Source organism: Labrus mixtus, chromosome 8 (assembly GCF_963584025.1).
Source record: "Labrus mixtus chromosome 8, fLabMix1.1, whole genome shotgun sequence".
Classification (NCBI taxonomy): Eukaryota; Metazoa; Chordata; class Actinopteri; order Labriformes; family Labridae; genus Labrus; species Labrus mixtus.
This window is the reverse complement of record NC_083619.1, coordinates 15,725,737-15,788,707: the sequence shown is the minus strand read 5'-3', so window position 1 is coordinate 15,788,707 and position 62,971 is coordinate 15,725,737. Positions and strand designations below refer to the sequence as shown.

The 62,971-nt window shown below is 39.3% G+C and overlaps 2 protein-coding genes across 5 annotated transcripts; one reads left to right on the top strand and one right to left on the bottom strand.

Moving 5' to 3' along the window:
• The first annotated feature begins 5,728 nt into the window (after positions 1–5,728).
• On the top strand, positions 5,729–13,002 carry LOC132979129 (uncharacterized protein KIAA0040). The gene is made up of 2 exons (XM_061044658.1): positions 5,729–5,910; positions 9,757–13,002. Exon 2 carries the CDS (start codon positions 10,406–10,408, stop codon positions 10,739–10,741), a length of 336 nt encoding a protein of 111 aa, XP_060900641.1. The 5' UTR covers positions 5,729–5,910; positions 9,757–10,405; the 3' UTR covers positions 10,742–13,002.
• A 7,404-nt stretch (positions 13,003–20,406) lies between these two features.
• On the bottom strand, positions 20,407–58,190 carry tnn (tenascin N). 4 transcript variants are annotated; one of them, XM_061044652.1, is made up of 19 exons: positions 58,034–58,190; positions 50,148–50,345; positions 49,562–49,762; positions 49,065–49,439; positions 42,540–42,673; positions 41,968–42,097; positions 38,862–39,044; positions 38,418–38,507; positions 32,088–32,351; positions 29,834–30,094; positions 29,151–29,414; positions 27,689–27,952; positions 25,505–25,635; positions 24,892–25,030; positions 24,586–24,737; positions 24,004–24,100; positions 23,713–23,877; positions 22,965–23,128; positions 20,407–20,778 (listed from the first exon to the last, which is right to left on the bottom strand). In XM_061044652.1, exons 2-19 carry the CDS (start codon positions 50,341–50,343, stop codon positions 20,629–20,631), a joined length of 3,360 nt encoding a protein of 1,119 aa, XP_060900635.1. In that variant the 5' UTR covers positions 50,344–50,345; positions 58,034–58,190; the 3' UTR covers positions 20,407–20,628. The 4 variants fall into 4 exon arrangements, with proteins under 4 accessions (XP_060900635.1, XP_060900637.1, XP_060900636.1 ...); XM_061044654.1 differs by lacking the exons at positions 27,689–27,952; positions 29,151–29,414; XM_061044653.1 differs by lacking the exons at positions 29,151–29,414; positions 29,834–30,094.
• Between the last annotated feature and the right edge of the window lie 4,781 nt (positions 58,191–62,971).

Genomic DNA, 62,971 nt, shown 5'->3' with positions numbered 1-62,971 from the left:
TCAGGCACAGTTTCAGAGAGCTAGCCAAAGGGGATCCAGGAGTACACATTTAGGAGAAGGGGTTCTACTTCTACCTATGAAGTTGGAGCCAGGCATCATCCAGGTCACCCTCTGTCTGGAATGGCTGAGGAGTTGTGTCTCTGTTAGGCTGGCTAGGGGAGTTACTTAACAACAGATGCATGACAACATAGACACATCACCATCAACACAGACAGAAAATGTTCACAAGTATAGGACATTATTCCTCTTTTGATCATGCAGAAAACAGATCTCAAGTCAAGTTTCCTTTCTTACTGGAGCCACTCCAGTTATAAAATGTTCCCCCATAGTGTTCTTTGTTAACTTTGGCACCAGTGTGTTTTGTTAACAGGTGACATTAATGAACAGTGATTAGCTGGGGAAGAAACTGAGATAATAATGTGATGAGAAAAGGTTACCGCTAGATGATTAATGCAAGCAAAGTATCCAGTTACTGTCATGTTGATATAGATTAAGGTTGAATGGGGTTATAAAAGATAATGTGTTTTATTTTTTCTCACTGTAGCATGAACACGTTTAATTAAAGTTGCTTGCTGTGTCAAAATGTTACCGTAGCGACAAATTAGTATCTCACATTTTGTTTCATGTGCAACTATAGCCTTGTTCACACTAACTCTAAAAAGTTAAGGTTGAGCTGCACGTGTGAACAAAACATATAATCGATAAATAGATATAATCAGGAGAATTCACCTTGAGCAATAGGGGGGTGACATATATTCCCTGCAATCTGTGCACGGCCATAGACTGTTTGCACATGATTGTTGTGGTCTCTGTGCACCTAATGAAACTGCTGCATTTTCTGTATGTTCACCAGTTTACTTGGCGCCACTGTTTTGTTGATAATGTGAACATGTGTAACTACAGGTAGCATTGACATAAGAGCAAATACTCTCATTATAGCACCAAATACACCAAAAACCTGTACAACCAGATCAGGAGGTTTGCAGGGGCAGTTCTCCTGAAAGAGAACATTTGTGAAAACGGATTGTTTCTCTTCTTCTTTTTTTTAAATGGTTGGGATGCTATAAACAAGTTTTGACATTTTAAACTCTCAATAAGAAAGAAACAGGGAAGTGAATTTTTGTACTCGTTGTAATCATGACCATATAAGGTCATTGTCAACGGTTCATAGGAAACACCAGTCATAGTGTGTCTATTATAGCTAATGACTCAGCAACAATGTAGCATTAATCTGCTTTAGCACTCAACTGAACATATCCTCTTGGAACTTGGACAGTCTCATCGATCTAAATTTAGATTTTGGGAAATATGCATGAAGAACAGGCACATTTTGTTTTTCTCTAAAGTAAATATCAAACTGGAGTCAGAATTGAGCTTAGCTTAGCATGAAAGCAAGAATTGGGCTGTCCAGGCTATTTCCTCAGGTAACACAATCCACATAAGCACCTCTAAAGCTCACTACTCAATACATTTAGCCATCTATACAAACACAGAAGTGTAAAAATGACAATCCATGGAATAAAAGAGCTTATCTTGACACCTCTTTGGTTCTCTCTGTTGTTGCCTATTAATTAACACACGGAAAGGTTAATTGTCCTTAAAAAGTTAAAACTGAACAATATTAATTTAATATTAAAGGGATACTTCACCCGTTGAAACATGAATCTGTATTGACGTTGGGTCATATATGTAGTAGAAATGTGAAATACATTTTGAAGTTGGTGCCTTCTTGGCCGAGAAAAGGCAGAAAGTGTCTTTTTGGCTCATGTTGACGAAAGACACCAAATCAGAAATACTTTATTAATCCCAGAGGGAAATTAGATCATTACAGTTTCTCCAAAATATACAATATAGCAGTAGAAATATAATAATGAAAACATTTACAGACATATTTACTTCAACACATAAGGCCGTTTCCTCAACTGATTCAGAGATTTCTTCCAGAATTAATCTTGGAAATTCCTGGCAGAAAACAGACTCTATGTCTGTGTCCATAGGCAAACAGTGAGAGCACCGACACTTGTGTCCCAGCGAGCAGCCGGCAGCGGTCAGCAGCTGCAGCAGCCAAAACACAAGACCGGCCTGTCGGCAGCAGCCGTCTCACCGCTATATTTATATTTTTTCGCCATTATCAGCTTTCTCCATAGAGCCTGTTAGCATAGCTTCCAAGCAATATGGCGGATGTTAAGTTTTGTTTCTGGGAGTGAGTTCCCACCCACTGATCTGTGATTGGTCTGTAGCTTCAGTGGTCGAAAATATGAGGAACTAGTGTTGTAGTTTCAACCGGCTAACCGGAACAGCTTCCAGTGACGCAAAAATCGTCATTTTGCACCACTGGTACAAATGATACAAAGCTTAATGCAAATGGGTGAAGTATCCCTTTAAGCAACAGAAAAACTTGTCACCCTGTCAGCATCAGCACCTGTTGGCAGTTACAGACACTCTGTGAGCTAATTTACACTAATTTAGCTCAAAAAAATCTTTCAACAAAATGTTGCAAAAGTGCAAATCAAGCAGTAAACACAGTCTGAACACTCTTCCTGTCAGGACTACTTGTTTGTTAGTCATAGATTTGAGGTCTTGTAATCTCTTCTGGCACTTTGTTGGGCTGTTACCAGGATGGGTAGGGTTTAATGAATCTCCCCTAATAGGAAATGTTAATGTTATGATTCAATATGAAATTAAAGGTAAAGCCTATTGCTGAATCTATTTTCTATATTTAAGTTAATTTGTTAACTCTAAATGTTCTGAAGCGGAGTTTGTTGCAATTTGAGAGAACAGGGCTAGCTGTGTCCCCTCTTCTTCATGGTCTTTATGCTAGGCTAAAATATTTATCCACTCAACTTTTAATGCATGTTTCTCCTCTGTGACTATCAAGGCTATCAATCAAGTCATCAATTTTTGTTCTTTGTTTTTCTGGTAATCTTAAACTCAAGTATCCATGGCAACCCTAAATGTTTGCTAACTTGAGTGACTTTTTATTCCCACAGTGACTCATGTTTTATGGAAATACTTCACAGAGAAGAAGAGGAACTTAGAAAGTCCCCTTTGATTAAACATAGTACTTTGGAAAATACTTCCCTCATACTGTAAGGTGACAATGTTCCATTTCTTTGTAATTACAACAGAAAAGACCAATATTTCCAAGCCAAGAAAGAAATGTTTCATATAGTGTGTTGTTGCAGAATACAGCCTGCGTCATATGATAACTATGCTGAGATTATGTGATTAAATGTTGAAATAGCTCAAGCTGACTCCATGCCTGGAATGTGCAATTAGTTGCCCTTGTAAAAGCCAAAAGTTTACATGCCAACCAATGTCTTTAATGATTGCTGTTCTCGAGAGCAAGAGCAAATTCCTTATATAGACTTATTCTACCTTTCCTTGTCTTTCTGTCTGCCTGTTTTAGAACTGGGACCAAACATTTTACAGCACTGAATCACAGCTAAGGTTTGCCTCGGGCCCAGGGGGCACTGGTTTTATTAGCCGTCTATTTCTGGACACTTGTCAGATTCCACTACAGCAACCCTTTAGTCACTTTTCATTAGCGCTCACTTTTCAAGAGCTCACAGAGTGCACAATGTTTGGTTCACACTTTCTCATATATCAGTGTGTGTTGGCAGAGCCCGCAGCTCGTGGTGATTTGTATTACCCTTTTTGAGACCAGCAATTCCATGAGGCTTTTTGCAATGCTACTGGTTATGTCACAGTTCTTTTTTGCTGTCATGACTTCGTGATCAGTGATCCACAGTGAGCTCAGTGCTCTTTCCTGTAATTTGTTCTACTACAGACTTGAGTTGGATAAAGGGATGTATTGTTTGAGCTTTCCCTCATAGGTGAGCTCTACTGAGAATAAGGTTTCTATACAGCAGATTGGAGCTATGTCCATTATAGTGCAGGGCCAACAGGGTATAAATGGAGAGTACAGTTTCCATAGAGGAAATGAGACATATATGAGGGTCAATGCAATGTAAGTTCAAGGCGAGGTATGCTCAGAGGTAATGGAAGATACAATGCTGTTATGCCAGTAAATATCAGTTGAGGACACTGCAAAATGTGAAACAAGTTTCCCTCTTCATTCATTTATCTACAAACTACTACTCTTTTTTCAAGGTCACCACTTGTGTTTTTTAATAGCAGTAGACCTTGTGGCATAAAATCCAACAGCTTTTTCAGCTCAGTCTTGATGTCTTTAATAGTTGAAAATTGATTAAATATAGGGTGTTTTTTTTTTTCAAAATTACCCTGCAGGCATAAAACTGTGTATTTGTGCATTAAGTAGTGAAACTGTGACTTCACCTTCCATAAACATCTGCAGAAGCAATCAAAAGCAGCCGATGAAACATGCAGTGAAATGGCTTTCATATAAACTGCAGTAAAGAAGGACTTCTATCAAGAAAAGTGTTGCTGCACTCCAGTCATTAATCAACACTTACTGCACTCCAGGTGACTGGACACCATAGAGCCTCAGTAGCAGCTGTGATAGAGCTTCACTGTAGCACCACACACTCCTCCTGTCAGGCAGCACCCTCTGTGTCAGTCCTGCATGTGTATGTGTGCGTGGGCGGTGGTTGTTATTTGTCTGAAATGGCTCAGACACACCTACAGACATGGTGAGGCTCGTCTCATCAATTTTCATGTCACGATGCCCCACAGCTATGAAAAAACACACTGCATGTTCAGCCAGTCACATTGCTGTAAAGTGTGTTTGTTGAGATTGTCGGACAAATTCCACTCCCTGTAGCTGCAGAAGATCATTATAAAGTATCAGTTTTGATCTCACTTCAGTTCAGATGGAGTTTTTTTTAACTTGGCCGAACATGAATCATTATTTTAAATATTTTCTCCTCGACAAAGAGAGCATCTACAAAGAAATTATTCATTCTTTATTGTTTTAAAGTGCTGAATAGCTGCATTGAAAGAATTGCTCTGTAAAAATAGAAGACAAATATAAACTTAAAGAAACTTGATAATGGTTTAATATAGTGATTATACAAGCCCTGTATTAACCACCCTTTAAATAGCACCAAGGCCTTTTGTACTATCTGTTTACAAGTATGCATCATACAGTTTGTAAGTACATGAACAGTATTCGAGTCAGTGCACTCACCCTTTTAGTGCAGAGTAAATAGACTGAGACTCAGTGTCAGAAGAACACTTTTTTCCTCTTTTTGTCCTTCTTGAATAAAAATCCTCTTTTGCATGACTGAACTGAAAGGGTATTGACCACAACGCCACAGGCATGGTAAGTGTGTTTGTGTGTGTGAATATGTGTACACTACGCATAACCTCATATCCCAACTCTCACCTGATGGTACAGTACCTACTACACATGCTCACAGCTTTCATTTCCTCTTTTTGTTGATATTTTAGGACACTGAGATGGGCGGAGTTCTGTTTGTTTCAGATGTTATTCTGCAAAATGAAACTGTTGTAAGAATGTGTGGTGGAGAGCCTTTCCTTTTATATCTTAAGGTTCTTACGAATTCAATAAATGTTCAGTTTACCTAACTTTCCCAGCCTGTCTGACATCATTCAGCGCATGTGTGAGTGAAGCAAAGAAACCTCAAGATTCCACCTCTCTGCGAAGGAAACACACAAGCACAGACAGAGGTCCCATTCTTACACAAAATGGGCAGGGTTCAGTGACGTGACCAAAACACACACACACACACACACACACATGTTCAGAAGACAGAGAGAGAGAGAGAGAGAGAGAGAGAGAGTAGACGTAACAAGGGCAGAGAGGGAAACAGGAACAGAAAGTGAAGACTTGTCAAGATGTCTGGGTAAGGGGGACCAGAACAGAGGAGAAGCCATATGCCAAAACAGAAGGAGCAGAAGTTTGAGCAGCTGACTGGATCAGACAGGAGGGGAGATCTGACCTGACACTTCACATGTGCCTACAGGGTAAGGTGTTGCTTTTCAAAGAGATCTAAAGAGCCGGCAACTTCAAATACTTTGAAACTGTTTAAGAAGTGGTTTATACTAGCTGTTGGAGCTTTGTTGTGTTTTTGATTGGGGAAAAAACAACGGCAAAACTACTGCTGCCTCTTTGGCCCAAAAGAAATCTTAATGACGTTCAGGCATTGGTTAGATTTGACAGGATGTTTGACAATTTGCAACAATATACTGACAAGTTTCTTCCTGCCCGTTTGAGCGCAGCCAAGCGTCACTGTTACATTTCCCTTCAGATATTTTGTTGACTTTTCCAACAGCAAAAGTATCAAAAAATCTTAGTCTTTTGAAAGTGAAAATGTACTTTATTTGTGCACATGATGAATCTGCAACATTGAATAGCCCCTGTTGCTATTTTCGTTGGCTCTTTAAAGAACAGTTATGGATGCTGGTTTTAGTTTCACAAAAATATTTCCCTCCTCCTGCTCATACAGTAAATATGGCGTCCATTTTGCATATTTATTTGAGGTGGAATTAAGTTGACCAAAGTCTGAACTGTCTTGGCTTGTGCTTGTTCCTGCTCAATGTGAAAAACTCAATGACTCCAGACTATCAGTAGGGCCAAAGTATCTCAGTTTATCTTTAAGATGGATCATATTTTCACTGAAAAATAACAAACAACTTTGGCTAAAATTGTTTGTCGGTGGCTGACTCAAGTCAAACTGTCCATGTACTGAGTATCAATACCAATAGATGAGGGATCTGTTCTGACCGTGTGCTCGGGGCAACTCATTAAAGATTCCTGCCTTGCCTTCTGTCACAACTTTGTCTTTTAGGTCGCACATGTTCCTTAAAAAGCAGCAGGGGCTAACTGAGTGCAATCATAACATTTTTTCTCAGCCCCTTCCTGGCTTTGTATGCCCCAGAAACGACCTTTTCCTGTATGTGAATGGCTGCAGGAGCACAATGCCTTGAGAAAGGGAAGGACCTGGCCAGAGACTCAGAAAGGCATCTCAGTGAGATGATATGAACCAGTGAAATATTTGATATGTATTAAGAGTCCATATTTTGTATAAACAGGGCTGAATTCTCTTGACCTCTTTTTTACCAAATCACAAAATATTGGATTAACATTGATTTAAAGTAATGCGAATGGTCTGCAGAGAGGGAGACATGCAAGTGTATCACTTACTAGGGTGGAAAATAATCAGTTCTAATAAAAAAACTATTTCTATCTTGACTATGAACTTTAATATTTTCCCTGCTGGTAAGTGTGAACGCTGACGACAGTGTCAAGAAACTTCATACGATGATCTCATTCTTCCTGGGACTGTAATATTAATAACACTAAGTGACTTCTCTATTCCATTTAATGACTTCGCTGCTGATACATTAGTAGTCATCTCCTCACACCTCTGTGCTGCTCTCGGGCCTTTGTCTCTCTCCAGCAGACTTATTGCTCTGTGACTCTGGTTTGTTGTGTCAATGCTGTTTTCATAATGTTAGGAAGCTCAGAGTGTACACAAAGGTGTTGCTCGGCCAAGCTCATCACAACAACATGTACCGACAGCATAATCCAGAATAATGTGTCATAGACATTGTGATTCCTAACAATGTACAAAGGCTACAGTGCAGCATGTTGTTTTCATACAAAAATGTTTTGAAGCTTGACACAAAAAAACACATCAGTAAATTCAGCCTTTGTGATATTAAATCACATGTTTATAGACATCATGATTTATTTTCCAAGTTTGTCTTGATGATTTATTTTTATATTTTCATTTTTTGATTCACAAAAAAGTTGTAATTTCTGCAAAAAAAAAACATTTTGGCAATACATAAACTATTTTAGTGTTCTGTTGACTGTTCTTGACAATGCAATTAAAAAAGGAAAACAAAAAGTAAAGACACAAAAGCTCCACAAACACAGAAACACAAAAATCATGAGATTCTTGAAAACTATTTTTACACTTTTTTGTTGCTTATTTTGCAGAGACGTTCTAAAGCTGTAGTTTGATTGTTGTTTAATTGTATGTAATGATACATCCCAATACAAATATGGACAATTTAAATCGATTTGACACAAATAATAAACGTAATTTAGTAAGATAATATGTGCGTCACTTTTTATTAGGAAAAATATGCAATTTTATATTACTAACAATTCCACTTGAAAATTAAAAACACATTTCTAAAGATGAATAAGGAGAAGGGATACTTTTTTATTGTCACAGAATTTAAATAAAATAATCATATTTATTCTAAAGTGACTTCAAGAAATTCCAAACACATGCAGATTGAGTCTATGCTAAGAACATTATGTCTATATGCTAAGAACATTCAGTCTATGCTTGGCACATGGGGTGTGTTCGAATTGTCATTTTTGCTTAGGAAGGTTCCTAACTGAGTGAAATGACCCGGAAGCATTTAAGTGGCGGCCATGATAAGAGCTGTTTGAATTCTCTAAAAGCTAAGGAAAGGCGGGTCAGTGCTTCCTTTATAACCTCCTTTAGCATAGGATACACTGGACCATCCTTTACCAAAGGAGATGAGATATGCCGCCCCACAATTCCTTTCGGCCGCAACATTTAAAACAAGTCGCGCATCGTAAATTGACACAGCTCATGTAAGGGATAAAAAGATAAGAGACATTTTTAGCCAGATGATGTTTTATTCAACGTATTTCATTAACTTAAGGATGTTATGTGCAGTTGTACATTTGTATGCTTAAAACATTATGTGTATCTTACCCAAAGAAGTTACTTTTACGGTTCTGTTAAGCCAGGCAAAGAATAACAAATAGCAACATCAAGTGTGATGATTTATTTAGATTGTTGAGACTCTTAATACTCATCTCACACTTTCACGTTTCTGCTGCCAGTTCACAGAGCTCAGCTTCCTGTCGAGCAAACGAACAGGAGGGAAGTTAGCAAGCCTGTGTGGTAAGCCGTTTTAACACATGTAATGGAAAGCACAGAGACAGCCATGCCAAGTCTACCTGCAGGTGCACCCCTCCATTCCCTCTCTCTCTGACAAAGACACAACACAAGTGAGATCTTTCTCTCTTTTGCATCTAGCATACAGAGGAACTAAGTAGCTTTGGGTTACACATATTGTTTGGTATGTCAAATAGTGCTAGAAGCCATGAACAAAACATTGTTATTTCACACCAGTTAGATAAAGTTTTTGCCTCAAGGCCTCCAACTAAATTAATTAAGAAAATACAAATTTTTTCTGGCTTTTATTTTTGAAGACTAACCTCTCTTTATCAGACCATTTATAAAAATTGAAGCACCTCACACCATGTTTTCTTCTCCAGGAGAGCTATAAGAGGAGATTTCATCTCAGGCCAGAGTTAAGTGTTACAATCAGACATTTATGAAAAGTTGAGCCGGGTCCCATCCGTCTCCTCCAATGGGATCCATTAGACGAATATATTCAGATGAATCTCTAGCAGCAGGTCTACCTCTCACCTCTTATCCCTGTCGCTCTGTCACACTCTCTGTCTCTGCGGGACTCTTAGAAAGATTGGTGCCCTCTATCTCTGTCTGGCCTTTCCTCAGACACTATCTCCCTCAATTCCCTCTCGCTCTCCCTTTTCGCCCCTGTCTTCCTCAGCGGGACTCGAAGCGAGAGCTGCCCTGAATCCTGAATGACTCCTCTGCAGTAATGAGGAGAAGGCTGAAAATCTGAAACTGACATTGACAAGAGGAGGAGGAGGGCAGGAGTAGAGATGTTAAAGACAGAGACAGAAAGATGGATTGGAGGCAGGGAAGGAAAAGCGGGCGGATGTAGACGAGCTGTCTGCAAGAAACCAAATTTCTGTCTTTGTTCACTTCCTCTCTTTTTTTCTTTTAGTTCCGCAGAATCGTCTGAATCGGACCACCTCTCTGCATCTAAGACGAAAGCCAAAGGGCAGGCGGATAAAAGGATTCTGGAGAAGAAGACAAAGAGCAAGAAAACACTTTGGTGAGGGCCAAGCAGCATAAACAAACTTTACTTTTTTGTCCTGTTGCCACATTAGAAACATCACAACTTGGAGATTTCACAATAAACCGAGCCGTAAACACAGTGAGCTTTTGGTCTTTTGGATTTGTTTAAAGAACCCTTTGGCTTTGAAAACAACCTTGTGGGACACTTAAAGGAAAGAGGCTTCCTCCATGTTTACAGTGTTACTTTAAAACATACTCAACACAGGATAACATGGGCCTATTAGGTACGTAGAGACACAGGCATCAAAACTGGCTTGTGAAAGTTCAAGTCACCAGAAATATCTCATCTGACAGCCGTTGGATTTGTTGATGAAGTTCAAAGCTGGATTCTGATTACATACAAGGACTTTTATCTTAATTGAACACCGTATCTTAATCATCTTGGTGTCTCCAGCAGCCTCATATGCACATTTACTGACTTTCAAACTTCAAAAACTCTCTAAAGGATTTATTAAAACTTTACAACCACCAGACAGACTCAATTAAAAGGAGCCACCACTCTGTATCTGAACGCCATGGACGGAAAAACTGACAGCATCCAGGATTTTTTCAACCAACTGTGGAGCTTCGCCACAGAAAAACACAACCAGGGCGTCTACAACACGGTGTGCCTGATCGTCCTCCTCGCTCTCCCCCTGCTCGTCCTCCTAACTACTCTGGTGGTGTGCTGTCACTGCTGCTGCTGTCGCTATGCCAACAGATGCTGTTGCTGCTGCTGCAGGGACACCATGGCAACGGCAAGGTCAGAAACGAAGAAGAAGAAGAACTCGACAAATAATACTGACGACCTGTGGATCTCTGTTAAGACGGAGCCTATGACACCTGACAGGGTAGCTCTGGCCATGGTGTAGAAAGGATGCCTTTGCTGTTTGTTTGGGATTGCTGATCCTGGGTCAGTTGGGCAGAGGATATGATGGAGAGTTTCAAAGATCTAAAACTATTTTGGAATCTAAGGAGGCTAAAGAACTTATTTTAGCTGATGGACTGCATACTGGGACTTGTGAATAACAGGTCAACAACATGTAAACAATGTACAGAATCTTGTCACTTTTGTATTCATATGATGTCTTTATGGACAATGTTTACAACCTTTTGTATACGTTTTTAATGTGTGGTACATAAAGGGCGCATTATGCTAAAAGAGGCATAGACATACCTGTAAATGTGTGTGTGCAAGCACGAGTGTGTGTGTGTCGCGTGAGGGGCATTAGGAAGGTGTGTGTGTGTGTTAGAGAGCGAGAGAAAGTACAGTGTTATTGAGAGCACTTTGTTCTTACAGCTCCCATGTGAAATCCACATGGTCTGTATTTGGGAAAAAGAGCCAATTTAAGTCGAGCCCAGCGTTCAAACGTCTCTGTAATGGTGTCTACTCTTCACACTCTAGGCTGCTGATTGACTCTCACAAAGTTAAAGCCTCTGACTTCTGAAAAGTTTCACTTACAGGACACAGAGAGAAACCTTTCTGCGCTTACTCTACTTTTTTAGTATTAAGAAGTGTTAGCCACAGGAGAGGCACTTCTCTTAGTTTTGAATATATGAGAGTGTTTTACCATTCAGGGGTATAATGACCTTTAAAGGCAGAGTTCTAATTCCATAAAGGGGAAATAGAATTTGACATTACTTCTTGATTAAATGACAGATCTTAATAAAATTATAGAACAATCATATTAAAGTTTGTTCCTTTATCTAGGTCAGTTTTTATGAAATCTTTTGATGAGTAAATTTTGTGCACTTTCTTCAAATGCTCCTATGAAGTCTGACAGCTTTAAGAGGTGACCATTTATTTCTGCAACACAACAGACAAGGATGTTTTTGAGGCGTTATTTAGAATATATTTGGTGAGATGGTTGTAGCCTATTGTGTTGTATCTGTGTTTGCATTTATCAGGGATGCAAACAGCACAAATGAAGCTGGCACTGATTATGTTTGCAGTCACTTCTGTTTTCTTCATTATGTGCATGTCAACAACTAACATCAGCAGAGTTAGTTTTTGATTCCATTTTAAGCAATTGTACTGAAATAAGATTATTGTGGTTAATTGTTAGTACCACATGTATGGAACGTAAGATCTAGATGATTAGAAAATAAAACATTTAATTCATACTTTTTTTTGTCAAAAAAGCACTGAGAATTGTAAAGATTTATTTAAACAAATACTGAGCAATGCTGACATCAAGTTCTTTTATTTTTTATCTCATGAGTTGTTATTTTTGTTGTTGCTGTTTTAACCGCCATAAGTCTCTGAGGTGATGTTCCTGTAAGTGTAATTCTCAGTACCAGTAATGCTGGTCTGGAATTGTGAAGAAGCCTTTCAATGACATTTGAAATACATTCATGAATTAATGTAGTCACATAAATAAGGTTTAAAGAAAGCAGATTTGAAATCATTTAAATTAAAAAAAAAAATGTTTTATCACGTTCAAAAAGGAATGTGTTGTGCTTCAAGTGGATTGAGTCTGATTGCTGTTTTTTTTTTATTTCTAAGTATATGACATCCCAAAGGCCAATTAAGCAAAAGTGTCTCAGTAGTGTATTCATCTTTATGCATTAGCTTACATTGGCACTAAGTTGAGCAAGCTCAAGTGCTGCTGGGAAAACAGGCCCTGCTCATTTCATTACAGTACAGACAGATGCATTCCCATGTGGACATTTGTGCTTGTCTCCTCTGGTTCATGTTCAAAGAAAGAGAAACTCAACTTGTTGGGCTTAATTTGAAAGCTTACCCTGCAAAATAAGAATCTCTGCTGCTACGCATGATGACTAATAAGTGCTATTGCCTAAACTGAGAGGGTGCCAAGAAATAACAACTCACGAGTCCCAGGGCTGGCTGAACATGTCCTGTGGTTTGTATTTGTATTTGTAGGGGAGTTTTTTAGTAAATTTGTATTCTGGAAGGAAAACCCACACTTGTTCTGAGGATAAGTCTAAAAATAAAAATTGAAATCTGAATGGAAAGTGAAGACAGACATAAACGCCAATTAGCTTAGCTTAGCACAAAAAATGGAGGCGGGGCAACTGCACAGACATTGTCAATGTCGAAATAAAACACATGTGCTTTTCATTTAAAAGTAAAATAATAAGAAGAAGGCTTAATAAATAAATTGACCTTTTATAGCGATTGTTGTCAGGTTATTTATTGACTATGGCCAGGAAGAAGACTCCAGGACGTAATCTTACACATAACCTCTCCTGCAAACTTACATGTTAATGACTGATGAACGCATTACAATTTAAGCATTATGGGTGTTAACTATCAATTGAATATTGACAAACCAGGCAAGCTTTTTTCCCTTGCTTGCAGTATTTATGCTAGGCTAAGCTAGCTTGTGGCAGGTTTATTGTCAACCTGGTGTCAGAGAAATATGTGACATGCCTACAGCTTCTTCACACCACATTACATAGCTTAGGGAAGGAGGTACATGTGTGAAGTATGAGCTTGTGATTTATTAACACAGCCAATGAAAAGTCAATTATCATCCACTGTTGTGCTGTACACACCAATATTCTAGAAAGTCAGGTGATAAAGTATGAAGAGGGATACTGAGAGGTTGAAAAAAAGAATTGTAACACAAGGGATTTCAAATGACCCGTGTTTGACCAAAAGTTAACGTTGGTTTATTTATTTCTGTCACATAACTTACTTATGTTAAGTACCTTACATAAGTAGCTTTACTGATGTTGGTTCTTACTTTAACTCAAACGACAATCTTTTTATCATCTGCCTAACTAGTTTTTCTGCTTCCACCTAACCAAACTGTGATCTTTTCACACCTTTGGCAGGAACGCTTTTTTGCACTCGCAAGTCCTTTTAATGCACATTATTACCCACGACAACCATACCGCAGGGTTAAGCGGTCGTGGTCATTTCCTGTATTTCTGGGAGACTGTGTTGTAGCTGTATACTATGAGTACAGTTTTTTTTAATCTAACTCGAGTAAAAATTAGTTTCTGAAAGTATTTAGAAAATGAACTTCCCAACCTGATCTGTTGAATGGCTTGTTCTCATGTTGTCGCTAATATACAAATGATAGGATTATATACTAATGATAAATAAAGTCTATCAGGTGGTTAAAATAGTTATTTGGAGTATTTGCAAAAGTAGAAATCTACTTGTGGGTTAAGCAGTTAAAAAGACATGCATAAAGACAGGCAGGAAATCAGCATCATACTTTGGTTTTTTTTACAGCCAAGCTCTAGAAATACATAACGATACTGAAGTGTCAACCTCAACAATGAGATCACTTGGTTTCTGGTAACACATTCCCCTGTCCGCACTATTCTTATTAACACTTAAGCTGTGTTTGTGATCTTCTCTCTGTGTTCCTACTTCTCTCCCTTTGAACAGATGATGATTTATTTTCCAGCGAGTTTGTCAATCAGCACGTGTCAAAAGGTGGGGTATATGATCTTCTCCTTTATTGTGATCAGAGGAAACAGAGCTCTAAGGATTTGTCGTATGTTTAACTACAAATCTCCCTTCTTAGATACTTTTCTTGACGATAGCAGCATGTTTTTGATCCCATCCAATTATGCATGACATTGTTTGTTTAGGTTTTTTTGTTGTTGTTTCACAGTTGAAAAATGCAGAGGTGTTTTTTTATCATTATGAGCCTGGCTGGCTTTGTTGGTAGCTCTGTATGCATAATTTATTCTGACATCTATGGAAACATGATAAAGGACAGCACAATGTGGAGGTTGACAGGAAGAAATATGAAGTATTTTTACAAGCATTGCGGAATCTCATTTTCTTTATTTTTCAATATAAAGTGAGTTAACAGACCCTTTACATCTTGACATAAAGTCATCATCTCTATGTCTTACCATGTCAAATATTAAATGAGCCTCTTCTTACAACGTGGCTGCTCAAACATAGAAATATGCTCACAAATTCAATATTTACACCCTTCTATAGGAAATACTTTCTTTTCATTCTGGAAGCCTGATAAAATGTTTGAGACCACATGACTTGAAATAATTGACTTTAAAATTAAGAAAGAAAAAAACCCCAAAGAGCTATATCTGTTTGAAGTGCATTTCAATAAAGCATGGCATCTGTTTTGCATGGTTTCAAACTGCAACTGACATCAACATGATCTGCAATAAATTATGGAAATATGTTTATAAAAGGGGTTGGAAGGAAATTACTTTTGCCATACACTTCGTACATATTTAACAAACCTGAAAGCTGCTAAGTTAGAGCATTTGATAAACCCTGCTGCCTCTGGTGATCTTCATGAACATGTAATTTTCATCATTGGTTTGATGGCCGTAGCCGAGCAGTCTTTGATGCAAGTAATCAGTTTGGCTTCAGGAACGGTTCATCTTTTACAAAAAATGAGGCTCAGACATGCACTCTGGGAAATTTGTTCCGTCTCACAAAAGTTGTTTCTTAACCTGCGGTGGATGTTCACTGTTGTCAAAGTATTAGCATAACTTACTTATCAGAATGAAAACAACACGTTTGTTTATGTCTCTCTTTTAGGCTGGAGGTGACTTTGAGACAGATCTTTCATAACTTTCTCTTCTTTTGAGTATATGTGGAGTGGAAAAAAAGTGTATCCAACACCCTGAAAAAAAGATTTTCATCACTGGAGTGCAGAGCCAAGATGTGACGAAACGTAAACAACACTGAATGTGTTGACAGGATTTTTATAGTTTACTTCCTCTCGCTGAATGAAAGTGGTGTCACTGTACTCTGTGACACCTCCTGTACACAAGAGTCACATTCAAGTCACCTTTTAGCTCTTTATACCCCCAACGTTTAAGCTCTTTTTCATCACCATAGTTTTAATTTATCTATAGATAATTTAAAAAAAATAGGTGTCCTGAAGCACCTAAAAAGCAACGTCTTCTAGTTTCACTTCAGCAAAGGGGACCTTTGTCACATGTCATGCTCCTCTTCATCTCCTGTCATTTCCAATAAAGTCAAAGACAACACAACAAATGTACTGCAACATAATTATATTTCAAAAGCTTTCCAAAGACGTGCTAGGACAGACCACTAGGAGTCCCCCGTTTTAGATAGCTTTACTGAATGCTCAAGATTTTGCAGCATTAACTTGCCATGAGTCAGAGACAAGTTTGAGCTCTCGTATCAGAGAGACAGTTTTTATTTGTAAAAAAAAAAAGTCAAATCAGACTTCTCTTCTCTTCTCCTTCTCTCTGTCTGGTCAGAACGTCTCTCTTTCCATGAACTGCTCACACTCCACCCCCTCAAACAACCACTCCCTTGTTACAACATTACCAGCTTCCCTTGTGGAAAAAATACATCACACAGGTCCCAAGGCATTAATGCGTCAACCTGAGTGACAAGGGGCAGCCCGATGTGTATGTCTGCAAGTCTGTACTGTATATAACTGTATAAAACAAAACAAGGGGGAGAGTATATGGGAGAGAAACGGCAGACTGTTCTCTGCTCTCTGTTTATCCTGGCACAAAGCAAACCACTCACCTCTCAGAAATTGCAGGAACCAATCTCCTTAAAGTAATTTGCAATCACTGTGGCTGAAAAAGTCTTTCGCATCAATGAGCTTTCATGAGACATTTCATTTCAATGTTGAGAAAAAAATATACTTTACTTGACAGATTTGCTGCCAAATTCTATGCAGTATGGAGCCTTCTGACACCCTTATTTGATTTTGATAAATAAACAACCAAACTATGTTTTCTTTTCACTGCCTCATTTAACCTTTAATAAATGAATCCAAATCCTGAAGTGTCGCAATTTTATCCCCATAGATTGCATCGTATATTTAGAGTTTGAACGATGGGAACAGTTTCTGCCCAGACAGCAAGTGAGCTGTTGCAGTCTGCAGATTATGAGATACAGAATTGGGAAGCTGTTATTATGAAACCAGACATCCGTCCCTGTGAGTATAGTTGCTCAATTCAGTGTGATGAAAGTGTTGTAGTGTTGAAACTCTGAAGCTCTACGCAGACACAATCAACTGAGTGTTAGCACTGATGGCGCCGTTTTATTGTAAAGTGTCACCCAAGTTTCATAACTGATTCATACTGAAAACTGAAAATACAATCTAAGCTCACTCTATCTGCTGAGGGACACAGGGATGTTGTTGGAAAAGCTGATAAGTTGATTACTTTGTCAAATAATTGCAGTCATTTCACATTATGGGGAGACTTTGAGAAGGAAATCATTCACCTACTGATTGTTGTTGACATCTTGTGTTTGTTAATGGTCTGAGTGATGGCAGAGTCCGTTTATTACACTGATAGTGTATAAAGGTGGAGGGTGAGTCTTTACTCCCTCTCATCGTCATTGTGAAGCCAAATGTCAAGATATCCGGCTAGTGACGTCAGTGAACTCTGCAGGAGCCCCATTGGTCTGCAGAGCTGTCAATCATGACTTCCCCCCTTTTTTAAAGGTTGATTGTAGCCAATGTGCTTTGATGAACATGGTTAACAATTCTGAGCCAAGAGTTATTTTAAAAAGAGTCAACATATTGAAGCACATAAGTTCTCATTATCTGGTTTTACTAAAAACTGTATTTTCTCCTCCTGATAACAAAGAGATTCAAGACGTAAGAATGGTTGACTCAATCATTTTGACCAAACTGCACTCTGTAGTTAAAGGGGCTATATGTAACTTTCAAAAATACAGTGTTTGTAGTGACACCAGAGACTGTTAGGCGAACTGCACCGGTAGCCTGTTGCTCGCTCTCGCTGGCGTGCTCGTTCATCATCGTCCGCAAAACACTGGATATTTACCGGCATAATGTTTACAGAGGAGGTAAGTGTCCAAGTCCGTGAAGGAGGCTGTGTTGTGCTAGAGGCCGGTCGTTTATTTTTTACTAACTGATTCTATATTAGAATCACTCTCCATCCTACAAACGACAGTCTCGGCAGGCACTACTGTTGAGCTCTCTAAGCGGAGCGGAGTGAGGAGGACATCCAGAACGCGTATATAACGTCACTTCCTGGAGCTTTCGCGGAAAAAGTTACATATAGGACCTTTAAGCTGTTGTTCAGCAGTGCCATTAGCACTTCATGAAAAACAAATTATGCAAAATTATTCTTTAAAACAGCTATCGTCATAGGCAAACTTCTTTGTTATGATCATGTTAGCATACTGGTGTTAGCATCTAGCCAAAAGCTAATTACACCTTGCTGCCTCACAGAAGAAGTAACATGGTTGTGGGCATTGGCTGTGTTATTTCTATATTGATCCATACAGTGAATTATAAAGCACTAAAGCTGAATTTTAGTCATTTATTTCTACTAGTCTTCATTTTTTATCATGTCAATGTATGACATATAAAGGAACAAGAAGCTTTAATGTTAGTTTGAGGTTACTTTTAATTAACAAAGGAATATTCGTGATTTAAATTTCTTTATTCTGATCTTGAAAATCCTGATAGAGGTCTGGTAGAACAAAACTTCCTGGCCATGAAGGCTTGAATAAAATTTTAATGCATGAACATTTTACGAGTAGCAGTGACTACATCAATTTTGGCAGATTAGCAGAAGGGGTGATTGATGTGCTCTGTCCTTGTCACATAGACGGACAGAGTCTGTAATAGTTACAACAAAAAGTAATGATGTTATAAAGTGAAGGTCAGAGCTGTATTAATGACCTCTGACTGCTTGTCAGTTTCCGGATTGGACATTAGAGTTTGGTCATTAAGGTTCTGATGATGGGACAAACAAACTTCCCTCTTATTGACATTTGAACTGGACACATAACATTGATTGATGGGAGCTGTCCCAAGAGTTAATGTAAAGCAGGACAGACGTCCATTTTCATTCTAAGGCTCGTCTGACACAAAATGATGTGATGTGACAGCGTGAAAGCAGCGTGAAAGCATAATAACGACACATACTTTTACAATTATTACTGACATTGTAGCTATAATATATCTTCCAAAAAAATAATTTCCAAACTTTTATTGACAGAGATAAAAGGTATTTTATGGGGCTGTCATGAAACGTGGATTGTTTTGTCAAAACGGTTGTAATATTTTTTGTCTTTTTGTTGCTGCTCTGCTCGTCTCTGTCCTTCTTCCTGCCTCTCCCTCTATCCCATAATTAAAGCCCAGCACAGTTCAACAGACAGCTGTTCATCATGAGTCTGGTTCTGCTCGAGCTTTCTGCCTCTTAAAAGGAAGTTATTCCTTGTCACTGTAACTTTGCTAAATGTTGTTTTAGTGCACATGATGGATTAATGTTTGGCCTTAATAAATAATAGCACAAACAGTAAGGTCTTTTACCTGATCTTTATAAAAGGTCTCTACATCACATTTGTCATGTATTGGCGCTATACAAATAAAGATTGATTGATAAGACAATACACACAACATGAAAGATTTAATACTGCACTGAGTCAGTTGATATTAATATAAATAAGACTATTATTGAATCATAAAACGAATCAGATTACTGTTATCTGATAACACAAACTGTTTGTAAGTAATCTCATTACTTTTGGAGAAAACTATACTGAAGATATCAGATGGTGTTGAATCAGATTACATTAGTCTGAATGAGACTGTAGAGGAATGCCAAAGTAATCTGGCTGTGAGTAATATTTGAACAACATATATTGGACTTGATTTAATCTTGTTTGGTTTATAAGGTACATTTTTTACGTTAATTCAATGTAATAAACTGGATGACAGTTGTTTTAATAAGCTGACAATCTGTTGAAGTTAGTATTTAAACTGAAGAGATATTAGCTTATGTTTGTGTGTCTGTGTGTGTGTGTGTGTGTGTGTGTGTGCGCCTGTCTCCTGTCTCCCATCTCTCTGGAGGGTGTGGCTTGTGCAATCAAGCACCTGGCTGGATCTCACACCTACTCATTAACTCATCTGCTTCAGTATAAGAACGTCAAGTCCATCTATGGAACATCATCAGTGTCAAAATTACTCAGACTTCATCTCTCAGAACAAACCACTCAGCACTCTGCCCCGAAATAAATCTCCTTCAAACCTTTCAATTACATCTGTGTCTGTGTCTTCTGGGTTCCTCCCTAACAACAAGCTTTCACAGTTTAAAAAAAAATCTCAGTAAAAAATGTCATAGATCACAGATACATTTATTTTATATTCATTAAACTAAATGTTTAAATCAAGCAACAGTATTAAGATAGCGTGACAGGCAGCCAGCCTCAGGAGCAGTGAACTCATGAGTGAGTGCTAACTCATTAAACGTCTCACACAAGCAATTTTTTACACTTTTTCAACACATTTATTTTGTTATGACAATCGTACTATACACAGAAAAAGTTGCTACTCAAGAGTCTTCATAGGACATACAATGAACACCTATAATACAAATAACCTCAGCTGCTGCTCGGAGGCTTTTAAAGAAGTAAAAATTAATGCAGGAGCCCATTAGATATATTTCTCGGTTCCCAAATGAGCTTAAATCTACTGCTTCCTGATTTAAAATTAAGATTACTACCATAATCAATGAAACAGGAGTTCTTTAAAGGACACCTGCATTGAAACTGATAGACTTAACTCGTAAATGTTCAACTTTGGTACACTTCAAAACAACTTCAGGTTTTCATTTGCTGCTTTCCCACAGTCCCACTTTACCTTCTGATCAACCTGTTATAGATGAACAGATAATAAGTTACTACTCCATATGAGCATTTATCGTTTGACATATGAGTGTGTGTCCAGGAGGTGAGACACAAACAGGCGTAAATATCAAAAGGAATTACCCAAATCTAGCATGCTGGACTGATAATGACTGTGAGGTTTTAGTGGGAGATGCTCTTTTACATCTTAGGGAGGTTTTTGGTTTTGCTCTTCTCCTTGCTCATCAGCGAGCGTCTTTTCCTGCTGGACAAAGCTCCCACAGGTCGGATCTTCATCTCGGTGAAGTCAAGGGACGTGAGGTGGCCCTTCCATGGCTCCCAGTTCACTCCCTGAGAACGAGAAAGAGCGTGAAATCAGAAGAGAGCAGGAGAAATCACAGAAAGCAAAAAGAGAAAGAAGAAAAACACAATACACAGCGAGGAAGAGGCAGGCAGCATGACAAACACTAATAAATACCAGCCTCTGGCTTCATTTCATGTTAGTACAAACTTGTTTTGACTGTTATTACATTTCTCAGACGAACAATGGCGGGAGACAGCTGCAGTGGCAGTATTATGGATGAAATCTCGACAAGAGCAGAGGTCTCCCCCGGCGTTTCCTTCTGCATCAGTCTCCCTTAGACATAATAACTGTTGTTGTTACCCTATCAGCCAGGTAAAAACACACTTATGGTTTATAGCTGCGTGAGCAATGTGTTTTCTTATCACTGCTGATGGATTCAGGCCATTTCTGCCTCACCTCCACAATCCAAAACAAAACAACGAGGAGTGGGCTGGCAAGATGTTGTCTTTGATTTCTGACCAGATAACAGCCCCTTGTGAGCAAAAATTATTTTGTCTTTTTGTAAGTTTTTTGTGTTTAATTTAAGCAGAGTAAGCTTATAACAAAAGGATACACTTCTAACTTTTTCTTTTGACATTGAGCAGAGGTATGCAGCAAAACTATTTGTAATAAGTCACAGTGTTGAAACATCCTCAAACAGCAGAATGTATCAGCAACACTCGATGAAACTCAATTTTTGCTTTATTGACATTTTGAGCTAAAGGGATTCAGAAAGGGAAACAGAGACTACAACAGCTCAGAGATCCTCTTGCATTTTTATTTCAAAGTATGAAAGATCAATATTGTTTGGACAAAAAGTCTTCAGTGTACCTAAACTTTGTGAAGCTGATTTAACAACTACAACTTTAGACACACTTTTAGAATATAATATTTTCTGAAAAGGATGGAGTGAAGGCAAAATGTTTTCCTGTTTGCTGTTTTGTACTTGAGTTAGTTCAAATGTAGTGTCAGATAGTACTGTGAGTGCCCCCTGTTGGTGTGAAAGCACGCTACACCAAAACAGTTCAAGGGTAATGTCTGACAATATTTAGGAAGGGATTCCTATAAAGTTAGACTCTTTTGGTAAAAGAAAAAGATCTCGTCTGTTGAAGCAAAAACTGAACATTCTTTCTAAAATCCCAGAAGAGTTGAAGTGTTGTAGTGTCAGGAAAACTAGTTAAAGGTAGCAGACAATGGATCTTTTCTATAAAGTCATCAGATTCAGTTGATGGCAAAACAAACACTTTAACACGGGAACACGGTTCTGGGAAGAGTCTTCCCCAAGGGTTACACTGCACTGTTTTTTTTTTTGTTTTTTTTTGCAGTAGCAGGCTTATGTGATTTTTTTGGAACAATTATAAACCCTTTTTACAATTAGTCATTGAGGAGAAGCCAGGGACTGAACTCGCTCCCCTGCAAGACTAAATTAAACTCTCCCATTTTTCATTTTTTAAGTCCCCTCATTAAACTACATCAGAATATTCAGAATGAGTACAACACTAAATACAAGAGGACAACACTGTAGTGTACTGGGGCAGCAGGCTGAAGGCATATTAAAGGACGTATTACCCATAATGCTCAATATTCATGCAATATTCTTTTCAGCACCAGGAGCCATGTGAATTATAACCATTACACTTATTCATACCAGATGCTATTAGATTTGTACTTTTCATTATTATCCTGTACAGTTTACAGTTAAGTTAAGATTAGATGTTATCTCACATTTATTATTTGTTGCATTACAAGAGTTTTTATTACATCTCAATGTAACTGCCAAAGGACTGCTGATGTATTTGCTATTACTTTCCAACTACTACTCTTTGTTACTGTTTTTAAAGATTCATTTTGGGGGCTTTTTTTGTGCCTTTATTGGAGAGATAGGACTGTGGATAGAGTCGGAAATCAGGGAGAGAGAGAGAGAGTGGGGAGTGACATGCGGGAAAGGAGCCACAGGTCGGATTGGAATTGCGCGCACACTACCCACTGTGCCACCAGCGCCCCTACTGTTTTCACTCAACTTTGTGTACTGCTCTTGCTTATCTATTTAAGGCATTGTTACATTTATCTCAGAGCCTTAATCATTTTATAAACACTTATAATTGATGCTCTTTTGTCTTCCACTAGAATTTCCAGTTCTGTCTTACCTCTCACAAACCACATTTTGGTACAAACAGCCCCCCTGCTTACTTACCAAACTGTGCCTGCTGTCTCCCCACATTCCGTTAGGGTTGGCCAGGTGACAGTTTTGGTACCACCAGGCGCCACGGTGGGTCAGGGCACAGTTACCCAGTGCGATGTCATTATCATTGTCCACAGTGGTCCAGAGCTGGCCTTGGTGGTAGGTCATAGCATCACCTGAGAATAATTAAGAATGAATTTAAAATAAAACAATTACAAGAGATATCAGAAACTGCCAAGAACAGGCTGTATGCTGTTCCTCTATCAGCAGTTTATTCACAGACCTTTGCAGCTCAGTACTTTTCTTCATGCACTCCCTGATGGAAGAAATGTAATGAAATGCCAGAAATAGAGGCATACAGTATGTGTTGTTTCAGCACACTGTGGTATGTGTAGAGACAGCGTCCCACTTGCTGTGCGTCTGGATCTGTCCGTCTTCAAAGCTCACCACAGCCCTGCCTTCTTCAGATACCACCTTCCCCATACAGCTGCTGTCTATAACTGCCTGAAAAAAATATCCCACCTACTGTTGCTGTGTATTTGCTTTCCCACACTCCACAGAATGATGTCTACCGCGAGACACCCCTGTATCCCACCCCTGTCTGTCTCTTTCCCATCCGCGCCCGCTCTTTTTCTCCTCTATTTGAGTAAAGTGTCAGAGAGAAAATGTGAGCCTCCAATGTTGCTCATGTTGTCTCCACAGTGTCAGTCTATTTTGGATTTTTTTTCTGGGAGATTTTTGTAGCAAAAAAGGCCCCCACCTGCTGTTCCTCTGTATTTGCCAATAGTGAGTTTGAACTTCTGCCTGACCGGTGCAATCTTGAAGTTGTCATACACAGCATACGCTCTCTCTGAACCCAGGCCCAAGTCGAACCTCAGCTCGTACTGCGTGGGAGTGTTGGTGAGCTCATATATCTTATCCAGACCTGAGGGAGCAGCCAAACAGAGGATGGGTGAGCAAGATGGAATATTGAAATACTAGAGTGTGCAGTTGTGCATGCTTTAATATCTGCAAAAACAAAACAAAAAAGGAAAAACTTTGAAGCACTCACCGATCCAGAACTCATCTGTCATGTTGCCAAAACCGGCTATGTACTGCCTCCAGCGTTTCATGAAGTCCAGCTTGCCAGTGGTACGGCGCTGGAGCATCTGAAAGCAGAGAGCTCAGAGTGTTTACCAGCAGCTGGTGCACTAATGTTTTAAACTATTGGCTTTGAAATGCTGTTTACCATTTTCCAACACTCTAATCCCAGTAGCAACAAGAACTGGTAAGCACTAGTAAGAAGTACTCAGGTAAGGTAATCAGAACCTTAGTCCGTAGCTTCAAAAAACACTGGACCCATGAATTCCCCAAAAATACAACTCAATGGCTTGTAGACATTATCATGATCATTTATGAGACTTTGAAAAAACAAAGCTATTATAGGCCTTTAGTCACTTTGGCAGGATGAGAAGAAGTGCCATGATGTAAAGTCAAACTGTCTGCATGTTACTTTAATGTGTTCACATTATAAAGATGAATGCATATGGCACTTAAAAAATAAATAAAAAGTACAAGTTATGACCTGAAGTGTTTTTGAAAAAAGAATTGTGTTTCCATATTAATGTATGTGCAGTTTCTTAATTAATCTCACCAGCCAGCCGCCTCCATCAGTGTCCATGTCGCAGTAAACCTCGATTGGTTTGGAGCGGTCATTGTTAATATAGACGGTGTAGACACCACTCTTCTTATTGCCATTCTTCATGATCTGAACACAGTCCATGGGGAAGGGGTACGTGACACCAACTAGAGAAGAAAATGGGACAACCATGATGACATATTTCTCAGCAGAGAATCACATGAAATAACATCGAAGAGAATCATAGACTTAATCTGTGTACCTACAGAAGAAGAAGAAAGAAGAAGTGACTCAGCAGACAGCTTACGTCAGTCTACACACCTGTTTTAAAGCTGGTCTCTACCACTCTGCTCCTCTTGTTCCCCCTGTAGGCCATGATGGTCACAGTGTATCTCTTTCCCGTCTCCAAACTGGACACAGAAAATTGGCTATCTCTGGCTCCAAGCTGCCGTTCAACAGCCTGACAACAAGACGCAACAACTGCAGTTAATCATCCTTAAACATCCAAACATAGCTGTCCTTTTTAATGAAAGGGATGCAATATTTCTGTCCGTTTGAGTGATGATACTGTCTTTAATGTTCATAAGAGACTGATATAACATGTGTTCAACTCTCATAAAGCCTTTCAAAATATGTTATTAAGAGAGAGATCAATCATGTGCTTCATATTACTTTCCTTTAATTTCATTTGACCACAAGAGGTCAGCGTTTTACATGTTTTAAATAACATCTTTGCTCTACTCCCAGCCTGTTTCAAACTGAAGAAACAGTAAGAACAGAACTTCAGGTCCAGTATAGTCAAATTAGGCAACAGCCTGCTGTGACTCAGAAGTAGAAGTTGATCAAAGTTTTCATCCTCCTCCTCCTCATCAAACTCAGTTTGACATGTGAGTGTGAGTTTGTTCTGAGTGTACCAAATCTCATGGCTAAGTACCTTCATGTTACCCTCCTTGTCTCTGTAGGTGAGGATGTATCCCTCAATATCAGCTAGAGGGGAACCCCAGGTCAGAATGGCAGAGTCCACATCCACATCTGTTGCCTTCAGGTCCTTGGGGGAATCAATCTCTGTGGATAGGAGGGTAAATCAGAAAGGATTAAAGCACAAGAACAACAGGTCTACTGTGCGAATTGGTCATCTTTACTCAGGTGTCAACTAAGGACTGGACTGGGTACAAAGTTTATTTTTCACACAAATGGGGAAATATCCCTTGTGAGCGAGTCTAAAGGTTAACAAAGTCTCTGTAATTAAAACAAATATGTCTTCCTAAATGATTATTTCAATCTTCTCTGTAATATTTATTGATGCTTCTGCTAAAGAGTACAAACATTTGACAATTTGAATGACGTGCTCTTTCTAAAACACAGACGCATTACTTTAGGGAGAAGTATTCAGTTACTGTCACACTGTAGCTTCTCAGCCTCTCTGTAGCTTAAGCACACAACAGAGATGACTTCCTTCCACACGCAGAGTAACAGTTTGCCTCTGTAGATAAAGCGGCTCATATCCTCTGCCTTGATTAAATGCTCTGGAGATTTGACCTGAGACTGGCGCAGAAATAATTTGTCTGACATGAAGACGCCGGCTGTAACAGTAGGAGCCTTAACCTCCCACAGCTCATGAAACTAGAGCAAGCGTTTGTCACCATCTATTAGTTATTCAAGAGTCATACTTTAAGTCTGCAATGTTTAGGTTAATTAATCATCCAATGGCTTAACTATCCATATTTGATAAAAGAAAATGGTGTTAACAGTGACATATGTAGAAGTACTATTGTTATCGTCAGACTATGAAACGCAGGGATGCCGGTCTCAGACTGTTTCAAATGACACATTGATGGTGCCTGTTACGAGCTCCAGTAAAATCACAATTGTAATAACATGTGCTTTTATGTATCCCAGATGATATCTTCTGACACAATGACTTTCCTATCTGAGCTCAGCACAGCGCTGGTCTGCAGCCAGTAATGGTTTCTAATGAGTTACGACGTGACAAGTTTATAATCCGGACCTTGGCTGTTTGCTGCCTAATTGAAAAAGATCCAGCTTTCACTTAAGAGCTCCCAGGTGATTTTACACATCATGTGGCACACACAAAGATACGCCTGTAGCAACACATTCACCATGTGCTGCAGCTGCTATTTTAGCCCCACACGAGGCTGCAAGACACTCACTATGACCCTGCCTGGACTGAGGGAAACATTTCCTGCCAGATTAGGATGTTGGTGTTTCCAGGAAGTTTTACACTTAAAGAAAAATACACTTTTGACTTAGTGGGAAGTTTACAGTTTGATAAGGTTTTAAGAAAAAACTTATTGCTGTTCTGTGTACTCTATATTCAAAATGATCATAAGATTAATGAAAATCAATTTTTAAGTCCACTTGCTTTCACAAAAATGTGATGGATTATTATAGTTTGTCTAAAATACTTTTTTTAAATTGTGGGAAGATTTTGAGTTAATACTTATTAAATGTTACTAAATAATACTTTAGATGATGATGAGAACTCACCTCTGGTCTAAGGAAACAAACCAGATGCATTCTCTTACCCTCCATAATATTCCTGTATCCCCATGAACACAAGTGTATCTAGTATGGTCCCATAAATAATGATAAAAAAAAGGCCCTTCAAATCTGGACTGTATTGATGAATAAAATTACTTTAGTTCTTGTTTTCTTCAGGACAGCAGTTTTTCTGCATCTGTACATACTGCACCAACTTACTGCTTCTGAAGAACCAATATTTCCCAAACCTGTGTCACATGTAGCACATCTTAGACTAAGGTCTTTGTTTCATAACAGTAAATGTTAACCTGTTTGAGGCTCTCTGCAGAGATACCTGGGACTTGTTACTGAAAGACAGCTTCGGGCAACAGTAACATCACAGCATTGTCAGAGCAAAAGCTGTGATGCTTTTTGATGCCTGGTAGGAGACATATTAAAACACAACCTGCAGCCTGTCTGCATGAGTTTTTGCTTACTTTGTAAGTATGTCATAAAATCCCTGCTTTCTATGCCTGTTTAAAGAGTAGTTTAAATAGTAATTTCATGTCACCAAATGGAGAGGAGGGGTAGCACATTACTACCAAAATAAAATACTGTCTGTTTGCAGTGTACTAACCTGTCACAGCCTGTGTTGAAATCTTCCTGGTGGATTTGCTTCCCTTGACTGCCCAGATGTAGACCGTGTAGAGGACCCCAGGCCTGAGGCCGGTCAGTGTGTAAGAGTTGCTGTCCGACCTGACTGGGATCTCCTTACTATCTCCCTCAGAGGAACTGTAGGTTAGCTTGTAGCCATCAATGTCCGCCTGGACTGGATCCCAGGACACGCTGAAGCTGGTCTCTGTTTCATCTCGGGCTAATAGGTTAGCAGGAGCATCCAGTTCTGAGGACGATGTTAGTGAAAGTGGTTAACATACTACTGATGCAAACTACAAAAACTACAAGATGCATCTACAAGAACTACTGATGCAACCTACAAGACAAATTGTTTTATTCCTCACCTAAAGGTGAATAAATGAAACCTTTTCTTCATGGATTAGCTCAAAGATTAGTATAATTAACAAGTAGCGAGTATTACTGTCTACTTTCATACCATATTGCATCATATAAAAGACTCTTTGTCTGAATATGTTTCCATCTTTCCATTATCAGCATCCCACCAGACTGTTGAAATGTAAATTATGAAACAGACAGAAGGACTTCGTCATTAAGCTTGTAAGAGTCAGCATGGGATCCCAAAGGTTTCTCTGTACCGGAGCTCTCATCAGACTGAAGCTTTTCGACTGCACTTTGTCTTGAAACACCCAAAGATGGGCCAAGAGATTAGTTCTGCATGTGGAGTCACAGTTACAGTAAGAGGGTAAACAGCTCTTGTTTTGCCTGTGGGACCATGCCTACGGCTGAGGGAACCTTGAGGCAAATGGTACGACTGAGATTATTTTGTGTGTGTGTAATGCATCATCATTAAGGGATTATTTCAATGTGCATCTCTCTAGTGCAGAAAGGGTTTTATCTAATACTTACTTCACTCGTATCTACCCCTTCCACCTTATTCTCTGCATGTTGTAGTGAGAGAAACACTTTGAATGCAGAAGCTATACAGATTAGATTTTTAAATTTTCTTTTTGGTAACTTGGAAAGTAGGAGCTCTGAGGCTTTCTTATGCTGCAGGCATGACTGACTGAGGGAAGACTGCAGGGACCCAGGACATGTTAGAGGAATAACACCTCTGAGCTGGCATGGGACCACAAAGACAGGAAAAGATGGAGTAGGTTATTTGGAAAAGAATAAGCCTGGGTTACTTTGCTCGCCGTGAACCTCATAGGAATTAGGCGAGTAGATGGAATAGCTGATGGTTGAATACATTGGAAACTGCTTTTAAAAAAAACAGGCTGATTCTGAGAGTTCTACCATGTGCGAAACACTTTTTTTCTTTGGGGGTTTATGAAGGCACAGTCCTGCCAAAAAATGTTATATATCAGGGGATTCAAGGTAAATGTCTCTACTTAAGAATGTCTGAGATGAGCATGGCTTCAGTTGGTCAGGCGATTAGGTTTAACAAAAAGTTGTTGATTTGAGACCTGTCTCAGCTTGTGTCGAGATCTTCTTGCTTGCTTTGGGTCCTCTGATGGCCCAGATGTAGACCGTGTAGAGGACCCCTGGTCTCAAACTTGTCAGCATGTAAGAGGTGCTGTCAGGCCCCAGTGGGATTTCCTCACTGGAGCCCTCAGAGGAGCTGTAGGTTAGCATGTAACCGTCTATTTCAGCCTGGGTCCGATCCCATGACACGGTGAAGGTGGACTCAGTCACATCTCGAGCTGAGAGGTTAGCAGGTGCATCCAGTTCTAGAGGAAGATGTTAGTAGAGGACATTAATACACTACTGATGCAAACTGCAATGCGCATTTCCATTATCACCCGACCGGGTGTCATCACATGCTGAGGCTGGACTCTGTTTTTGCTGTGACCAAGATCTAAGAAGGAGAATCTACTCCATCAGATAAAGTAGTGGTGTTTGTGTTCGTTTTTTGTTTTTTTTTAATGAAATGATTAAACAAATGTTAAACCAGTAACCGAATGTCAACTGTAGGTGTTGCTCTGGTTTAAATCGTGGAAACAAAAGATTCTTAAACTTTTATTTACATAATCAAAGTCTTAAAAATCTTAAGATGCTGAATCATGCTGCTACATGTAGACAAGGAGTTGACCCTAAATTTGGTGTTAGCGGGTCAGATTATGAAAACGTAAAGTTTTAGATCTTAAACCTGTCTCAGCCTGTGTTGAAATCTTCCTGCTGGCCTTTCTTCCCTTGACTGCCCAGATGTAGACCGTGTAGAGGACCCCAGGCCTGAGGCCGGTCAGTGTGTGTGAAGAAGTGCTTGACCCAAGTGGGATTTCACTTGAGCCATCAGAGGAACTGTAGGTTAGCAAGTAGCCATCAATCTCTGCCTGTACTGGATCCCAGGACACGCTGAAGCTGGACTCTGTTTCATCTTGGGCTAAGAGGTTAGCAGGAGCATCCAGCTCTGCATGAGGAGTTATGGTTAGTATAGACTAGTAAAGGACATCATTACATCCAGAGCAAACATTACAGTTACAACACACATCTGTATTGTTGTGTAATGTAGTTAAAGTTTAGAAATGTCAAACCTGGGTCAAAGTGTTTGAAAGTGTTTGATTTTTTTTTTTCACAATCTAATTTGTTAAAGCTCTTTATGTAAGAGACTGAAATTAAAACGGAGGCCTCTTTGTGACCTTCATGCACAAACAAGAACATCGTTGACAATATTTTTAACGCCTAAATATCGTTACTTTCAATGCCTTTAACCACTGCTGCAGGGTGTCGGACAAAGTGTGGGTTTTAAATTTGTCAAGATAAGCAATGAGAGTAGATGTACACAGGGGGTGTCAAAATCAAATCAAAAGTCCTTCACAGCAGCTTGTAGATGTTTAATCCAAGTTTGACGTCTCTTCACTTTATATCAGAAGCACTGATTTAAGTTTTCTATGAGCTGTGTTAATAAAAGAACATGCAAACTAGTCGTGCAAACACTGGCTATTGACAGAACACTGACTCAGTAAAGAAAATCAACCAGAATACAGAATTCCATGTGTCTCTTGTATATTTTCTGCTCTATGTTACACAGACTGTTTTCATTCTCCATGACAGGGAATAAGCTCCCTACCCATTGACTGGAACACTGAAAATGAAATCTTTCTATTTGCATCGAGTCTCATCTTGACAAAAGACGTATAGTATATCGCCCCTGTACTACTCCTGTCATAGTTTAAGTAGAAGACAATTTCTAGAGAACCAGCTAAGGAAGTGAGCTAAGCCACCTCAGATATTTACAACCACGTGCTCTCCTGCTGGTTGACGTATGAGCGAGGTTATAGGAGTTAACATGTCTGTTTCTCTCATCTGAAGGGAAGCAGGAAAAATCTGAAAACTGAAACTTATTGAGAAAAAAACGAATCAATGGGTTCAAAATAGAAAATCAAAATGGAAAAAGACATCAGATATATTCAGCAAACAAAATAAGTCAGAGAAGTTATTTTGACCAACTTTTGCTAAACGCAAAAGGAAATGTATATAAATGCACTGGGGAGAACAGCATCACATTAACACTCTCATAAATTCAAAGTGACAATTGTGGCTTTCTTAACTGTACTGTACCGGTATGTTATTCATCCAAACGATTGGGGTCCTTGTGTCAAACTGAATATTTAAGGCAATTTGGGTATCTGCCACTCAGTGCTCCAAAGCATTTTTCTGCTGCCTTTCTTCACACACATAAAAGCAAGCAGACAGCAAACAGCTGCTAAATTTCACAACAGCAAAGATTAAGAGAACAGGAGACACAGGAGAAAAGAAATAACTGGCTTTTTTGAATAAGCAAAATTGGCTCTCCCCAGACTTCTTTGACACATTCAGCCCCGGGCTACTTCAAACCTTTAAATGAGGTGTCCAGCCTAATTACGTTTAAAAGGCTTTTCTTTTTTTTTTTTACAGACAGTTCAAGTTTCCCTCTTGGCACTTCTGCAAAAGTGGTTGAGCTTGTTAAGTGTATAATGTTTTCTGTGACTCCTTTTTACTTCTTGTTGCCTTCACACAAAAATACAAGGAATCCAAGAGAAAAAACAACCCTCAAAAGATCAAAAGGAAATGATCGCTGCATGGTACGTGAGGATTATTTGAGGAGGGCGCTTTCACAAAGGGGCTTAAGACAATGAGACACTTACAACTTCTTTCCTTCTGTCTAGTGTTAAAAGAAGAAGTAAACAGAGAGCAAACTGCCAGGGAACATGTAAGATATCTGGTAATCAGATACCATAGTCTACAAAAACTCTTTAAAAGTCTTAGTATTGGTGGTTATTCTTTTATATAAGCTCCTTTAAACGTATATGTTTATCATTCACATTAATATGACCTATTAAGATCTTTAACTGTGGACAAAACGAAAAGATCAAAGATGTTGGTCACTCCTAGGATCAAACAGGCTCCCATTCAAAGTGTACCTGTTTCAGCTTCAGTGGAACTCTTCCTGCTCTCTCTGTCGCCCTTGTAGGCCCAGATGTAGACCGTGTGGACAACTCCAGGCTTCAAGCCAACCAGCCTGTACGAGGTCAGGTCACGTCCTACAGGAATGTCTGCAGAGAAACCCTCAGCTGAGGTGTAGCTCAACATGTAGCCCTCTATTTCTGCCTGAACTCGATCCCAGGACACTGTTGCAGTGTCCTCTGTTACTTCCGTGGTGACAAGGTTGGTAGGAGAGTCGATATCTGGTGAAGAAGAAGAAGAAGAAGAAATCAAATGGAATGAGAAACAAGCACAGCACTTGTTCAAAGGAGATTCTGCATCCTTCTACCTTAGCTGATCTGTAAAAACAAAATGTGACCACATGCAGGATGTTGAAAACAGAAATCAGGAAACTTAAACCAGAAATATTGAATTTACTTAACATAAACAAGACAAGCATGACAAGAATTCATAAATAAGTAGAAACAAACATACATCTCGGATGGGGGGAGGAGTAAATTGAAAAAGCCAAACAACTAGAAGCTGTGGCTGTCAGAAGAAGGGTGCAGCACAGTTAATAGATTATTTATGTGATCTGCAACATCTTAAGGTTTCAGATTTAAGTTTACAAAAAGATCTCAGTGTTGGTGAACGACTAAATGCTGTCCAACGTGGCCAATATTTCCCCTCTCCCAAGAAGCTTTTATATTGCACTCACAAAGGCTTCTGAGTGTTACAGATTAGGATGAGTTTTAGACAAACATCCAAAACAAAACAAACAATTCCTCCAATAAACAACTAAATAGCATGTTGGTTCATGTCACTTAGCAGCAACACATTGACGTTTTGTTTTTTTAACCAAATGCCCCAACAAACGATATTGTGTCTCTGTTAAACTGTGACCCATCACTTAAATTGGATTTATTTCATCATGTGACACGGCTAGTCAAAGTTTGGGCACAAAAACAGTTTGATGTGTTTGAGGTGTCAGGGTTAAAGTGAATATGTTGTAAAAAGTTGAGCCTTGTCCTCATAGTTAGAATTTGAACAGATGGTGAAGATTTGTGAACGATGTGGTCCTGCTTCCAAACAATCAACCAAAACTAGACCACAGTATTGGCTGCCCATTGGCAACAGGAAACAACAGCAGTCCACCTTGTTAGTTAAACATTTCTCTTTAAAAATCGATAAATGTCGCTTCGGTAAACTTGCTGAAACAAATGATGCTGTTACTGTTCTTTTGTGAATGGTTTCAAGGACACAGGGATACGTTTTACTTAAATTGCATGGGGCAGGGTAAGCATATTACAAAAAAATGGTGATGTATAGTGCAGAAAGAATTTGTTTTTGAACTCGGCATTGAGTTGATTTCCAAGTAGCAGGCCAGTGGAGTAAAAAAACAGATCCAGAAAAAGCTGCATGTAGCAGTAAAAAAAAAGTTGTAGTCTGCATAATTGTTTGGCAAAAAGAGCCTTACAATACTTCATGTTTTTTTTTGTAAGCAGCTTAAAAAACGTGTATGTAAAATGTTAAATGTTTCCTATAACAACCTTTGTAAAGAAGCTTATTTCACTTTTTTTCTTGACAGAGAGCAGAATTTGGGTTCTGGCTCAGTGGATTGGCTTTATAAAGCTCTTCAAAAGAACATCACACAAGCCAACCTGCAGTCTTGTGTTGTTCACTGAGCTCCACAGGATGAGCTGTGGTAGGAGGAAGACACAGGAGAACACAGGAGCCTCCGTATGTAAAGTCAGCGGGCTTGGGGACTCACAGAAGACATATGGTAGATGCAGGCGGTGCAGGTGGTGGTGCATGTGTGTGAGCGGGTGTTAGTCTCTGTCGAGAGAATCCGGATAAAAGGGAGGGACGGAGACCGAAAATAAAGAGCCACAGAGGCATATTAGGAGAGACACAGAGGAAGTAAGGGGAATGTAAAAGCAATCATCATTTTGGACTATTCCTCTGTGGCAGCGGCTCGGTCAAGGTCAGCCTTGTGTCAATGTGCAGGCTGCATCATGAAAACTGATTTATGAAGCATTCAGGAGAAGAAAGCAACTATGCAACTGTCTAACTCCATATCCCCTCTCTTCTCCTGTTGTCACTTTCCCGTCATGTGGCTGCACTGCTAGACAGTCTGATGGAGCTCAAGCACAGACTGAATTTATAATAGTTCCATTCATATTAGCACTGAGCGTTTCCTCGAAGGCCTGACAATGAGAGGTCATTCAGTCATCTAAGTCCGTAAGAGTTACACTTATCTGGGCGCCAAGAGAGCAACTATGTACACACCATGTAGATAACACATTCCCACCCACACATACATTTAAAAGACAGAACACATAAACCTTTTATCTCTCGCCATTATTAACTTAAATTATAATTTGGTTTCTAACTGTCTGAAAAAAGATTGTATTCAACCATGTCCTTAAAACAAAGGTTTTCCTTTCCGCTTTTTGTGTTATTCTATCTGCAGTTTATTTTCTTGTAGTTGTTAGATTTATAACATGTTCTTTTTCCTAAACACTACTACTTTCTCAGTTGGCCTTGTATCTGCTCAGAAGTTACACTATGATGGTATCATGTTTCTCCAGATCGTCTACCACAATAGTCGAGTGGAAACAGTGTCTAGTCGAGGCCTCAAAACATGAGCTGAATGGATGACTAGGCGTTCAGTAACAGGTCGTCTTTCATCATTTACAGCCTCACAGCTAAAGAACCTCAAAGTACAGGAAACACAAGAACAGTATGTCTGCAGATCAGGTAGAGAAAAAGCATGTGGAGTTCACTGACCATAACTTTTTTATGTTAACCCAACACCCTGTTTTATTGATGAGCTACTTTAAAGTCTATGAGGTAGCACATTTAGTAAAATGTAAGTAGACGTAATATTTTATATGAATGATGTCAAATAGCAGCTCATCCTCCAAATGCCACGACAAATAGAAGGTGCCAGTATCCTTCCTGTACTTAGGCCTTTCTTCACACACATGCATGTACATTAATATTGAAATTCACAAAGAGGCACAAAAGGCGTCTAACATTCTAACTTATTATTTCTGGCATCTGCTTGTTCAAGGCTTGCTCAGACGGTGCTGATAGACAGGGTCCGCACAGACCAGGTACTCCTAGCGGACCACATGAGGTGCTACAGTGTGTCCAGATAACGCAAAGACTAAACACTGAGCTCCTCTGCCAAACCCGAGTCCATCTGCTCTGTGTTATACAGGCCTGGGTAGTGACTTTATTGAATCTGAATAGGCAGCAGTCGTGGTATGTCGTGTTTATACGCCTCATAATCTTTTGGCAGGTTAGTGACTTTGAAATGTCTGCTCCAAGTAGACGTCTGGTGTTTCCTTAAATGTTAGCTGTCATTGAATCTTTTCACTCGAGACATGATGCCAGTTGAAGGGAACATGCAGCCACCCACCCACCCACACACAGACACAAAGACAAACAAACACACACACACACACACAAACAGACACAAAGACAAACAAACACACACACACACACACACACACACACACACAGACACACACACACACACACACACACACACACACACACACACACACACACACACAAAGACAAACAAACACACACACACACACACACACACACACACAGACACACACACACACACACACACACACACACACACAGACACAAAGACAAACACACACACACACACACACACACACACGCACACACACACAGACAAACAAACACACACACACACACACACACACACACACACACGCACGCACACACACACACAGACACAAAGACAAACACACACACACACACACACACACACACAGACACAAAGACAAACACACACACACACACACACACACACACACACACACACACACACACACACACAGAGGATGACATATATGGCCACACATTTTCAGTATCATTCACAGTTTATGTCTTAATTCAACATTTTCTTTAAAAGTTATGAAATAAAGTGAGGGGATGAGAGCAACATTTGAAAGAAAAGAAACCCCCAATAGAAATATAGTCATTTTCAAAGTGTCTAAGATAGATGGTAAATATGTGAAAGAAATATATTAGCGTTTGTAACAGGAGTCAGCGCAGTCATCTACAGACAAAAGCTCTCTTCAAAGCTTAACCTTAACCTAATATTCCGTTATATTCCTGCTCCTAAATTGTTTATGAATTAACAGATATACATTATATATATTATATATATACATTATTATTCACCGTTTATTTCTGCTCTTTTGGAAACTTATTTTGTGATGTAACCATAACACAAAACTCTGTTTCATCTTATTGCTCCAGCACGGGTTTGTATGCTGTATTTCTGACTTTTCCTCCTTTTCCTTAATGTTCCTCTTATCTCTCACTGCATATGACCATGCAGGCCCCAAGGAAAGCAGCATGTTGGGTGAGATAATAGCTGAGAGTTTGAGCTATGCCAGCCTTCATGAAACAAGCACCTTCTTACTGGCATGAAGAGCTGAGGACTATCCTCCTCCATCACCTTTAAGCCTTTTCCTGAAACACCTAAAATGAAGGATTGTCGCCACTGAAGTGGAGACAAGCCACAGTCTGTCTGGTGAAGATTATCACGTCTGCACATACACACATGTGCATTTACTGCTTCGGCAGGTATACACACACAGACAAGAAAGAAAGCGGTGACAGTGGCACTTGAGTACCTGACTGGCTGCAAAAGAAGAGAATTGAGTCTTGAAATCCACTTGCTAACTCTTATGACTAAAACTGTTAAATTGTTTCTTGTGGGGTCTTAAAAATGTAGAGCTATCAACCTGGAGAATTATTTCAGTTTAAGGGTGGATGACAGCGATTATAAAGGAGAAAGAAATGGAGAGAGAAAAGTAGAAATTAACAAATGAGCAGAATTTAGAGGTAGCTGAAGACCTGCTGCTTTAATGGACCATTTATTCGTCACTTAAGAACTAACTTTAAAGAGCCCATATTATGCCCTTTTTGGGGTTTGTATATTTAATCTATGTACCTACTAAAGTATGTTCACAACAGCTAAAGTTTGAAAAAAGTGTCTGTTTTCATGTACTGCCGCTCCATGCACCGGCTCGCTTCTGACTCTCTCTCTAAGGCTCTGAAGTGCCCACGTTCAGAGTCCCCACGTGTGCCAAGTCTGATCTGATTGGTCGGCCTGTCGGCTCTCCCGTAATTGGTCAGCCGCTCAGCACGGTTCTCGGAAATGTCACGCCCCTTTTACCATATTGGGAATGCAGCCACTTTGGCTCCGAGGAGAGCAAAAACATTAGCACCTTAGCACTACTGTGCTACCGCAGGCTACAGCATATCGTGGGCGTGCTACAGAAGTTAACGGGCATGCAACATGAGCTGCTGGGCTTGCCACAACAAGCCAATGGGCTTAGATCAGTGACATCACACTGACAAGACGTCACACTGGCAAATGTTTTTCGAGGGGGGCTAGAACCGAGCGTTACATGCAGCTAACGCTGCAGCTAACAGGAGGATGTAGGAGAAGCTGCGTTTCTGCAGACTTTGAATTTTTGCACATAGATGTGCCTAAACATGCACAGGACACTTGGAAAACACATTAAAGGGCATATAAAACCAGAAAAAGCATAATATGACCCCTTTAAAGATCAGCTGTTAAATTAATTTCTCCTAATGTCCAGAACATGGTAGGACTTAGTGCCACAGAGCTACAACCCAACATTACCAGATGGACTCTGTAAATCACACCTTCTCACCGCAGTCGTCAGAGAGCATCTTGCAGTCGTTACACCGTTCATATCATGTTTCCCCTCGGTGAACAAGGCTCACCACAGCCATTAGGACCTGTCCAGACTATTAGGCTGTAAATTCCTGCCCTCTATCATTAACCCATAATCCTTGCTGGCTGTATTCATTCTGCTATTATCATTGGCTGAGTGTAGAAGATAATACCAGGTTGTATCATACAGACTGTGTATGACAGATTATGTGTTTTTCCCATTGGGGTGAACCACTACTGAATTATAGGTGGCTTCAGCTTTGAGCCGTTTTTAATGCTGCAATGAAATCAAACTAAGTGGAGTATGGGTATCCTCGCTGATTCTTTGTGTGTTCCTCTTCAACAAGTGGCGTATCTGTCGCTTTAAGTGTCAGCCAATTCAGACAGTCAGTGATACCACAAAGAAATTCAGAGTCACAGATAATTTGATCCAGCATAGTCCATTTGAGTAATAAGTGGGCCCATGTTGTGCATATTGATGATAAATAAAAATGTTTTAAAGTGCTGGTCATTTAGCGATAAATAGGGTTAAACGGATCATGAACACTGATGTGATGATACTGACCTGTGGCACCAGAAACAGTGGAAGATTTCCCTTCATTGGTTCCTTTGACGGCCTGGACTGAGATCTGGTACTCTGTCCCCGGAAACAGGCCTGCAGAACGACACATTTATAAACTCAGTGCAGTGTATTCCACTTCAACTTTCAACTTCAACAACTTTCAAGAGGTTGCAATTTAACTAAAGTGATAAGAAATAAACATAATATTTCTGTAAAACGGTTATATGGCATGTTCATTTCTTTAGACTTAGACTACTGAACGGGCCCAGTGATAGAGTCAGTTGTCGCTCAACCGGGATGTTGAGGATTAGTTGCTTAGCTCCTGTGTTCCACATATAGAAGTGTCCTTGGGCAAGACACTGAACCCCAAAGTGCTCCCGCGGTGTGAATAACAAAAGTGATGGAGGACTAATCGGAGAAATTGAGATTCTTCTGTCGGTAACTTACCCACAATAGTGTGTCTGGTGCGCGCCTCCTGGCTCATCTGAATGTTCTGCTCCTCCTCCTGTCCCGCTGGGTCGACATGTGTCAACCTGAAGTGATCCACCTCAACTGGCGGGTTCTTCCAGTCCACCTGGATGGAGACTTCTGTCTGGCCAAGAACGTGGAGATCACCAATAACAGAAACATCTGGGAAGGATACAAGAGACAACATGGTACTGGGAGTACAGACATGACCCTTAAACTGGAGACCTTGTGTGAAAACCTCTGTCATAACATGCATCTGTCCTGCTCTGGACCCACCGTGTCCTTGAGCCGGATGATTAATCACTTCCGGCATTGAAAGTTCAAGTAGGAATAACTTGACAGATTTCTTATTTGGCCTTGAAAAACATAATGACCAAACATGATATCAGAATAAAAGTATTCAGTTTTGTTTGAAATATGTTTCTCATTGTTCTTATCACATGCTTTAATGAGTCAAAAGATAAGAAAAAAACTGCAACATCAAGTGAATGTTAAGAGAATGTTTTTTTAAATGATTAGTTCTGTTTATAAGGAACGTGACCTGCCTGTGTGTTTGGGCGAATGTGTTTCCACACTTCCGATATATAATGCAGTTTTACATGATTGAGTCATTTTTCGGATTTGTATATTTGTCAGCTTAATTTACCTTTTAAGCATAAAAGTATCTGCTGTTCTTCTACACTCACTCAAGCATTTTTCACATTTGCACTCATTAACCTTTGTAGACCATTTCAGGCAGACCGCCCCTGAAATCTTCCTGACTAAGTTATTCACATATGCACCTTGATGTGGGAGACAGGATGGGGTGTCTTAGAAAGCGGGACATGGCGTAAAAAGAAAGCAACATACTCCTACACTATAATGAAAGTTTCTGACTTTATATCAATGCTTCTTGTAGTTCAAACCTCTCCCACTCGCTCATGGTGAATTTTCCTGAATATTACCTGCTGTGTTCTCATTTCCACTCGACTGAAATTCACAACGGAAATGAAACAGAGGGCTGGCAGGAAAAATAACTAATCTAAAATTGGGGTGAACATTTTGCCGTTTGCATTCAAACATTAAAGTCACCCCAAACATGTTGGAACATTTTCAGGAGTTGCGTAAAGTGTGAAAGCCTTAGAATCAATAATAATGAAAATCCATCATAGCAAAGAGTGACGTGCAAGAATATATGTTCAAGCTAATCAATGTGAATTATATTAAAGAGCAGTATAATAACTGAGTGTTTATTCTTCTTCCATGATTTAAAAAGTATATCTTATTTAATAAGATTTCAAATAACAAGTAATCAAACAGCCTCAACCAATGATTCTTAAACTGATGACCCAGAGATCCTTCAGAGCAGAGGTCTTCAACTACATTTGTACAAGGGCCAGCTTTTTTCTTGACAGACAATGTGGGGGCAGGACTTTTAAATATGCTTGCACATAAGACTGACTGCAGTAGGGCTCGACATGAAGAAGTAGGCATCACTTAATGGGAGTATTTCAGCCTTGGGATTTTATTTTTATTGTTTATTGTTTAATCACCTGAGATAATTTATATTCTGGGAGCCAGATAGGGAGCTTTGGGGGTCTGGATTGATGATCACTGCTTTAGAGGGTTGTAAGGTTTCCCTAGCTATGGATTTCCATCAGTAATCCATCAATAAGTAACACAATGACAGAATGAAGGGCTACATTTGTCATTTCATACACTATCTGTAAGGGAAAACGTTTTATCCCTTGGTGGACTCAGGAGTAACTTCTCAGTGGATTGGTCGGCCAATGAGTGACAGTTTAGCCAATTAGTTCATTGACAAGATGAACTTTTTTTAGATTATTTCTCTCCTATGTTTAGCCTGTGGAAGTGAAAGACACTCAAAGATGTAAAGAATATGTTTTTTTACTATTAAAGGACTTTCAGGTGGGTGTATATATTTAAATGGGTAAGATGTTCAAATGTAAAGATCCATAGGTACCATTTTGAACTTCAGCACTGCCAACATGGGTGACAGAGTTTGCAGCATACGGCGTCAAAAGACAAAAAAGGAGAGAACAAACAAAACAGTGTGGTAAAAAAAGATGGGGTAGCATTTTGATTTTTAAATGCCAGTTATTGTGTCTTTCTATGGGAAAAAAGACAAAAATTTGCATGAGCTCTTTTGAAGTAGATCATCGTTTGATGTTGAAAACTATGTGAAATGTGGGGCACATGCTGAGCTCTCCACATAGAACCAATAAGCCAGATGATGGCGTGTTTTCCCATGCTCATATGGGAATGCCATGCTCTATGAGGTTTTCCATCAGTAACCAGGCTAACCACACATTAGAGTCAAACTCAATCCCTCTCTGTGTCTGTCTGTCTCACTCACGCCCACCAGTCCTGCCTGTTAATCTCTTTCCCGTCACATCTGCCTCGAACCACATCTGTGAGCAAGTTTGATTTCCATTTAACACATCCGTAGAGCCATTTCCTTGTAATTACCTTAAAATGTAATAGTGAACAAACCAGCTCTTAATGAAAAACTTCAGCTTGTTCATCTTAGCAAATCATTTGCGTAAAAGACATCTAGGTTGATTTAAGGCAGGAGAAACTCTGGAAATAGAGTCACTTAACTGTCTGTGACTCTCCAAGTAAGATAACATATCAAACAGTTTAACCGTCAAAATCTGAGATATTTGAAATATAGTGAGGACATGTCACGTTAAAAATGTCTGTCCTTTCTCCTGAACTCAAGATTCTTCATTTGAAACACAAATGAACATTTAAGCATTTTACATACCAATGGTTTCATGCTTCATCACATGTGATGCATGAACACGTCAAGCTAACCTTAAACCTCAAATGTGACCACTTAAGCCACAGAAAATGTGACTAAATCCCCCCTTACCTGCAGGCGCTACCTGGCCTTCCTGCCGTAAGAGTCAGTAATTGGTCACATCTGGTTTTCAGCCGAAACCATTAAAGTATTTAAAGGCAAGATGCTGCTTCCAGCCCCCTTCCACTTCACCAGTAATGGTTCTCGATCTGCGTCATGCTCATTTAGTCAAAGGAAGCACACATTTGAAAGTCTCATTGATGGTTTCCAGTGCAGCCTCACCTGTGGTAGCTTCAATCATGTCTGCCTCACTTCTGATATCTCTGATGACAGCACACACCTGGACGATGTAGGTGACCCCAGGAGACAAGCCTGTGATGAGATACGAGTTTTCTGCGTTGGGAATCCGAACCTAGGATGAGTTGAAAAAATCGACTGAAAATTCCTTCACACAACAGTTAGAGGACAAATCATATGGTTTCATGAGCGCCCTTTATTAACCTTTATTGATATTACAGCGCATGGTCTGTGTCTAGATTGATCTTATTGTACTGGCTGAATGATTAATGAAAACAGGCAATATCATGCACATGATACAAAATAACTGGTCTGCAGCTAAAAGTACACACAAGAAATAGAAAAGTGAAGGAAAATGTGCAAGGATTTCTTGTCAAAGTCAAGTTTGCTGAAGTAGTTTTGTTGGGAGAGCAAAATTAATGATTAAACAGTTCAGCCAAATCCCAGCCATGATTATATTCAGTACAACAGCACTCCCTGTTGAATTATACTGAATACATAAAACATTGTTTTTCTGACAAACCAAAAGGAAAAAAAGAGAGGGAAGAAAAACCTACTTGCTCCATGGCGCTCTGATCCCCTTCAGGATGATAACTCAAAACGTAATACTCTGCTCCACTAACGGACTCCCACTCGACCAGGAGAGACACGTCAGTCACCTTGACCAACCGTAGACCCTGAGGGCCGAGCACTTACAGAGAAAGACAGAGGGACCAAGGTTAATAAAGGTCAAAACACATTTTACAACCTTCTATTACTTTCAGAATTTCTTTGCCATTTAACGTCATCATTTCTGTTTGTCAGCCTTTTTGCCTTTCACCCTCACTAAGTGCCTTAATTATAGGCCCTAAAAATAGTTTTCATGGTCATACTTTTTTTTAAAATACCACAGTTTATCACGCATGCTCATTCTACAAAAATGCAACAAATGGGTTATTACAGACCATGTTGCAGTAGGAAGCAGGTGCAAGGACATTGTAGATCCTTCTTCATGCACAGTATTTGTTTTTAATTCATGACAGTATAGCCAGCCTATGATGTCAACAGGAGAAGTCATAGCTACAATCTGTAAACACACAAATAGTTCTGGCAAAAAGAGCGTTTTCCTCCAAGTTTCTGAAATTCTATCTTCCTTAATTGACCCTTACAAAAATGGTAGATTAGAATTGAAAATCATAAAACACTATTCTTATATAAGCTAAAATAACGTTTTTTTGCTAGTGTTGCCCATTTATCTTTTCTACCTGTACGTCCCTCTTACTCCATGTTGGAAGACCATGAGCTTCAAAGCAAGACCATTGAGGCTTCTTAAAAAACCTGAAATGGAACTTTGAAATTAAAAATAGCTATTCAGTGGTTATACAAGGCCAGAGGGTTTCAGTGGAGAGGTTGGAAAAGTATGCCAGGGGATGAAATAGAAGTTGTACTCCTTATGGGTAAGTAAAATAACAAAACATCAGCTAAAAGGTTAGTAGACAGCAACTCAGCAGTGTTGGGGAGTGAGGCTTTCTCCACCATCAAGACCTTTCTGTGGGTACGATGGGAGGTATATGAATGGTAGGGGCTGGTGGCAGCTCAGTACCAACTAAGTAAATTACAAGTGGAAAAAGTGAATCTGGTGGTGAAGGGGTCCACCGTAACTTTGGCAGGGATGAAATTCACATCAGGTTCAGCCGCTGTTCCATAAGGCAAAGTCAGGAAGCGTAATGTTGTTTTTTCTCAAGTGCAGCAGTTCTTTTCCATCCAGGAACACTTTATATCCCCCTGTTGCTACTCTAGACACGACCATCAACAATCCTTACTCTCGAATAATATTACAGGACAGCTGGGGTGAATAAATTAACATATTAAGATCGGAAAGAAGTCTTAACCAATCGTCTTTTGTGTCTTCTGTGGTTTTAGATGAGTCCCGAACAATTTGAGGAAGGAAAATATGACTGAAACGACATGTTTGGATTGCTCAATAGAATGTAAATCTGCAGCGAGTGAGCGCTGAGGAAGTATCAGAGGTGATGTTGTTCAGGACAAATGAAATGGGAATTCAATCAATCTTATTTTATGTTGTTGCTCAGGGTCGTATTATCTTTTATGAGGTTTCCTTCTGCTTATAGATCGTCTTTCGGGTTAGACATGTAAATACACTCTGATCTAATTGGCTTAAACACATCTGAATATGGTTTAAAATTCAAGGGTAAATGAGTTGAATATAATCTCTTTAAATGAAAGGAACCATTACTTTGACATTGAAAGCCATGATAACAAGCTTAGCTGCATTACGTCGGCATTACCTTATGAGATGTGGTATTTAACTTTCATCTTGTTTTAAACTATAATCTTGTGGACAGAGTTCGGACAACACAAATATTTTAAATTGTTATGGCAACATTGGTTCTCTAAAACATATAGCATCTGACTTTCATGGCTAGATTAACACCAATAGCAGATAAAGACAAGGCACTAAGGATGTCTAAGTATGGAATACTCTGTGATTGATATTAAAAAGCATTGAGGCTTTAAAAAAAACTACAGATCTTCAGTCATATCCTTAACCAAAAGCTGCCAGAAAGAAAGAGATACTGTCTTGCAAGAATATGTCAGCAACATTTTGGTACAGAACGTAACAAATTTAAACAGTGTGCAGGAGTTTTATTCTATTTTTGGTGATTAAAAACAGAAAATATTGGGTGCCTAGGACTTTTTTTTGTTTCTGTGTTGTCCAAACAGGTGTCAATATTGTTTTAATTTCTACTAGTGTCAGATGTAAGTTTTAAATTTCTGGTATTGTGACTGACCACCCTTAAGGCCACTACATACGTATACAGTATAAGCTATACACTTAGACTCATGTTGCCATCATCACCCGCAGAGCAGATTGACATCCATCATACAGGCGCTGAAATGGCAAATAGCCACATAAAACAAAGAATGTCTGGACTGACTTTCTCTCCTGCTGCTTATTACCCCTATTATTACTCACAGCTAAAAACAACACAATGTATTTTATTTCTTTACCTCCCACCTTCCTTTCCACCCTGACTCTTCCTCTGACACACTGCCACTGTTGATGTTGGACTCCATTCAACCGCACCTACACACGAAGCTGCAGCTCTGTCTCTGTCGCTATAGTCTCTGCCTCTGCAGGGCAAAACAGCTAGAAGAAACCAAATCTCCTTCAAGGGTTTGACACAGCTGACCCGCTACTGTGAAGACTGAACTATTGTAGTTTTCTAAAGCTGTGGTTCAGGACCTGAAAGTGGTTGTGGAGTGTCTTTTGGTGGATTAACCAAAAGCAAATGTTAAAAAAAATCCCCTGCTGTGCAGTAGTTGCTCTACTCTCAGGGTTAAATGTATAAAAATACATTCCATTTATGAGTAAAGACAGACTTTACCGTATAAAATATTAGTTTAAGCTTCTTCTGCACTCCAAGGGGTGAAGAAGAAGTTTAAAAAAGATGGATTTTATACTTCATCTTTTAAATCTTCGAGATCTGCTAGATGATACAGTTTGCACTCAATGAATTAAAGTGTCCATGCCTGACTGCTGCTGCTCACCTTTCTGCTTGCCTGGCCTAAAATTGCCATAAAATGCAATTATGTACTCTGCTCCTCAGGCAGTACACTCAGAGTGGTTCGGTGAACAGTACATTTAGCAGGGAAAGGTGACCAATCTGCTAGAGGGTCAAAGTTAGATTGAGCCCCAAAATACTGATGGGTCTTCGTGTGTCTTGTAACAGTATGTGACCTCATGTCATAAGTTGTCTTCAGGCCATAGCTGACAGGGGTCTTTGGGTCAGTCGACTGAAATGGCCCCATCAGCTGCTATTTCTGAAATAATTGTCAAAGAGATGCTTTGAATTCCACAGAAGTGGGTCAGTAAGGATTCCATCAAATTATAGGTTCAGTGAGAAACACCTGACATGAGCATTATTTTAAAAGGACTTCTCTTTGAGTGAGCTTTAATCAACTGCTGGTCATAGTTCCTCATATTTTAGACATGTCAACAGCCTAAAAACAGAAAAGAGGAGTTTAAGGCTGTGGAGGATGCAGCAACAGCAAGTGGTACTGGTACAGGAGAGTTAAAATGGCCAGTTTAAGGATTTGGTTTCTCTTTGACCCAAAGAAGAATAAAAACCTGTAGGTTTTGTCTGCTATTGTTCAAATAAAATCTAAATTGTCTTAAATAAAAAAATATTTTTTTAGGCTTTTTGCCTTTACTTGATAGGACAGTGGATAGAGCAGGAAATCAGGAGAGAGATTGGGGAATGACGTGGGAGGAGCTGCAGGTTTGGATGTGAACCCGCCCCCTGCTATAGATTCTGTATATGGGGCACAACCTAACAGCTGTCCATCAGTGCCCAAAACCAACATTATTATACTGATTTTTCAGTGTTTTTATAAAGTATTTAAATAGTTATGTACCAAGTGAAGGATATTCAGCATATTAGAAAAGCTGTAAAAATAAATATGATACAGCTTTAATTGAAATGTGTAAAATAACAACACAATATTAACAACAATATTTCATTTTTTTAAATATATGTCCAGGTTATAGGAGGGAATCAACATTAATCAACTGATACAGAAAACTACAAAGCTTTCTCAAATCTCAGTTATAGTTACATTCAAAGAGTAAAATGTATGCGTGTCATGGCTCTCTCACTCTGGCTCCCTCAAGGTTCATTCCTTTCACCTGCTCTCACCTGCACACCAGCTCTCCATCTTCTCATCAACTCAGCAGTATATATACCCCGGCTCTCCATCCACTCATCGGCAGATCGTTGTATCAACTACTGCGGTAGACGACGTCTCAGGCTAAATTAAGATTTTGAAAAACCGTTTTTTCTTTTTTTGGTTTTTGAGTCTCATCCTGTTTTTTCCTTTGCTTCAGGATCACCATTCACCCACCTGCCTTCCTGCTCAGCCATCTGCCTCAACCTGCTCTCTGGACTCAAGACTGCTCAGCCACACTCACACCCCTACTCTGGTCTGTTCAGCCTTCGTCCCCGTCACTCTGCTAACCTCCAGAAACTTCAACTCATCTTCATCTCCATTTGCCACAATAAACCTCATTACCAATCAACCCCTCTGTTTATGTGTCCTGCATCTGGGTCCTAAATTCACTGGTCGTAACAATACGGGCATGTAAGGATCAAAATGTATTACTGAGTTTGATAATGCTGTATGAGGGTATAGTAGCAAAGCAAGATAACTACACTTGTCAGTTTGGAAAGCCAGGCCTGTACACCTTTGTATTAAAAATATAGAAAAGTTCAACATATCACAAAAACAAAGCTAAACACGGCTCTTAAAGTTTTCTGAAATGTTTACATTTCTGCTGTCAAGAGATCAATTGCTGAATAGTTAGTGAGCTAGGGATGCTTTATCATGAGGCAAACAGACAACAGAAAATAAGCTTGTAAAAGAAAAAAAAGATGGCTGAAATATCTAAGAATAAATCCAGCTTCATAATATAACCTGTAATTTAATGAAGCAGGCAGAAAAATGTACAAAAATGTGAACTGGGCTAAGGGGAAAAGTGTTACAGTTTTTATGGTTCCAGAGCTCCTTGTAGCATCTGTGTTTTCCATGAGATAGCACTTAATATTCACAGCTTAATGTCAGCAGAGCAATAGAGGTGACTAAATAAAGAGGTGAAATGTGAATGTTAATTCTCTCAAGAAACACAGATCAAATTTAATGTGAGTCTGGGTCGTAAAAAGTTATAACACTGCACCCCGGATTCATAAATTCCCCATTAAAAGGAGCCTGGCAGGATATGCTAACTAAGACACCATTCATCTTTAGAGGACACACACCAATAGTGTTGCTGGTAGTTTGGATGTGAACGCAGACTGAATGCAGATTCTGTCCACCTTAAGGCCGTCTCACCAGTGCATGAACACAAGGCAATCACTTCCCTGAATGTGCTACTGTGGGAGGAATAGCGTACACAGGGGTGAAGGGATGCGCATGAATATTTAATTTAATCTATTTTATTTGTGAAGGGACCATGTACAACATTAAACATAAATGTTGCCATTTGATGCATTGTACCAGATTCCTGCAAGATAACAACCCACTCACAAAACATCATCTTGCTGATTATACAGCTACTTAGGCCTACTTAGGAAATTAATCATTTGAAACTAAATATTAATTTGAAGTTATTTTATTGATTTAAATATGATTTATTTCTGAAGCAAAACAAAAACGGTAGTCCATTGGAATCTAAAATTAGAGCGGCACCCATATAAAAATGGTTAACTCTGTAGCCTTCAGAAAATGAGCTAAAGTAGCTGCTGATGGTGGCGTGAGACAAGGTGAACATGCACATGAATCAGTGCAGCACTGACAGGTGGTTATCCCTCATCACTGTCATCGTCTAGTGGCATCTTGTTATTTACCACCAGTCTTTAAAACCCCACTGTATCACACCACACTCTGTTCTATCTAAACTCAATATGCAATCCTCAGTTTTGTGATTTCTCTGACATGGCCTGCTGTTTTTGCATATTTTGGCCTCGTTCCTCCATTGTTACCCTCTTCTTTTCCTGCAGTAAACAGGCTGATTTCAAATTGAACATACTTTCAACAGATTGATATAGTTACAGCAAGAGTCTATGAAATGAGCCGTGTCATAAGCAACACTCAGCTTTTTTTTCTGGCCAATCAGAATCATGTATTTAACACAACTGTGTAATGATAGGCTAGTTGTTAGCTGTGTTTCCCTATTCGCTTTTCTGTCACCATACTTTATCTGAGTTCAAACATTAGTCCCTGACAAAAAAATGGTTTCCCGCCACTTTTGAGATAGGCTACCTGCATTGATCTTGAAATTAAAATAGGCCTACTTTTTAATAAACAGTGTGAAAATGTTGTCCTATTAGCTTTCAAGCAGACCCTCTGACTAATAGTAACTGGCAACATCGCTGCTTATTTTTCCAACAACACTTGAGTGATTGAAAGTAATCTTTTTCCTTGCTTGTTAGCCCACTTATGAAGCTACTACTAGCGAGGCTCAACTATTTGAAGAGTAATTATGAATACACTTAAAACAAATCCAAAACATTTAAATAGCTTACCTAATGAACAGTCCTCCCCATAAAAGCCTTCGTCACAGACACACTGGCCATCCACACACTGGCCATTACCGATACAGTCATTGGGACACTTCTGGATGTTGCAGAACTCGCCAGTGAAGTGTGGGTAACACACACACTTTCCGTCCACACATTGTCCCTTGTCGTTACAGTTGTCTGGACACATCAGCTGGCTGCAGTCGTCTCCTGTGAAACCCTGATGGCACACACATTTCCCATCCACACAGCGGCCGTTGTCATTGCACTCGTCAGGGCAGGACGACACGGAGCAATCTGGGCCTTCCCATCCTGGGTTACATTGGCAGCTGCAGGTGTCGCGTGAGTATGTACCTTGGCCACTGCAGCTTGTGTCCACTCCTAAAGAATAACAATTAAGTCGTATGTAGCTTAATTCAAAATGCTAACCTTCGTTAAACCTTTTAGCCTGTAGGTCAAGCGTTAACTTTCCAGCTTTGACTGGGATATAGACTTTGTCTTACCTGCAGCACCACCTGTTCCACAACAACCCTGACTACACTGGGTCTTTAGGTAGTTGACTTCTTCCTCCAGCCCATTCACTCTGTACAAGAGAGACTTGAAGCTTTCTGACTCATCGCAGTCACACTTTGGTGTCTGCAGCCTGATGTTGTGTCTGAAGATGATGTCGTTATCTCCGTTCTTAGTGGTGTCTGTCTGAAGACCTACAAAACATGACAATAATTCTGATGCTTCATTTCTTGATGTTTTGTTAATGGTACCAATAGTCACACCCTAATAAAAAGTCAAAATATGGCAATGTAAAAATGCATTGTTAGAGGTGATATACAGTATGTAGACTGGATTAGGCCTACTGAAAGCATGCCCAATACTTGTTTTGTTAGACAGTGACTCTCATGCAATGTATTACCTCTGCTAGGCATAGGGGGGAAATTATTTTAATAATCTGTTGTACAAAAACAGACTTATCTGTAATTGTGAGCCTTTATCACACATATAGTCATGCTCAACTCAACAACAGTCCTTCTCTTATCATGAATCACTCTCAGAGGGTTTATGTCTTGCTATATTTTTTGTTTTTTTTATTACCTGTTTCATTCTGGGTTGGCATGCCGTCTAGTTTACAACTGGAGCCTCCTGGGATGTCAATTTTATAGACATGGCTGAAAGTGACTCCCTGCTCTTGGGGTTTGGGCTCTGGCAGGTTTTCAGCAGAGCTGAGGGATGACAAGGTGCACAGTATGGCCAACAGGCACAGGGCCCTCCACAGCAGTCTGGTGGTCATGGCTAGAGGACAAGAAAAGAGCATATGATTTTTATTTTTCTAAACCAAGATAATTATTGACATATATGTCACACAAGACACACAAAATGTTGACTGCCTATTACTGCATAGAAGTGTAACTATAGAATTAAAAAAAAAAAACATAATTTAAATAACATTTAAGAAATCTCAGAATAATTTCAAGATAGTACAAAATAGTTTGTGTAGTTTATAATTCTGAAAGTATGTAGAGTCCTGACTAGAAGTTAATCCTTTAAAAACTTTAATAATTCAAATATAGGGATAGACATCTTTCTAACTAAACATCTGTTACACAAGTACTGTTTCTATGAAACTGTAAAAGAACGGAGGGTGGTTTGCGGTTGGAAGACCAATAGTCATTGTTCCATTAAACACAAAAGAAATTACTAATATCCCAACGTGTCCAGTACAAGAGTGCTATGCTGAATGGCTCAAGGTTTATATGGGAAGATTAAATTAGGCATTGTGCCAGAGACAATTAGCTTGACTAACCATAATGACAGGAAGGAGCAGTAGTTCTTTTTCTCATTATGATGAGAATTCATCCAACGGTTCCCAAACTGTTTGTCAAAAGTTACAGCTTCTTTGTGTAACTGAAATGTCGTTCTAATATTTCTGTCTGGGTAGAGAATTTTAACATTTAATACAAAGTGTTTATTATGGAGGTATTTGGAGGGACTGGTTAATGAGGATTTTCTTAATTGAGTAGCCGAACACAGTGTGCTTAATGCATTGTATAAGTGATCTTGTACTCAAGAAGATATAGTTTATCCTTAAAAACTGAAAAAAACCTGTTAATTTCATTAGCATATTTAAGTAGGACCCTAAGTGTGAATTGAGTTGTTTTTACCTTAAACTAAAGAAATATCTAATATAATAATGAAACTCTCCCCACTGCTGACTGTTGAGCACATAAAATAATTCTCTCACAATTCTCACACATAGTGGCATGAGACAATGTTTCCAAAGGAGGAGTGATATATATTTTTCATCTGTTTTTTAGTGTGTGCTTATACGATTTGTAAAGATTATATCTTTGGCATGAACTTTGTCTGACAGACAGCAGAAACTGTAGATGTTTGTCGTCACGGCTGACTGGACGTTAGTCTCCGGGTTGAAAAAGGGTCATATTTGTACTTTCCAGTGAGTGTTTTATTGAGAACTGAGGACAGACACACCGGCTTGACAATGCATAAGTTACATTACATTCAGTGGGGCACGCTACTGTATATTTAATCTCTTGAAACCTAAACCATTATGTCTCCGCGTGGTGTGTGTTTGTGTGTGCGTCTGTGTGTGTGTGATTGGCTCTCATTCCAGCAGCAGAAAGTGAGCAGTCATCACTTTGCCAGAGATCCGGTTGCTCTAAACCATAAATTGTGCTCAGTCAGGCGTTTCAGAGACTCAGAGGGCAGACACATGTCCTCAGTGATGATGTCATTGTTTTTAATGACAGTGATGTCATGTGAACTTAAAACCTTGCCGTGGCTTCCCTGGAAAGCCAAATTACAAGCTTTCAAAAATAGTTATGCTATGCTTATGCCTGGTGTGTGTGTGTGTGTGTGTGTGTGTGTGTGTGTGTGTGTGGGAGGGGGTGGGGGGGGGGGGGGGGGGACTTTGGTCTGAAATAAACGTTTTGGTGTAAAAGTTTGAATTGCGGCCTATTCTGGTCTTAGTCTTCTGAGTGTGTGTGGTCTATGGAAACACAACACCTCCAATAGGTCCATAAAAGCTTAATAATAAGGTAATGGGGCCCCGGAATGATGCTTGACAATTGTAAAACTACATAGTGATATACAGCACATGCTTGAGACGGTATGTGTGATCTGTTATGAATCTTTCCTACTGGTTCAATTGTGTATGCATGCATTACAATATCCCCAAGTAGGTAAATAGAGCACATAAGGGGCATAGAGAGGGCAGACAATTGTAAAAGACGGAATGATTAACACATTGTAATAAATGAAGCGATCCCATTCTCTCTCTTTTTTTTATAAAATAATGTGATTGTGATTTAATTCTCATTTACACTTATTAGAGGAAACTGAAAATGAGGTTTAACAATTTGAAACCAAACAATTGCTCTTTTACCATCAAACCCTAAAACAGATGGAAAGGTAAAAAAAAAAAAAAAAAGAAAGGAAAACAGATCCTTAAAATCCCAATGGAAACTGTGGGCCATGTTTTAACAGGCGGTTGTCTAAAGCATGTGGTGCAAAGTGATTTTTGGCGTGTCCGACAAAATTTTTTCTAGTTTAGTGGCGCACAATCTGGGCCCTAAGCTAGGCACAGGGAGCAAAGAGATTGGATTTAGTCACTTGATTATACATGGGTGTGTTTTGGGAGTGACATGAATCAAACCTATGAGAGTGTCAGCTGTCATTCCCTTTGGAGTCTCTTTGTTGTGCATTCTGTTTGTATGGAACAAGCTCAGTATTGGTGCTTTGTGAACTCACCAATGTATGCCCATATTTCTAATACGTCATCTAAATAGCAGGAACTTACTGCAGCACAGACTTTGGACCAGGTATAAGGTGATCTAAGGTGTAGTTTGACAGACAAACACGCCCCTGGGCGCTAACTGGGGAACAAATGTATTTGGTATTCAAGCAACGTGGGCACCAGTCATAAAAGAGTGACACCTGCACACGTTGGAAAAAAAAGACAGAAACCTGCGCTTCACAGCAAGATGCGCTAGGTGACGGTGGGCCCTTTGTGTGCATTGGCTTGAACACTAAAATGTCAACAAGTTGGCCCAAAACCTGCCAATCCTCAAGCCAATTATTCCATTATCCTATTACCAGTGATTTAGGGAAGGGATCCCGTGTAAGTGAGAATACCTGACCTTTAGAGTGGTATTTACTTTTTTTCAATAGCTATAAGGTGGAAAGCTATTTCCCTGATGTAATTCGACTCAATTTGTTTCTGTAAAGTGAACTTTGGCTCTATGAATCCCCTTTGTAATGGTTAACACAGGATGAAATATAATACATGAAAGTAGTTCTCAAGTAGTTCAAAATTCTCCAGTCCGTTTTCATGGAGACAAATTGCCATGTAATTACCATGACTGTTTTCTAACTAGTCCAAACCCAATATGGCTGACCTTGTTAGGTTATTTCAGCTGGCTCTTTGATTGCTGCCTGTCAAAAGCTTGAGGTCGGAGATTGGTGCCTGCACAAGAAACCCAAGCTATTACATCACTTGTGAATTACTTTTTTGACCCTGTGTGTTCGCCAAAACTTGAGTTGGTGTTTTGTTAAAGGCCAAGATTTTGGAGGGAAAACCTGAAGAGGCAAAAAAAAGATGTTAGGAGTGGGAGATGGAAATAGACTTGAAAGTAAGGAAAATGTGGATGAAAAACTGAAGTGAGAGAGTCTAAGTGAGTGAGAGAGAGAATGGATATGTGATAGAGAGAATGATGGAGGGAGTGTGTTTGAATCAGTGACAGCCAAGCAGTTAGCCACATTACCGGCAGTAGACTTGAACCATGTGGAATAGCAGTGGGCATTGGCTTACAGAGATGCTTAACAAGCATGTTTATAGCTGCCTGTCAAGGGTTTATTTGATGCAGACCCTAGTCTTATTTCTCTTGGAGGAGACAGCCCTGTGACCTTCCAAGCATAGCAAAGGACTGATTTTAACTGCTGCAAAAGAAAGTACCAGAGTGAGAAAGAGAGAAAGATGGAGGGATTAATGGAGAGAGGAAATGGAGACTAGAGAGGAAAGTGGGGCTGTTTCATTTCAGAAGTACTGCTGAAGAGATGAATGGATGGATAAAGGAAGATGGGGAACATGAACTCTTGGGTGGATGAAGAGAGAAATTAATACAGAATTATAAGTCAATTTTAATGGATGGATGGGTGCTTCGATTTATGGTTGGATATATTAATGGAAGAATGGGGGAACGAGATGGACTTGGAATTACTTTTTTTAAAACCTTTAGTTCAAATCTCTGAGTTTGTTTGTTTTTCACATCAGATTAGAATTTTTCATTCATTCATTCAAATTGCACATGTTTTGGCAAATGAGTGTAAAAGATAAAGTGTGTTTGGCTCCAAATTTGCACAAAACCGCTCCATACAGTACCTACCTCTGAAAGTAATACGTTGATTCTCAGTGAAACTGTCAAACTCTTCACTACTTATAACTAACTTTCTTTGTTAATTTGAGCAGTCACAAGCAAAATGGTCCAGTCAGTTATCAAAATGGGTCAGACTTACATGAATACTCCATGAATATCCATAACTTGTGATGTTTGTGGTGGCTGCTAAATTGGCAAATGAGTTGCCAGCTGACAGTAATGAACAAGGAAACACATGGGTGTCGTTTTAAGCTCTGACAGTGTTTGACTTTACATGAAAGACTGAAGGGGAATTTTCTGTTTCTAGTACATGCAGCACCATTTTACACAAACAGACTTACTGCATACGATGTACTAATCTCTTTGTGTACTGCTGTATTGCAACCTTGAACTATGAATCTAAAAAAGCTCAATATGATATAGAACAGTGGTTCTCAAGTGGTCTAGTCTAAGGACTCACCACTAACTCCTTCAAAAACTCGTGACCCAAATTTCTGATATATTTTCAACCAATCAGATTTATTGAATGAAAAATAGTGCCTGTTGGACCTCAACTGGTACAAAACATATGACGGAACAAAGAGAAGGTACAAAATCAACATGTTTGAAGAGCACTTCATAGACTTTTTACACTTTTTTTCCAGTCACATGTTCGCGACCCACTGAAAAAGGCTCCACGACCCACTTTTGGGTCCCAACCCACCAGTTGAGAATCACTGATATAGAAGACACAGAAGGCATTCAGCAAGTTGAAAAATCATTGTATAAAACATTTTCAACAAAAATTCTATTTTTATATAAGAAACTTTTCCAGGGTTGACTGACATGGAGACAAATACATCATAAAGATGGAAAAAATGCCAAAACATTTTGATTGAAAAGCAGAACGATGTTTAGCTCTTGTTTGGCATCAGTGTCCAGCCAATTGATAATATAAAATCAGTTGAGCTATTAATTAAACTAAAGTTAAAGTTAAACTATTAATCAACACGCACAAGACTGAAGGATAAAGCAGGAAAACAGAATCTCTTCAGTCCGGTGCTTGTCCTCACTCTGCTCATAGCGCACGCAGATAGCATTTCAGCCTGGCTTTCAAAAGCCTCTCAAGTAAAATTCAACATGTCCATAAACACAGTTAAAAATTCCTTCCTGACAATAACTTCTTTCTGTCAAAGCAGAGCTTTTGTCAATGAGCTTGTGAAATGTTAGTGGACTACCTGTAATGTGTGTTCACTCTTTTATATGGATGTGAATGGGACCCCGGCCATGTGTGTACAGTATGTGTGTGAATGCTTTCATTTATAGCTTACAAAGCTTGCTGTCACCACAGGAGGCATTCTACTGCTGGTTACAACAGCAATTTAGTCACCTAGAGGCAGTACTGTCTGTATCCATGGATGCCCTTCTCTGAAGGATCCTTGACAACCTGTAATGATGCTTGTGTGTTTGTGTGTGTTTCTCTAAATCTCCATCTGCTCTCAGACAAGTGAATGCAGTGAATGCATACAACACTGGGTCAACATAAACAGAGAGGAGGAAGACTTTGACAAACAGCTGTAACTTATATTGGGAATTCAGATAAACAGAGGGAGATAGAAAAGACGAGGGAGACTTGGTCAGTCTGCCTCATCCTCTCTAGAGAGTCGTTAAGCCACAGACAAAAGGCTGACTGTTAAGCCAGGCTTCAGGATAAGACACATTTCATTGGCCCAAACCTTAACAGTCTAAGGATGAGATGAAGTGCGGGTTAAAATAAAAGAGCAGAGAGGTTGTGCCTTTATGTGCGGTTGAAAACTTGTGGACCTTCCATTTCCCCTTCCTGTTTCCCCCCCTCTGCAGCAGCTTGCAGACAGAACACGCACAGTAAAATGAATAAAACGGAGCTGAAAGCAATTATCGTCTGAGAGCGGAGCTCATATCTTCATGATTCTGTCTTCCTCCTGCTGCCCTACAGACCACAAGCAGACCTCGATAAGGACTGCCGAGACGCTATCCCACTTTAGTTTGGCTGTCACATGAAAAGCTAACCAAGTGAACAGAGAGAAAAATAACACAACTCGAGCGTTAATAAAAACAGCTGAAGTTCTAGACAGAGATAAGTTTTTGGAAAAAATAAAAAAGTGTTTTGAGTAGCTTTAATGTGCCCAGGGGTATTTTCAATCAGTGGAGGTATATGAAAGAACTGGAGATGTGAGGTTCTTCATGAAAGGAGGTACATTATGCAATCTAAACAGTAATAAGCCACCCACTCAGGGTTATGTGTGTGTGTGTGTGTGTGTGTGTGTGTGTGTGTGTGTGTGTGTGTGTGTGTGTCTCTCTCTCTCTCTCTCTCTCTCTCTCTCTCTCTCCCTCTCTCTATCATTTTGCATGGCTGAGGTCCCACATCTGTAGCTCATTTTGCGAGGGCTTCTGTGTATTCCCTGAGCCAGCACAGTAGCATTAAAGGTAAATCAAGTGGATCAACTGCCCTGTGAGAATATCTGTCACCCCAGCACAATGTTATAATAAATATTTAAGTTTTTATCACAGAGAAAATTAGTGCTCGTAGCTTTGTTGACTGTGTAATTGAAATTACGTGTGTATATCAACTGAAAACAAATTGTGTTGGGGGGGGGGGTAGGGGGGGTAATTCCTCTGATTTATGCAGCATTGTCTGAACCTTTATAAATCTGCAGAGTAGCTTGATCCCTGCGGTACACTTTCATTATATTAATGAATCATTTATTTCAGATGCAATCACATGCGATATGCCTTGTATGTTGTAATTGGTCGAGGTGCAATCGATATAATTTCTTTAATACATGTTTGACGACCCCCTTTTTATTACAACATTGTTTTGGAATTGTGGAATAGAGTAAAATGGTCACCTGCATAGAGATATTCAAGCAAAGGTACCTAATTCTTACACTTGAGTTATTATACTTACAAGTAGTTATTTCTGACCACTTAATATACAGCACCTCAAAAGTTTTTGTTAATGGAAAAAAACATGTCAATCTTTTTGCACTGTGCCTCCAATAAATCACTTAATACAGAGTGTAAAACCCCACCAGCTGTAAATATTTCCACAGACTAACTATTCCACAACTTTCATATGAATAAAGTGCTGCCATGCAGACACAAACTACCATAAGCTTCAGTCAGCTTCAGTCCCGGGACACTTTATAAATTCCAGGTGGCAAGTTAAACTGGGGTACTTTAGATGGATGAAGAGAGAGAAAAGCTGGAAGCTAGCTGTTACAGATATTTAAACATGAAATATTTTGACAGATACAGAAAAAAAGAGTGGTAAAAGGAAAAAAAAAAGGCATTGACCTTAAAGACCCTTGGAATCTTGTGAATATAAACACGCATTTTATTAGCACAAGAGAACTCACAACTTTAATTTAATAACATGGCATGTTTTTAAGTTTGTGTTTTTTTCTTATGAGCCAGCCAAAATAGGTCATATTTAGGCTGCATGTAATTGTCATAAAAAAATGGCTGCAAAAGGTAGATTTAATTGAACTAGACTTGTCAATATCCTTAGATAAAGAAGACAAATATTTTAAATATTGAGAAAAGTAAAAAACTAAAAAGTTGCCTTACCCTTGAGGGTTTTCTTGAACTCTCTCCTCTTCTCTTCTCTTCTCTTCTCTTCTCTTTCTCTCTTTTTCTCTGAAGGACTTTTTCTCCCTCTGCCACCTGTTGACAGGCCCACACCAATGATTCAAGGATCTCGACACTGGCAGTGACTTTTGCTCTCCCCCCTCCCTCTCCAATTGTTAAAATCTTTCCCAAATGCCTGTAGGCCAATGGGCAGTTAGTTTGGGAGTGTCTCCTCTCCTCCTCTCCTCCTGTGTTTGAATGAAAAAAGGAAAAGGAAGAAGAGGAGGGGGGGAGATAATTAGAAGCATTTACCACACTTTTCCCCTGAGTGAATCTCAGTCTACCTTTAATCACACTTCTTACCTTTTCTTCTTCAGTGCCTTAAAACTTTCATCACTCTTTAATAACAGTTTTTTTCCCCCTCCCTGCATGACCTTAAACAAAGTAACTGGATAAAGGTTGGATTCAATGGGGCAAGATCGAAGCCAAAACAAATGTGGAGTCAGTTTAGGATAGAAGTACCACTGGGAAGAAGCTATATTGAGAAAATCCATTTTTAAAAGCCAAAACAGAACACAATAACAGGGTTAATCTCGACTTCAATAACGTGAAAAAAAACAGCGGCATACAAAAACGGAGACACAACACATTTCCTTGGAAAAAAACCTTCTGGGTGTCTTTTTGGTTTGTGAAATGGTGATAGTAATCACAAAAGACATTTGAAACAATTACTGTCGGTTGGACGATTGTCAGTTAGACACCAAAATGTCTTGACTTGATTTCACATTTACGTACAATTCTCACCACAATGTCTTGTGAAAACAGGCCACCAGGAAGCAACTGCAAAGATGAATACCAGGCTAACATCTCCAAGGCGACAACAAACCCACAAGTGTCCTGGTGAAAAACGTACCCCTCAGAATGCACTGTGATCACTTTAAGGCAGGCAAAGGAAACAATGCTTTGTTTCAGTTTGGTCTCTGTGATGAATGTATGTTTACATTGAAATTTGAAATAATGCAGGCCAACCGAAAGCATGCATAGACAGACCATGCATATCTTTGTGACCACCATGGAGAAAGGCCACCTGTGTCAAGGTTGGTAATACTTTACGCTGACAGCGGCTGTTTGTCTCTAAATATATAAGAAAGGTTTCAAATTTCTGCGGGAACACAGAGGAGGTGGGATTGTTCAAGTGAAACTGGAGCTGAAGTTGAGAGGCCAGGTGGGGTTGTTTGTTCAGAACACATGCCGCCTGAATAGTTACTTTTACTGTTTGACATGTTGGACAACTATACGTAGGACAGATAGACAAAAAACACATAGTAGAAAAAGGCTTATAGTCATTTCAGTTACTGTTCCTTAAATATTGTAATTGATGAAATATCTTGGACAGAATGAATTCTATAAAAAGAGCGTCAAAACCGTCTGTCTTGTGCAGTTAAGTCAAACAATGGCAAAAAGGCAATACTACTAGTGATGGAGGCTCAAAAGTGTCCAACTGGAAAGCAACTGTGGTCGATGCTACACTGATGTGGATAAAAAGAAAAGGAAAAAAGAAAAGAGTTTCATTATGATCTGCGTACAGTTTTCAATCTGACCCAAACAGATATTAGCACTGTAAGCGATTCTCAGCACCATATCGTAGAGCACAGGAAGGCAATTAACAACTCCTTGAATAACAACCATAGACAGTCTTACTGCTCCACTGCATTGAGTAGCTAGTGGCTAACTTTACCTCTCTGCAGTTCAGTGCTGGTCAGGAAGTGTAAAGAGAGTTAATTAGAGCCAAGAAACAGCCCCCATGAGAGCAAAAAGAAGTCAGGCAGTAAAACAAACTAGAGACCCGAAACAAGATCTCTGGGGAACCGCACCAAATTGGTTTGCTGTTGCCAGTTACCATATCTGAATGAGAAAGTCGTGCTAGAAAGAAGAAAGGGCTGGGCAAACGTCCAGTTATCAAAGCTTGACAGTGTATACCAATATTTACTATCTGACTAATTACCTATAGTCCAACATCATATTTCCCAAAGACTGACATGTTATCTGTGTTGGAAGCTAACCGAGTTTGTTCATTTATCAGATAAAAAATGTTAAAAAGCCTGATAAACTCAGAGCAAGCAACAAAAAACGATTGTATCAGGAAACTTTCCTCATTTCCTCTCATCACTTGTGGCACGTCATCTTCTCTGTTGGGAAGAGCCATACAACCTGACTCCCTCGAACTTGCTTCAACAAATTAATCAATGTCTGACAAACATTGAACAAGCTAACAAGCCAGTTAGGGTGAGAACAGACACTGATAGCTGCTTATTAGTGCTAGAAAAGAATGGAACAGTGGATGAACTTCTTTGATAGCCTGTTACAATAGACCGCACAGTTGTTATTTGTCAAATATTTGCATGAAAAATTCCTCAATATGGCACTACTAACATGAGCCTGGTTAAAATGTCAAGTTGAGGAAACAAATTACCTGTTGGACACCTAAAGGAAAACTTGTAGCCTTACATTGTAGTTATCCAAAGCTAACTTATCAACCTGCCAATGTTTGCCTGCAGCTGTCCCATTCATTGGAACTGCTATGAAGTTTCGTGCTCTTGTATGTTTAGTCAGTTGTTATGATGGGTAAGTCATGGATGGATTTTGTGGTCTTTTAGCATATTTTCCAGCTTTTAGAAGAAATCAAAACAAACAAGGATGATATTGTTGGCTCTGAAAGCAACATAACTCTTGAAAGATAATCTGATATGTCGTTCTACAGAAGTCTACTCTGGTGTCTCTAGAGGCAAACTGCTCCTTGGGCCATGCAGGGACAAAGATGAATGAATTGCCAGAAGAAGTAAACATATAACCTTGGAAAATCATTGTATGCTTTGTACAGCCTCAGATTTGGTCCTTTGGGCAAGCTCTTTATCCTTCTTACAAATTTATAGTATCACTTATATAACTACATGGAGAACAATCACTGAAAAGATTGATTAAGTCGTCTTGTGTTTCGTTTAATCATGTTCAGAGATCCTTAACAAGTTCAAAGCTCTTTGGTCTTTGTTAATTTAAAAAAGTAATGAGGAGATACAGAGAAGAGATAGAAATCCCCTAGAATCAGTTTTTTTTTTAAAAGATGAAAGAAAGATGAAGAACACTGATCTTAAAAACTACATTAACAGATGAACTAAATGACAAAACACTTTCCATTACAATATCGGTTATATTGGATACATGACTTGAAAGTGCCCTCATAGAACCTTGAATATTAAAAAAAATGACGAGGTTCTACCACCCATCAAAGCACTACTGGTGCTACATTATTGTTACTACATGGGACAGGAAGAATCAGTAAACGTGAACATGAATTTTGTTTTGATGATTGTATCATACTCAGCATTATTTCCAATATGTCCTCCATATTCATGTGTAAGTGCAGAGATGTGGAAACACTGTTTGGGTGCTTCCCCGAAATCAGAAATAGATGCATGTGCCCATCAATTAAAAATAGAAAAAACCTTTGCATATCCATTTAATGAGCGATGTGTCCATCAAAAACATAAAGGTAAACTCCTATTAGGCAACGGCCAGTCTGTTTGCCTGATGAAGGTCTAGTACAGAAACGTTGCAAAAAAATGTTTGTTTGCAAGTTAGACAGTGTGCGGGAGTTCACCGTTAAGTTATGTTCCCATCAATTAAGCATAAAAAAAACATTCCAAGAGGTATGCAGTCACACTCAAACACATGCACACGCACACACAGACACACACAGACAGACACACACACACACACACAGACACACACACATTAAAAAAGAACAGTCCTCAACAAGTTTGTCACAAATTGCAACCAAGAACAAGTTTCCATTTCAGTCTTGTCAGCCGTTTCTAATTTTAGGAATATTCAGAACATCAAAACATAATTATACATATTTGGCTGTGATTTGGTTTAAAACATTGACCAAACTCAACCTTGAACAAATTACCCCACATTCCTGAAATTTGTTGGTTGCTTGTGTTAAGTAGTTACATTCCATGAAACTGTCAAAGCAAAAGGAAGTTGTAAATCCACGGTCACTTATTTAAAGCTAATTTATTCCATTTCATTAACCCTTATATGGCATGTGTCCATTGATCCACTCTTCTTTCTAAGAACACCAATATAGATTATGCTTAACAGAATAAGGTGAGTCTTTAGGTTCAGGGAATCTAAAGAATACACAGAAATGAAAATCGGCACATTGACCTCTATTGACGCACACGTCTGTCACTCGGACATGCTGTGTGGGAGGTGATGACATTAACAGCCCTTCATGGGACAATGAGATTATGTTTCATGCGTGTCTCCATACTTTCCAGAGAAATATGACTGTTTCCCATTGTACTGGCTTCTTGCCTTCAGCCCAATGCCGGGAAACCCTTCACTAGCAACAGAACTCTTCACAGCAGGATGAATTTTATGTTATAATTCCTTTAATGTGATGAAATCCCATTTTTTGTTTTCCTTTTATCTATAAGAAGACTCTGAACTTGTATTATAAGTAACCACACACCTCTGAATTTCCCTCCAACCTTTTTCCACTAGACCAAGAGTTTACTGTAAATCTAAAGCTGCTGGTTGTCTGTGTTTTTGGCATCAAAATTAAAACCATGACAAGCTAGAAGGTCAACAGTTGTATATTAGGTCTAATCCCATTGATTTAACCTGTCCCTAGTTTATTTTGTTGTCTTTTGCTTTGTTGGAGGGCTCGTTAAAGCAAAGCCAACTGCAGGCATATGGTAGAGACGTTGATCTTCCCCCCTACTTTGATGTTCTTCTCTCATTTTTAAGCACCTATCTCCATAAAAATGCTTCAGCAGCCTCTCTAATTACCTGCACTGGAAAGCTTCCTTTTTTTTTATTACTACATATTAAATGTTACATGCCAAATGGAAAAATCTCCAAATAAACTTC

Excerpts from the sequence above, each read along its gene's own strand:
- LOC132979129 (XM_061044658.1), top strand. The coding sequence starts at position 10,406 with ATGGACGGAAAAACTGACAGCATCCAGGATTTTTTCAACCAACTGTGG.
- tnn (XM_061044652.1), bottom strand. The coding sequence starts at position 50,343 with ATGACCACCAGACTGCTGTGGAGGGCCCTGTGCCTGTTGGCCATACTG. Across the intron at positions 38,508-38,861 it reads CACCAGACACACTATTGTGG|GCCTGTTTCCGGGGACAGAG; the intron begins GTAAGTTACCGA and ends GTCGTTCTGCAG. Across the intron at positions 29,415-29,833 it reads TTCAACACAGGCTGAGACAG|AACTGGATGCACCTGCTAAC; the intron begins GTTTAAGATCTA and ends ATCTTCCTCTAG.